The sequence below is a fragment of the Crassostrea angulata genome, chromosome 9 (assembly GCF_025612915.1).
Source record: "Crassostrea angulata isolate pt1a10 chromosome 9, ASM2561291v2, whole genome shotgun sequence".
In the NCBI taxonomy this organism is placed as follows: Eukaryota; Metazoa; Mollusca; class Bivalvia; order Ostreida; family Ostreidae; genus Magallana; species Magallana angulata.
The window spans coordinates 37,190,648-37,262,736 of NC_069119.1; the positions used below are offsets into that span (position 1 = coordinate 37,190,648).

At 35.9% G+C, this 72,089-nt stretch overlaps 6 protein-coding genes across 9 annotated transcripts in view; 3 read left to right on the forward strand and 3 right to left on the reverse strand.

Moving 5' to 3' along the window:
• The first annotated feature begins 3,243 nt into the window (after positions 1-3,243).
• Positions 3,244-4,733, forward strand: LOC128163361 (mitochondrial ribosome-associated GTPase 1-like). Its single transcript, XM_052826940.1, has one exon. It carries the CDS (start codon positions 3,297-3,299, stop codon positions 4,257-4,259), a length of 963 nt encoding a protein of 320 aa, XP_052682900.1. The 5' UTR covers positions 3,244-3,296; the 3' UTR covers positions 4,260-4,733.
• A 4,663-nt stretch (positions 4,734-9,396) lies between these two features.
• On the reverse strand, positions 9,397-14,937 carry LOC128164149 (RING finger protein nhl-1-like). Its single transcript, XM_052827889.1, has 3 exons — positions 14,686-14,937; positions 13,347-13,417; positions 9,397-13,025 (listed from the first exon to the last, which is right to left on the reverse strand). The coding sequence occupies exon 3, from the start codon at positions 12,993-12,995 to the stop codon at positions 9,900-9,902; it is 3,096 nt and encodes a 1,031-aa protein (XP_052683849.1). The 5' UTR covers positions 12,996-13,025; positions 13,347-13,417; positions 14,686-14,937; the 3' UTR covers positions 9,397-9,899.
• Positions 14,938-15,712: 775 nt separating this feature from the next.
• On the forward strand, positions 15,713-55,237 carry LOC128163780 (uncharacterized). Of its 4 annotated transcripts, XM_052827437.1 has the most exons (5): positions 20,214-20,640; positions 26,923-27,032; positions 29,693-29,946; positions 51,516-51,578; positions 52,712-55,237. In XM_052827437.1, exons 3-5 carry the CDS (start codon positions 29,755-29,757, stop codon positions 52,979-52,981), a joined length of 525 nt encoding a protein of 174 aa, XP_052683397.1. In that variant the 5' UTR covers positions 20,214-20,640; positions 26,923-27,032; positions 29,693-29,754; the 3' UTR covers positions 52,982-55,237. The 4 variants fall into 4 exon arrangements, with proteins under 4 accessions (XP_052683398.1, XP_052683397.1, XP_052683396.1 ...); XM_052827438.1 differs by lacking the exons at positions 20,214-20,640; positions 26,923-27,032 and adding an exon at positions 15,713-15,845; XM_052827436.1 differs by lacking the exon at positions 26,923-27,032.
• Positions 55,238-60,032: 4,795 nt separating this feature from the next.
• On the reverse strand, positions 60,033-63,350 carry LOC128163535 (uncharacterized). The gene is made up of 5 exons (XM_052827156.1): positions 63,184-63,350; positions 62,544-62,691; positions 61,938-62,162; positions 60,662-60,881; positions 60,033-60,295 (listed from the first exon to the last, which is right to left on the reverse strand). The coding sequence occupies exons 1-5, from the start codon at positions 63,230-63,232 to the stop codon at positions 60,092-60,094; spliced, it is 846 nt and encodes a 281-aa protein (XP_052683116.1). The 5' UTR covers positions 63,233-63,350; the 3' UTR covers positions 60,033-60,091.
• Positions 63,351-66,075: 2,725 nt separating this feature from the next.
• Positions 66,076-71,479, reverse strand: LOC128162936 (E3 ubiquitin-protein ligase TRIM56-like). The gene is made up of 2 exons (XM_052826364.1): positions 70,988-71,479; positions 66,076-67,538 (listed from the first exon to the last, which is right to left on the reverse strand). Exon 2 carries the CDS (start codon positions 67,529-67,531, stop codon positions 66,200-66,202), a length of 1,332 nt encoding a protein of 443 aa, XP_052682324.1. The 5' UTR covers positions 67,532-67,538; positions 70,988-71,479; the 3' UTR covers positions 66,076-66,199.
• A 236-nt stretch (positions 71,480-71,715) lies between these two features.
• Positions 71,716-72,089, forward strand: part of LOC128162937 (post-GPI attachment to proteins factor 3-like) — a 4,948-nt gene continuing 4,574 nt past the window's right edge. Inside the window, exon 1 of the mRNA XM_052826365.1 lies at positions 71,716-71,845. The gene's annotated coding sequence lies outside the window, so the exon portion shown is untranslated. The remainder of the gene's footprint in view (positions 71,846-72,089) is intronic.

Below are 72,089 nucleotides of genomic sequence, written 5' to 3' on the forward strand. Positions count from 1 at the left end.
TAAACGTATTTACATTGTAAACAAAATGCTTTTTCTTGTTCAGAGTTTTGAAATTTCATATTTGACTAAAAGATATGTTTAATTTTTTTTGGTAAAAGGTAAAAATTATTAAAGCCCAGCGGGATACTCGCGACTTACAGATTTGTAGCTAATGTTTAAACCTATTGCGCTACGCTATTAGGTAACGGTTTTGAGAAAGAACAGAATTGTAAAATCTTACTTGATTTTATTGTTTATTTGGTTAGGATGTATGGAGGTGTCTCATACCACTTTGTGCTATTAAATAGATATCACACGTACATGCGACAGAATATTGTGTAGATTTTTTATAGAAATAACAGAAAACTGATTTTAAGATATTAATATATTGATTAGAAATAACATGTATATGTAGTAGCTCTTGATTCGATATCAGAAGACCTACTTTTACAGATGCCGTCTGGTTCCACGTTCGATGGGAGCAGGGAGATGATTATTGGGCTCGGGCTCGGCTTCCTGTTTTCCGCGGGAATCGTCGTCATGTTGGTTGTGGTCATCAAGTGCCTATGCTCAGAGAATAGCTACACTACTTCCTTTCTGAGGGACAGAGTAACGACGCTGGAAAATGTCGGACAGAGAAAGAAGGTCCATCGACCCAATCACCGCGGAGCTATGCGTGTGGACATGTTGTTTTAAAAACAAAATTGTGAATCATTTGTTTCCCTTTATTTTGTTTTCTTTGACCTCAACTTACATGTATAACCGAAATTTATCTAAAGAGAGAGAGAAGAAGAGAAATTTTACTTCTTTATTTAACTGTGATCCTCAATATAGTGCATATAAAACGAGACTTTAACTGTGATGGTGCCTTATTTGAATTATTTTGTACATCCGATGTTTTTCATAAGTCCCTGTTAATTGTTCATTGTTACAAAATTGTTTGCATTTACTTTAAGCTGTGATCAGAAATATTTTTCTATACATTTCTGTATTTGTTAAAAAATTATTGATTCACATATTTTAGAAACGTTGATTTGTTGAAACATTTTTTGCGTCAATAAAATATATCCGACATCTCTTCTTTTTAATTTCATTAATAGTGTTGGATTTTTTCGGCATATTTAGATACATTAACACAAATATATACATATGTGTTCAATTTCTATGTATTCAATATGTTTACAATTCAATTCTGAGTTGAGTTTATTCAAACCTTTATGTTCAATGGCGGGTTAAATCTGATTAAAATCGGATCTTTGTTACACTCCGAAATTCTGAAAATCGTTGAACAGCGATAGACTGTTGAGGCCATTTGCATTAATGTTCTTTGTTAATCCACAGGGACAAATATGAAATATGAATATAAAACCATCAATATTCATATCGATTTGAAAAAAAAAATTCATTTGTAAGTCTAGTTTGTAACTTCCATATTTCAGTTTGTCGATACGATAGCCATAAAACTAATCAAATGCAAAATGGCTCTTTAGTTAAACTCACCTTGATACAAAATTTATAAATTGTTTTTACACCCAAGCACCCAAAGCTGTGTCAAAATGGCAGTGTGACTTGGCCTGTCTTTTTCATTGCTGGCCACTCAGCCATGGTTCCTTGGAATCAACAAGATTTGTCTGGCTTTTGAGCAAAGACTACGCAATCGGTGTATTTCGCTCGAAACCAGCGTCATTTTAACTTGTTTTGACACAAAAATAGAGTTATACGCCCTACTGAAAGTCCAAAGCCTTTTTAAGATGGTTCTATCGTCAATGTACCTGATTATAAGAGGGTTGTTTCATACATGCATTAAAGTTACAGAATGATTGCATCCTAGTTAGAGTTTGCTAGGAATTTATTATTTGGAGCAATACATGTAGAAGTAACAGAGGGTTTTGTAGATACATAAATATATTTAATTTACATTTTCCAGTGTCTTTGCCTGTGATAACACTGCGTATCGATTTTTTACTATATATAAAACCCATAACTTCAAATGTCGTATAATTGGGGCGCTAGCGGGGTTTGCTAATTCATATATAAATAATTAACCGTACAATGGCTTAAAATTATATACATATAAGTAATAAGGAATCATTCTTTGAATATTATGAGGTGATAGATTTGATCATGTCCCGACCGAAATTATCACCTCATAATACTCTAAGAATGATTCCTTATTCCTTAAATAAAATCGATAAAGTCCATCAGGCCATGGGTCGCATCATATACACGACTTGTTGTACAAATGTTGTATCTTAAAACAGTTACTGTTACATTAATAATTGGTTTGGGTTTTTTTCAAATTGATTTATGGACTGTAATTATTGATGCAATCATGTGTAGATACATTACCATAGTGGTTCCTTTTAAATTTAAATTCAAATTTAATTTGATACGCAATAATGCAATGCAGAATGAATTTACGAAATAACATTCAAAACCCATTTATCAAAAGTTCCTGTATTGATTTATCGTAATGTAATGCATTCATTTTAAAACTGAATTCATTTAGTGTTAACAGCTAAATTGTGTCAGCGGAGGAGCAGTTACACATGCGAGAGGATTGTAAACAATTAAGTTAGCTATAGTTTTCACCAACAAAAAAATGTTTGAAGGTGAGAATATTCTCTTAAACAAAGTACTTTAGTACTGAAAACCACACAGCTTGCGTAAAACCATATCCGAGGGCCCTCAACTCAGAGCGGAGACGTCGCCATTACCAAGCGGGGGTTCATTTTATGGAGCGATGTCAAATCAGCTCGGATAGCCCAGTCGAAAAAAGGAGGCTTAAGAATAGCCGAAAGATACTTTAGTCTACAGTGGTCAAATACACAGGTGCTTGATGACAAGATCGACCCACCCTCCTTCCGTCACCCACCCCCAAGTGTAGACCCCAACAGAGTCTTTGCCCCTTTTTTCAATAAGTTATCCTATTATGAAATATTTCTGATCTAATTCATACTTTCACTAAGAGAAATTACCGCAAACAAACATCTTAATATATGAAAACCATGCCCATCTAAATATAAACAGAAGTAATATATCAACAATTAAGCACATGTGGTCAAGTATATATTCGCTGATTCATTTGAAACTGGACTTCAGTACATCCTTTTAAAAACAATATTATTAATTGTTTATGAATCATGCAGTAAATCCAAAACGCTAAACACACTTACACAATATCGTGTTATTTAGTGATATAACTTGCGAAATTTTCCAGACCGAACAAGTGGTAGTGACGAAACCACTCGGTACCGTCTTGTTTATCCGGGCACTCGATTAATGGCTGCGCCCATGTGGGGAAAAATGTGAAAGAAATGTCAAACAAATTCTTGACGTTTTCTGGAAATTTTAGGAAGACATTCGCACTTCCAGAGGGACACAGAGTACAATGGTTCCCCGGGCACATGCAGAAGGGCATCGCGCAGCTTTTGGCGCGTCTGAGATCGATTGATTGTGTGCTGGAGATTCACGATGCGAGGATTCCGTTCTCTGGGCGCACACCTTTGTTCAAAGACATGATGAAAATGAAAGCACACGTGTTACTTCTGAATAAATGTGATTTAGCAGACCTGAGCAGGAAAACAGATATCGTGAAGAAACTACAGGAAGAAGGGGTGGATAAAGTGTTGTTTACTAACCTAACAGCGGCCAATTCTAAAATCATAAAGCATCAGTTGTTTCCATTAGTGGTTGAGGCTATCCACAGTAAGCCTCGATATAACAGAGAGACAGCGGAGGACTACGAAATGGCGGTAATCGGTGTACCTAATGTAGGAAAATCAACTTTTATAAACTACGTAAGACGCTCACATACAACCATCAAGAAAAAGAGTCTGCGGGTCGGAGCCGTCGCAGGTGTGACAAAGGTGCTGTCAGGAAAAATCCGAGCCAATTTTAATCCCCCGGTTTTTCTAATGGACACTCCGGGAATTCTGACCCCACAGGTTTCCGACCTAGAAGAGGGGATGAAGTTGGCCCTCTGTGGGTGTTTCCCCGACCATGTTGTGGGTGAGGACCTTATCGCTGATTATATGTTGTTTTGGTTTAACAAAAACAGTGACTTTAGATACGTGGAACATTTCGGTCTACCTGAACCAACGGACAATGTTAAAGTTCTCCTTAACCATGTAGCAAAGGAGAATCAGTTAGTGAAACGAATAAAGTCGCCGGACTCTAGGGAACATCAGTTTTTTCCCGATTACGTTGCAGCAGCCACGCTAGTCTTAAAACAGTTCAGAGAGGGAGGGTTCGGACCTGTGTTATTGGAAGATTTCTAAGTCTGCTGAGCCAAGTTTGTCATGTGTTGCTAAAACAATATCTGTAAGCATATATATCTGACATGATAATCTAGACGATCTAGGACAATGGCCTGTGTTATTCATGTTATTGGAGAATTTTGTCATGGCCGGGCAGTGCCCCTCCTTTAAGTTTTTTAATGAAAAAGTTCATGATTTATATGTTTAGATATATATCAACATCTGCCGTGTTAATCTAAGTGATCTAGTAAAGCACCTGTGTTATTTGAGGACTCCTTATTCTGCTGCCCTAAATTGTGTGTTACAAAATTATAGATTCCTATGGTTTTACATATATTTGCCTCTAACATAATATTAAATCACATTGATTTAAGACAGGACACAAACAATTCTCATTACTTCTGAAGAAAATATGTAGAGGCATTCCCCTGACATAGGACAAATTTTTGATTATGTTTTTGCAATGTTAATTTTTTGCCACAAGAGTTGAGGAAATAAATTATATATATATTTTTTTTTTTAATCAATTTATTAAAATTCTTTGGTTGATATTAAGGGCGTATCAAAATGAGTGTTAATGTGAAGAGGATGCAATGCCGATATTCATATCCTCATATGCTCTATGTCAGACACTTTAGGATGGTCACAATCTTAACAAAGTCTTTTCATGCAATATACTTGAAACAGTCTTTTCTCCAAGGTAATGTTTTTTTTTCAACTTGGTTTTGAGTATGAAGACACCTTGCCAAATCTTCTAGTGTTTACTACATATACTAGTCGATTTTAGTGTTGTTTCCTCTCTCATATACATTTAGATTAGAAATCAACTTTTTTTTAGCAGTGCATGACCATATAATCTGAAATATTTACATTTGCAAATATGTTTCATGTTAAATATGAACCTATAGAATAGTGAAACAGTTCAAATCAGTTATTCTCCTTTGAGAAGTGGACAGGCATAGCCTACATCCACATTTGGATGTAGGCTATGCCTGTCCACTTCTCAAAAGAGAATACAAATCAGTTTGAACATTTTAATGACGTTACAATTATAAACACACGCGCTTATCGTTTATCGGTTGCATTATTGTAAACTTAAAAACATGCCATTGTTAATAATTCAGAATGTTTTGCCTTTCATAAAGGTAAAATAAATATAAGTTATAAACAGCAATGTTACAAAGTTCACCAGGATATCAGAATTTGGTTGGTACATTATCAAATCATCCGAGAATTTTATTACAGATTTGATCACAGGATTTGATCATGTGACAAACCAAGTTCATATCCCGGTGAAATTTTCAACTTGCTGTTTATTTCCTCGTAAGCCATCTTTTTTAAACTTTATCCTGAAAAGAAGTGATGTCAGGTTTATATTTGTTAACATTTTCCTGTGGCTCATTATACTATGGATTGAGTAAAAATTCAATATCATTAGATTTAGTCCAAATAAAGATAATGACCATTACATTAAATACATGTAGTATATATACATCCCTGGTAACTGTAATTGAATATTCTACATTGAATGTGTATATAAATGGGGATTTATTTCCCTTTGAATTTGTTCAATGTATAGATAAGCCTGACCTAAAACTCATGATCAAGTTAAATATTAACCATAATTTACATTTAAATGTAATATCAAAATAATTGTTTAAAAAGTAATAGATGTATTCAATTTAAAGAAAAAAAATTATTTTTATCTCAAAATTCTGTATAAAAATTCCTTCACCTGAAATAATTTTAAAAAAAATGTTATAGGTGAAGGTCTGTGTTTGATATAATATTGTTACCTTAAGTATGAATATTTTTCTTAGCTGAAATGGTCTGAATTTATATGAACTGCAAATTCCCCCCCCCCCCCCCCCCCCCCAATTTTTTTTTTTTTTTAGTGGGGGAGACACTTTTTCTAAAAATAACAAAAATAAAATCTTTTAAATTTGAATTATTTTCTATGAAATAAATCAAGTGTAGAAAAGAACAAGATACTATTTTGACTAGGATAAATGAATTCATAAAGATTACCCCATGCAGCCATTTTACTGAATTTTGCATATACATGTATAACTTAATATTGAACTTTTAAGTAGGTCCCTATGATCCTTGGACATCCATGGTTTACAACATAAGTAAATAAGGTATATATGATTAGTTTTGAAAATTCAAATTTGAATTAGTTATTGAAAAACCAATAACACAGTAAATCAAACTATTGAAAGTACAAGAATGTAGTCATCTATAAAGACGATGCATAAACATATTAATAGTGATCTAATTAGACAGAGGCCGTAAACGACAAACTCATTAAGAATGTGACCTCAATCACAGACACAGAAGGCAGATGCAGCCCGTCGCTAGGTGATGCGGTACATAACCTCTTTTCTTTCATTCAGGTGTGGATGGCACGACGAAATTGTTGGCATCGATGCGAGAAACCTGATTAAAAAGGTCAGAGGTCAGATCTGTTTATGCGGTATATGCCTGGTATTTACCAGCAGTATAGGATCTGCGTCATTTTCCTGACACAAATTTGTGGTGTATCTCTTTCTTCGTTCCCCGCCAGATTCTAACCTTTTTGTACAGTATCAACAAATATAATGCATACCTGTATGTGACATTTTTTTTGTTGATAAAGTTCCCTGCAATTTTGTGATAAAAGAGTTTTATTATCTGATCTTGACCTATCACAAATTATTATTCTACCGAAAAATCTCAAGTTTTAACTTTACGTTTTGGTTCAATCCCCCAATCTGGAAACCATTTGCATATTATTTTATTTGATGAATTTATATGAAGGAACTCCAATCTTTGATACCTCCAACCCCTCATCCATCCAAAAAAGAAAAAATATCCGGTGAAGAAACGGGATTTCAAGGGATCAGAAGTAACGACGACCCCACAGTTATTTCAAAATCCCAGTTTATATATATATATATATTTCGATATTTTAATTCAGGAATAAGGAATTGTTCTTTGATTATCACGAGGTGATAAATTTTCTCGGGGCGTGGTCAAATCCAATAAAGCTCCATATATAATATAATATTCAAAGATCGATATCACTCGTTATCACTTTAATATTCCTTTTTATTTTTGAAATTGTGCAATTAAATATTAGAATAGTAACATTTAATTATGCAAACCCTGTTTGCGCCCCAACGATATGACATTTGAATTTATGGGACTATTAATGCAAAATCGATTCGCGGTTTTACCACAGACAAAGATACAGAAAAATATAAATATAGGGTGATGAATTTATGTTATTTTTTCTTCGAAGATTGCTTTCCATTTTTAATGTTAATGGTTCATTAACATAACGATAATTTTAATAATCTTCCAAAATCTGATAGTGAATCGACGAGTTTAAGCGAGATACAAAGCCCACAACTCTTTGTTATGCAATCGTGTGTTTGTTTACACATTTAAAGCGGAATAGAACATACACGGGTTCAAACAACATTGAATTTGACAAACACTAAACAGTGCCTGATGAAGTCACAAACAAACAAATCTGCGTAAAACAGATGGATGTGTAACTACATGTAGTATAATAAGTTATAACATGGTACAAGTCTTGTTTATATTACAAAGATTTAAAAATGTACAAGATGTGTATCTTTAATATATAGCTTTCCATCAGTTCTTTTCTCTAGTTTTTCTCTTCACTGACCAGGTGTCTGATTAGCCTTTCCCAGCAGTTTTAAAAACATAACATCATTTTTCTATTTGTCTTGTTTCGGTAAAAAAGAAAAGAAATAGCAATTTCCAAAGAAAATGTCCCAAAGAGGATTCTATTTAGGGAGAAGGGTGGGGTTTTTTCTGTTTGATTAAGTATTTCTAAAATCAATCGGGTATACATGTATATTTTTTTTTCATTTATTCAAAATAATATCTAACATGTGTTTAATTTTTACAGTCTTACACTCCAAGATTTTTTAAAAACTAAAATTAGAATTAAAAAAAATTAAAACAAAATGTCGAATTCGTTATGCTCTTTTATTGGATGAGTATATTTAACAATGTACATACCAGGTATAGATATGCATACAGGTATGTTAAATATACACAGGATTTGAAAAATAAACAATCCTTTCTGACGTATGCACAAAAATGAACACAGGCAACATTTTTTACTATAATTAAAGTACCCTCACGGTAAATGACAACGAACTGTTCGGTGATGCTGCGTAAAGAAACAAATGCACATGTATATCAAAACAATAATGAAACCCAATATGATAGTGTAGAGTGCTCTCTCTCTCTCTCTCTCTCTCTCTCTCTCTCTCTCTCTCTCTCTCTCTCTCTCTCTCTCTCTCTCTCTCTCTCTCTTATTACTTATATAAAATGAAATAACATGATGCCATATGATCTTCAAATGTAACAATTTTTAAAAAATAATCCTTTTGATAAGATAACATACGGCATACGGCTGTGAAGTATTTGTACCGCAAGGGTATGAAATCCACTAGTCGTTTAATTTTTTAACCGTTTTAACTAGAGATATCGTTATCAAAATGAGATTTTGAAGAAAAAAATAAATCAAAGAAATGTTGAAAAAGGATTGAAATTCAGAAAAAAAATTAATGCAGTTAAGCATCTGTTTTCCATACTAGTACCGGGTATTTCATTCGATAAGCCATTGTTAACACAACAGTGAATGTCAAGTGAAAACTGGTCTTTTTACTTCAATTTTAACTTCTTCTACTTGTTGGCTTCAAAAACTTATTTAAGTGATTTCATATTATGGAAATAAAAAAAAATCCCCAAAAATATTTGTTTGTAACATTAGCGGGACCATTAATATCACAATTCACGCAAAACTGATTCAAAATACAGACAGTCTAGTCGGGACTCCGAAAACGGAATCTGGCTCCAATATGCATCGCGGTAAAATAGCGTTCATAAAATAGATAACCTTTGAAGTATATGCCATTCATACATACAAAAAAATATATTCATTTATGATAGTGGAATAAACACACAGATATCATTTAGTCTTTGGTTATTATGTATTAGTCTCGTTCCTTTTAGAAAATTTCGTTTTAAATATATATAAAAGTAATTATTATATTTATGTTTTTCAAATGATATGATCTAATTTCATTTTCTGGGTATTATTTAAACAAATTAAATGCATGACACCCCCCCTCCCCTTCCCCCCAAAAAAACGAAATTCACATTTAAGGAGGCAGGGTGATCACCAAATTAACCATCTTAAAATTTTTGGACATGATCATTTAAGCTATCAACTATCATTTAGTAAGTTAAAATTCAAATATTTTAACGTTAAAACTTAAGTAAATATTATTCTATATTTTTACACAAAGCTCACAAACTTGAGACCAATACAGTCTGAAAATGACCGCTGCCATCCAGCCATCTTAAAGTCCAACTAAAATTCAAAGCAAACAATTTACCGGACTTTCACTCACTGAGATTGTCTGGTGCAATTCGACCTGAGACTACACATCAACACATCAAATTTTGGCACACTTAGAATTCATATACATTTTCCATGTATTCATGCCCGTGAAAATAAATTCACATTGAAGCACCTTAATCAAAATGCTAGAAAGCTGGCATCGAAACCATTACATAATTTTACGAGAAAAAAAATATTACCAACTTTTTTGGTCGCGAAAAAAACTTTTCATTTTAGAACATTTGAATCCTGTGGTTTTCCCTGTCACTCACAACAACGTCACCGTTACCAAGGATACCGATTCCTTCCAGACCACGGAACTGTCCGCTCTCGCTGCCATAGCAACCAAACATACAGTAGAACCGCCCGTCGCCATGGAACACTTGGATACGGTTGTTCCCGCTGTCCGCTACCACGACGAACCCCTGACCGTCTATCGCAATGCCTTTCGGGAGTTTCATCTCTCCTTGGAGTGAACCATGGGAGCCGAAACAGAACAGGAAGTCGCCGTACATACTGAACACCTGGATACGGTGGTTGTTGCTGTCCGTCACGTACACACGGTTGTCCGGACTTATCGCCAGGTAATGGGGGTTATCTAAACATCCTAACCTGTGTCCCATACTGCCAAACTCACGGACAAACCGACCGTTGGACTGGAACACTTGGACCCGGTGGTTCTCTTTATCACACACGTAAATAAAGCCCATGTTGTCACTGGCCACACCCCACGGGTACAGTAGCTGCCCCGGTTCCACACCCTCCTCTCCAAAGGTCAGCTGGAAGTTCCAGTTGTGGTCGAAGATTTGTATCCTGTGGTTCATTCTGTCCGTCACCACGATCTGTCCGAAGCTGTTGACAGCGATACCAGTCACTGAGTCAAACTCCGCGTCCCCCGTCCCGTAGTTCCCGATCGACCTCACAAACTGTCCCCTGTTGTCAAACACCTGTACTCGGTTGTTATGGCTGTCTGCCACCAGGATTTGGTTGTCCCTGGACGTCGTTGCTACCCCCCTTGGCCAGGTGAATTCAGAGTGCTCGGTTCCACGTGATCCTACCTGAAATATCGCTCTTCCTTTGTCCGTGTATCTAATAAGCGAACTTGCAACGACAGTGCTTTCGTTTTCGTAAAAAGTCACCGACGGCCGCACAAGTAACAGTTCACCGGAAGTGGACGAGTCTGAATCGTCACCATCATCATAGTGGATATTGAACCGCACGGGAGGACGGGATCGTGGACTGGAACTAAGGGACCTTACTCTTGTCGGACTGCTGTTTCTTTCCACTGGACTGCCCCTGTCTATTCTACTGGGAGAGGTTGAATCGTGCGATTCCTCTACGATCGATCTGATTCGGTCGGCTGTAGCTTGTCGCGTGGACGCGATCAGTGCTCGGGCCTCGTTCAGTCTATACGCCGAGGCCCCTGTGCTTAGACTTCTGAACCGCCTTTCTGAAGCAGAGAGAGGGTGGTGGCTGTTGTAGGAGGGGGTGGAGCCGCCAAGAAGCGTGGCTAACCTTGTGTCAGACAGATTGTGACGTCTTCTCTCTTGTAGTGACAGTGAACGTCGCGCAGATCTTACTCCCTCGCTACTTGTTTCTGAATCAGTGTCAAAGTCTCTGGCATAATATGGAAGTCTCCAGGTATCAGAGCCCCCGGCGTAAGCAGACGACACGGGGGCAGAGGACGCCGCGCTCGTGTAAACTGATGGGTTTGTCGGTGATCTTGTGGTTGAAGCCGTCGGCCTTGTTGTGGATGTTGTCAAGGTTGTCCACGTAGGGTAGGTAGAGTCTAGTCCAAAACGAGGCGACTGAGAGTAAGTTGTGCCGGACGTTCTCACTTGACTGCTGGTGGAGCTGTGCATGGGACGGGGGTATGAAGACGTAGAGTTAAAGAACATAGGTTGATTTGTCACCGGAAGTGGAGAAGATATCGGGGAATATTCAAGTTCGAAGGAAGGTGGGTCTGAATACTGAACGGGGAGGTCGTCCTGGTTGACAAAGAATGGCAGTTCCTCGTCCACTAGAAGGGACTGTTGTTGATATAGTGACGCGGCGTGAGGGGAGGACTGCGTTGTGACGGCTGTAGTTGACGGAACCGTCGGGAGTTGATAGGAAGCTGCTGATTGGGTGGAAGATAATGGCGGGAGAGTCAACGGAATCTGGGATTGGTTGGAGGAAGGTCGAAAGTTCGTCGCTTCTGACGTCACGGGGAGCGTGTTTTCAATAGAAGAATCACTGGATGATTCATCTGTCATCGAAAATCTCGGCGGGGATGTGTTTATTTCACCAAAATTGGATATGAAGTTTGAAATTCGAGTCCCATCTGTGTTAAATTCGATCGATCTGTCTTGCGGGAGGCGGTAACGGTCTGCATTGTAGCTCCGAAGTTTTTCCAGTAGATTTTCGCTCTGTCGCTTCAAATCCATTACGTCATCATCTGGCAAAACTAAGAAACGTCTCCTAAAAAGTGATTCGTTTGTTTCAACGAAAGACGCTAACATTGCCATTTCAACTTCGACATTATCTTTCTGCAAAGTCAAAGTTCGAATTTCTCCCTGAAGAAATGTCTCTGCCTCGTTATGCAGCAAACGCTGCCTCGATCTCAAATCAATGATGTAACGTTCGATAGCTTCGGTTATATCCGATTTGACGGAATCAACTCTCTGTCTAATCGCGTCCATCTTACGTTCCAGATTACCAGCTATATCTGTTAGTCGGGGCGCACCTCGTTTTAGCTGTCCCAGAACAAGAGAAACCTCGCGATGAATTTGTTCCATGTGAGAGTCTTTACAGTTGGCGCAGATTATCTGGTCGCAGTGAGAGCACCGCATAATGTCCACTTCACGGGAGCAAATCGGACACCGCCTCCGCGGCGCCTGCGTTGCGTGTGATATACGATTTTGAAATCGGGGATATCTCGACAGGACCACCTCTTCTTCCTCCTCCAGTTCATCTTCTTCCTCTTCCGCTGCTGCGCAGCATGCCCCGTTGGGGATAAAGAAAAAAGGATCATCACCACTTGCTTCGTTTGCACCAGCTAATTCCGGTGGTCTGACGTCAGGATCGATTGGACGAAGGTCGAGGAAATTCTGTATAGTCAGGTTATTTGGGTACGATGACACACCACGATAAGGAACGATGTGTTCCGCACGACACTCGGGACATTTCAGGGTTCTAGTAAGCCCCCTCACCAAGCCTTCTAAACAGGGGGATTCACAGAAGGTGTGTTGACATGGGAGTAGTTTGGGATTGTTGTACCTGTCCAGACATATAGCACACCTGAGCAGCTCGTCTATCCGGTGAGCCGAATAGGCGTGGCTCTCCGCCATCTTGACGGGTTGCTATATAGAAATATTCATCTGGATAAAAGAACAGAAAGACAAATATTAGATTATGAAGATTCTGTCTTTGTTATATTTTCTTCTTGCACTTAAATTATTTTATTAAAAGGCAGATTTAAGGAGACTTGGTGCAAACAAATTCGCCATTTGATATTTCTAAATTTTTAATAATAAAGTATTACATGTATATAAGCATGTATATAAGCATAAACTATCATTTAGTAAAGTATTTGCGTTGAAATTTGAATATTTTTTATATCTTTTACAAAGCTCTTATTTTTAGGGAGATTAATATAGTCTAAAAATGAGCACGGCCATCAAGCCCTCCTGAACATTTACCTGATTGTGTCTGTTTTTAATTATTGACCCAAGATTGAAATCCATGTAAAAAGTAAAAATCTAGTTGCTATCTGAAAAATAAAATAATGCATGTAAACAATTTTTGAAACATCCTTAAGATGTTTACATAATTACATAAATGAAATCGGAGATTGTTTTTGTTCTCATTTAAGCGCAGTTTGTGACTTCCATTATATATTGCCAGACATCACCACAGCACAGGCCACAGACATTGACGAGCGCTCTGTGACGTCATCTCTTTGTTGTGGGTGGTTAGTGCCTGTTGTATTTTTGTTTGAAAGTTGGCAGAGGCCTACAGCGACCCAAATGTTGACAGAGGGAGGGGTTTGGTTTGCAAAGATGGAGAGCTTAATGCAAAATACGAATAAGATTGCATTTTAGATATATATTAATAAAGTGAAAAAACCATCGTTGATGCCTTGATGGTGGTATTACTTTACATGTTAGTTGGTAAAATAGCCTTAACTATGTCATGTTTGATTTGTTCGTGCATTCATCACTTATATGCTCGTGACATGCACGTCAAATATCAGGAGCGGAGATCATTCGTTAGATGGGGGATACATCCCTGTCAACTGAGCACCAGACAACGTGTATTGTGGAGCTTTTTCTGAAGCTGACTCACGATCGCAGGGGGTGGATCTTGGAAATTTTATTTTCTTTTGTGAGGGGTGTCCAAAACGTTTTTTTCCATATCACATGTCTAAATGATACTAGAGGATGATTACGTAATACACTGATAGGGGCGGATCCTACTTTTATTTCCTGGGCGAGAGGTGTCCAAAACATAACAATGTTTTTTAGATATCTTATGTCTAAATGATACTGGAGACTGTAAATTCACTGACTGCCCCCCCCCCCCCCACACTTTCCCGTAATCGCCCTCTAGCCTAAAAACTTTATAGTGTATTAAGACGTCGTCAGAATTATATTCTGTTCCTATGAACATATGTACGCGTGTAAATGGAGCTGTCCAAATTAATATCTGCTCTCTGAGTGAAGCAAACTGACCCAGTACAATTGGAAACGTTATTTCTTTGGTTTAAACAAGTATCTTAAAAAATGAAAAGCAGCTGCACTAAAACCAAAAAATCTCCTAAATTTAACCTACAGTGCTCGTATGCACGGTGGCTGGTGGCTGATATAGGACATACGCTTGAGATATTTTTTTTAGTTCACCAGCCACTCTTGCACGTGCTTATATCTGTACGTGAGCTTCTAAAATCAAGTGCTTGTAACAAATTGATGATATCTAAATAACAAATAATAAATAATGAAAATGATTCATTGCTCAAAAAAAAGAGGAGAAATCTCAAACCTTTGTTGGTGTTGAATCCTTCTCTCAGCCTTCACCAGTGAATCTCCCAAAACATGTGTTAGAGTAGGACACGATGCAGTTCGCTGGAATCCTCCCAGATACCGCGACCGAGTGTTGAGAAAATATATCCCCCGATTTCAATTTGTTTTTGTCTGTGTTCTTCCGTTGGCTCAGTGCATGATGTACGTATGTTTAACTGCGGGACAGTCGAGATTGGTGTCCGGAAGCTTGGATAGGAATGTTTCGGATTGTTTTGTTTTTACGTTGTAGTAGATAGATATATGAACTCGAAAGAATGCTCCTGATGTGAGGGTTATTTTTAGACTCGGTGCATTTCGAGTTCGTAGATTAGAATTTTTATGCATTTTTTTTTCATTTCTATATCTATGAGAGAGAGAGAGAGAGAGAAAGAGAGAGAGAGAGAGAGAGAGAGAGAGAGAGAGAGAGAGAGAGAGAGAGAGAGAGAGAGAGAGAATGTCTTTCAAATCATTCTATTTTTATTGCTTCGACAATAAAATAAAAAGGTAATGTTTCAAATCATACATTTTTATGATTTACACATGTTCCAATGTACTTGTCAATAAGCATCACATGTAACACCTGTTAATCCGTCTTTGAAGTTTCATTTGTTTATTCTGTAGATGTCATTGATGAAATATGTTAGAATGGACATATTTCGAAAGAATCGAATTATCTATAAATGCATTAATATTTTTATTTTCCCATATATATTGATAGCGCTTTAACCGTGAGTAGGACTGATGCTTGCTAACTTACAATGTAATGCGTAGTAAATTTTTTAATTGAATCTAAAATATATCAGACATTGTTTTGTACTCTGCATTCTTTAGTTTTTTTTATGATTTTCTGATGAAATTTTCTAATTGTAAGCGTTGATTTCTATTTTTTTCCTTCCATTTAATAATCATTTTTTTTTATGTCGGGTTACATGCTTATAACGCGAGTTGTCTTTCTTTCATTTTCACGGCGATCTGCTTCAGTGTGCAAAACCTATTAAATACTTAGTACTCCAGCCTTAATCCAATGAATACAGATATCAAGAAAAGGCGTCGTGTTAATCCACGGTTAATCCCGATCAGAGGTTAATTCATTAATCATTGACTTTGTTTATAAAGTCATGGAGAGATGATATTATAGAGGTAAGACATACTTTTTTACAATCAAACTTTTTTCTAGCAATACACTTAATGCATTAAAATGTTGTACTATTAGAAAATTGAAATCTAGAATGAATATGTATACATGTATATATAAAGACATATAGGTTCAAAACGTTCTACAAATATCCTGAATTATGTGTTAAATATACAAATGTAAAAGTAAGAAACCAGTTTTAATTTGTTTTTATTCCCCCCCCCCCTCCTGTCTTTTCCCACCTCTCACTCTCACTTCAGTTCTACACAGATGCTGTGTTTTAACACTTCACTACAATGCCAATGTTGTACATGCACAAATATGCTTGTAAGTTTTTGCTAAATAATGTTTGAATAACTTTTTGATTTCTTGTCGCGATTTTACTCAGTCTGGTAGCTGGAAGAAAAAAAAATCTGAATGTACAGACACGCATTTATTTTTTTTTAAACTGGGAAAGTAGATACATTTATTATGGAAATTTGGGTCTGAATTAAGTCTATTTTGTTTTTTGTTTTTTTAATAAGCATAAAAAGATTATCTGTATATGGCGCAAAAATACTTCAGTCAATTACAATCATTATGTCAATAATTTAGTGAAGTTACCGACAAAATTATAGTTTTATCTATTGACACCCCCTCCTCTCTATATAAAAATAGTTAAAGATGCATGTGCATGTGTTGTACGGGACACATTGAATCACTGCGGAGCAATGTACATTTTATGCAATATATAACCACTCATGACTGTAAATTTTTCGAATTGTGCAATATTTGACGACTATTAAATCAGCAGCGAAGTCTTATAATTATTTGCACGTTGCCGTTAACAAATGATTTTCAAAAAAACAAAAGAGGGCTGTTTTAAAAAATTATGATTTATTTTATAATAAAAATTGGAACGAATTTACGTCACAATCTTAATTGGTTTATTGTATTACGTAATTCAAAAGAAAGAACGTACATTGTAACAATGGATCCTTAATTAATTGCTGAACAGCTTCACAGATATAAATGTAAGGTGAAGATCCGTTCATACAATTACAATGATAAAAACATCCGTCGGAGTCTGACCCCCATGAATCTGAATCACACAGTGCTTCTATAAGAGTTGATCCACACTTGCTAGCAATGCTGTTTTGCTAAATTTTGAAGTCAGAGTTATCGTTCCTTAAATATTTTGATTTTTTTTCATCGAGGAGTTGATCATCTACATTGACTTTTACCTGTCAAATTTTGTCAAGGAGTTGATCATTTCTTTATGATTCAATGTTATGTGATTATATGAGCTAAATATATCCGCTATTTGTTGTTTATTTATTTACAAAAATGAATATTTTAAATTATTCAATAAATTTCTTATCATGTGCTAACACTCATTAACTTTGTGCATACAAAGAAGAGAACAGCTATAGTTGAAATTCTTTTCATAATTGAGTTTGATTGTTAATTTTAAAGATAAAAACCTTATTTAAGACTACCGTGTAAGTTAAGGTTCATTACCTATAAAAAATGCAAACCCTTTGAGATTTTTCCGTGTTTCGTTTCGGAATTCGTACACCGGGGTTAATAATTATATCTTAATTAATCACATCATACCCTCATACCTCTGCAATTAATACGGCAGCTGTATGCTTTAATGTTAATATAACTATCATCAACTTTGACATACCAACTGCGTAAAACGCATGCGAACAAAAGCAGTTCGGGACAGAATGAAAAATGCAGGGACCCAGTTATGTAATGTGTCCATGTCTGCAGGTTTCTTTCAAACTCAGAACAACTTAATTGGAATCTCTTCATGCAATGCAGGGCCTGAACTTACAAAAATGTTCATGAATCTTTTGTTTTACCCAATATTTCCCATGGCATACATGCTCTACAAAAATTTTGAAGGAACGTATTACGCGACATGCTGTAACTTAGTGTTTGTGATACCCCCCCCCCCCTTAATTTTCCGTTAAATAATTTAAAGACGATGATTTCATAATATTAAGGTGATACATGTACGTAAAAAAATCCCGCCTCTTTTCCATATTTACCAAGCGGAATTTCTTTGAACGTATATGGGTCATTATCAAAATATGCATACTTTTGAAAAATGAAAAACATGAGAAAAGTTTTGCTGAAAAAATTACTTTGATTGCAAAAAACACATTTAACAAACAATGAAGTATAACATCTAAAAATTTGCAAACATTGGAATCTACCATTTGGATGATAATTAGACTGAAATTTAATGAACTGTGAACATTTTGTCAGTGGTGTAACAGGTATATAGTATAGGAAAAAATTCTTAAATAAAATAAAATGATTCTTTTAAAATGATGGACATAAAGTTTATATCAACAAACTTCATTTAAAGTTATTAGAATTAGATAACAGAAAATATTTGACACATTTACATAGTGACCAACATTACATTTGAGACAAAGTCTTGATGTTACTCAACAAATTTTTAATTTGAGCATTAAACAGAACACAACTGGATTTTTTTTTCAGTGGAGCATAAAAAAGACATTACTATAAATGCACTGGTGTTTTCAAATATACATGTATTATTGTCAGTTAATTTTATTTAGAGAAAAATGTACATGTTACACCACTGATTATTATGTTTTACCACTGACATTAAAGTTACACCACTGACCTAGCGATAATAAATAAGAGATAAGCGTGTTAAATTTTGTAAAATAAACTAATTTCTATTTTTGATTGCATTTAAAAAGTGATAAATTTGATCTTAAATAAAAGTTTTCGTGCCTCATTCGTTCATAATCTGAAGATAGACACACTGTTACACCACTTATAATCAGTGCTACACCACTGACAGAAAAATTGCATGTAGATGTTTTTTTTACATTAAATCACTCATTCTTTGATGTAATATTTTTTTACTATTGGCATCCACTCACTTTTATCCACCTGGTACCGAGTTCGAACTTTCTTTGCCTCATCAATCTCACAAACAACATTGTCAATACTATACCAGCTCATATCAATCATACATTTTGGACAATAAAATTTAATTTTCTCCAATTTTCTCCAAAATCAATGCATACAACGCATATACACTTTATCTTTGTCTATTTACGTTTGTTGAAGCTCAGCTAGCATTTGTTACCTTTAAGCATTTGAAAGATTTTAGTATAACATAATAGGGAATGTGAAATGTCAGTGGAATAACATATCTTATAATACACTACAAGTCATTAAACAGTTTGATTTTTTAATAAAAATAAAATGTGGATAATTCCATTTCTTTATTAGAATAAATTTGTTTTTACTTTTATCTTTTAATCAAGTATCTAAATGAGTAAAACATAATTAGAGCATACAAAATGTCAATGGTGTTTCAAATAATGTCAATGGTGTAACAGGTCTCATTTTCCAGATTAAGAAAACACAAAAATGCAATTAAATAGTCAAGCTTTCTTTATTGTGACAGTGTCTAACCTGTGAAATTGATAAATAACAATTGTTCAAAATGCTCAAAATATAAATGAAATGGAAGAAAAAGTAAAATAATTAAATAATGTCATGTGGTGTAACAGTTTTTTAATGGTGTAACAACAATTTTTGGTTACACCACTGACCGTTATACCACTGATGTATCCATAGTAAATGTAGCAGTATGACCCAAGAGAACAGATACTACACAAAGCTACATAGCCTATGTTATAATGTGATAAACATTCATCATTTATGTGAAAAACTTTTCTGTTCTTTCATAATAGAAAACCTTAAATAGCACGTTATCCCACTGACACAGTTTACATTGTATTTTTCGGAGCATACTAACATTTTCTGCCATATTTTCTATCACAATGATGTCATCACTGATACATTTATCTTTTTAGTAGCAGGGAATGATGTCACTATGATCTGGGGGATTCCAACTGTAGTTCAATATTATTTACTTGATGTATTTTAAGATATTTTTATATAATTTGCCTTGTAACACCAATGACAAAAATTTTTTGTACAAGCATATATCTCATCAAATTCATTGTTTTTAAAAGAGAACTTGTTAAGGAGCATAGCAGAAATTAAAATATGAATGTTGTTTTGAAAATCAACGGTGATTTTTGGAATAAAACATCAATATTATTGAAGATATTGTAGGTTAAAGACGTTGGAAAAATTTAATGACAACATAAATTCACTGAAATCTCATAACAAATACTATTTTTTTTATACTTTAAGCAGTAAAATTGTCGATTTATTTGTTCAACAATATAGGTTTAAGTTTCTAAAATCCAATGGTACTGTATATATTCCCCAGAACATTATTTTTCCCCTTTTAAATTGACACTGACACAAAAGGCTGCATATTTTGATAATGACCCATATTTCTTCACGTCTTCGAAGCCTGCGTGTCAGAAAAAACCTCAACCTCTGCCCTAACCGTTTCCGACTTCTTTAAATGATCCCGCGGATCGATCCGATGAAATTTCCCGCTAGAAGCGCCGAACCGCACCAGAAGCTGTTCTGATCAAATGTTCTTGTAATTTTCAATCAATCAAAGCCGCGGGAACTTTCTCACTGTCGTCTGCTTCCATCAATATGTTTCCGGTGTTCTAAACTTCTGCCATCTTTGTGAAACTGATATTTCTATCAAAGAAGTATTTTTTCTCCCTTTTTTCTGGATTTGCGGAGCAGTCGGGAAATATCGGGATCATCTTTGAACTTGTAATTGACCAAACTGTTATCGTTCCGTATTGCTACAGAATAATCACTTTATACAGCGTATGGTTTTTTGGCAGCGAACTGTATCGCAGGATATTTGTTAAGTCGGTAAAGGTGAGTGTTTATTCGTTCAATCTTTTCCTTGGATTCTCAAATCGATGTAGAGATGGTACATGTATGATCCAAGGAAAGTTGAAAATGACAGAGATGAAGGTAGATTGGGGTGGGAGGGGGTAAGGGGATGCATAGGGGAGGGGGTTGAGAAAGATGCATAGGGTGGGGGGAGGGTTAAGGGGTGCGTATTATTGATAAAATATTATACCTCTTGTACCCTTAGTAGTGTTTTTATGGAACAACTTTTATACATTTGAAACCATGCCTTTAATCCTTTAGAAGGAGTAATAATATAAAATTGGACATGCGCTCCCCCTTTTAGCAAAAAAGCATTTATCGTACCCCTATGGTACCAGTAAATAAACTCGTTCCCTGTTTATTTGATGCCGCTCTTGTCCTGGTCCCGGCCGCGGCTATAAAAGTTAGACGAACTCACTTTTAATCTCATCAGTCTCACTATTCCTGTCGTAAAAGTGAGATTGAGATCGAAGATGAGCTCGTCTAACTTTTATGGCCTTGGGCCGCATCCCTACCCTACAGACTATGGGACATATTTCTCCCCCTTACGTGTGAAAATAAAAATTTGGGCTAAATTTCAACAAAAAGTTAAACAGTCATAAACTTTGAACACTCCATAACCTACCCCGACCTAACATAATTCTCCCATAAAATCCCCATGCCCAAAACTCCCTGGATCCTCCCCAGTTTTTTGATTTGGTTTCTGTGTCACGGTCAGTGTTCAGTATATGATAGAATATAACACCCCCGGTCTGTACATGATCACTATTCAGTGTATGGTGTATCGAGAATGCCCCCCCCCCCTTCCCGGTCTGTGACTTGGTATCTGTACATGGCCACTGTTCAGTATACGATACAGTATACCCCCCCCCTCCCCTCCCGGTCTGTGACTTGGTATCTGTCCAGGCTACTGTTCAGTATACGATATAGTAAAGCCCCCCCCCCCCCTCGGTCTGTGAATTGGTATCTGTACATGGCCACTGTTCACTATACAATAGAGTATACCCCCCCCCCCCTCCCCTCCCGGTCTGTGACTTGGTATCTGTACATGGCCACTGTTCACTATAAGATAGAGTATAGCCCCCCCCCCCCCCCCGGTCTGTGACTTGGTATCTGTACATGGCCATTGTTCAATATAAGATAGAGTATAGCCCTCGCCATGCATTATTGACGATCTTTAAGGTTTGTCCGTCTTATGACGCGTGAATCTTAACGCCAAACATTTCCCCCGCGGGCCCATTCATTGATTTCTCTCAAATTTTGGTAGGTTTTGCCGCCACATGCGCGGAAATATTATTAATTAAAACAGATGTTTCCTAATTATGAAACAGAAGGCATGGATGGCTGTACGATAAGTTTTACTACAGTTTTATTCCGCACGCCATCGACTCGTGTTTTTGAGAATCACAGCAGTATTTTTACCTGCAAAAACTCAGTAATACAGGTTTCTACCTCCAATGTTAGATTTCTTCATGACACTTGTTTAATTTGAAGTACTTGTGCAGGTTATATCTGATCAGTTTCTGTCATGAAATATATTTATTTTTTTTCTATTATATATTTGAATGGTCATAGTATGATATATAACTTTTTGAGTATAATCAAAATCACATGTAATGAAGGATAAGTGTGTTAAAGTAAGTTTTTTTTCGTACGATGTCTTGTTCGTTACCTATAATTTGAACTTTTCTTATTTGTTGCACTCAAACGAACACTACTTTTTTATGATAAGAGTCAAATTGTCGTGGAAGAAGCGCTGAACTGCATGCGTTTACATGTATTCCAATGTACAAATACACGAACATGTAGATATATTTCTAGACTTCGTTCATTTTGTAATTAAAGCAAACACAATTAAGGAGGTTAGATGGTCAATAAGTCATCCACCAGATCTACCTTAATTTTTTATATATACGATATATTTTAGCTATATACTATCATTTAGTAAAGAAAAGTTGCAAATATTTTAGCTTTGAAATTTGAATATTTTCTATACTTTCATATAGATTCTCTTCCTCTTAAGGATATTGATATAGTCCAAAAATAGCCACGACAATCGGGCACTCTTATCAATTTTAGCACAATCAAAATAAATGTAAGGTATACAGTCCTGTATTATGCTCTGTGTATATTTGCCAATTAAAGAAAAATGAGCAGTGGGTGAGGTGGGATAGTGAAGATACTATACCTAAGTGTCAAAACCTGCATTATTGGAATTATCGAACTTGTGTCATGTAAGCTGTTACATCCTTCAGGACGCTGTACATAGTCTTTGGCCCCGCGGGCATAAAAGTTAGACGAACTGAGTTTTGATATCTATCTCAACAAAGGAATATATAGTAGAAAAGTGAGACTGAGATCAAAAGTGAGCTCGTCTTTTATGGCCTCGGGACCTGATATGTTTTTTCTAGCAACGTGTATTTTGTTACTGATTACATTCCTCTCTTTTCACCCCTATTCTTTACTGATTACATTACTCTCTCTCTACACCCATGTTTGTTACTGATTGCATTCCCCCCTCTACATCCCTATTCTTTTCTGATAATACTACTCTCTCTACACCCCTGCGCGTTACTGATTAAATTACACACTCTCTCTCTACACCCCTGTTCGTTACTGATTAAATTACACTCTCTCTCTACACTCCTGTTAGTTTCTGATTACATTCCTCTCTCTACACCCCTCTTTGTTTATAATTACATTACTCACTCTACATCCCTGTTCATTTCTGATTACATTACTCTCTCTACACCCTGTTTGTCTCTGATTACATTACTCACTCTACACTCCTGTTCGTTACTGATAACATTACTTTCTCTACATCCCTGTTCATTTCTGATTACATTATTCTCTCTACACCCCTGTTCGTTACTGATTACATTTCCCTTTCTACATCCCTGTTCATTACTGATTACATTACCCTTTCTACATCCCTGTTCATTTCTGATCACATTACTCTCTTTACACCCCTGTTCGTTACTGATTAACTTACTCTCTCTTCATCCCTTTTTGTTACTGATTACATTAGTCTCTCTACAACCCTGTACATTACTGATTACATTACCCTTTCTACATCCCTGTTCATTTCTGATTGCATTACTCTCTATAGACCCCTGTTTGTTACTGATTATATTTCTCTCTCTCTCTACACCCCTGTACGTTACTGATTACATTACTCTCTCTACAACCCTGTTCGTTACTGATTACATTTCCCTTTCTACATCCCTGTTCATTACTGATTACATTACCCTTTCTACATCCCTGTTCATTTCTGATCACATAACTCTCTTTACACCCCTGTTCGTTACTGATTAACTTACTCTCTCTTCATCCCTTTTTGTTACTGATTACATTAGTCTCTCTACAACCCTGTACATTACTGATTACATTACCCTTTCTACATCCCTGTTCATTTCTGATTGCATTACTCTCTATAGACCCCTGTTTGTTACTGATTATATTTCTCTCTCTCTCTACACCCCTGTACGTTACTGATTACATTACTCTCTCTTCACCCCTGTTTGTTACTGATTACATTACTCTCTCCTCTACACCTATGTTCGTTTTGATTACATTACTCTTTTTACACCCCTTTTCTTTTCTGATAACATTACTCTATCTTAACCCCTGTTTGTTTCTGATTACATTCCTCTCTCTACACCCCTGTTTGTTACTGATTACATTCCTCTCTCTATACCCCTGTTTGTTACTGATTACATTCCTCTCTCTACACCTCTGTTCGTTTCTGATTACATTACTCTTTCTACACCCCTATTCTTTTCTGATAAAATTACTCTTCTACACTCCTGTTTGTTACTGATTTCATTACTCTCTCATTACTCTCTCTACACCCCTGTTCGTTACTGATTACATTACTCTCTCTACACCCCTGTTCGTTACTGATTAAATTACTCTATTACTCTCTCTACACCTCTGTTTCTGATTACTTTACTCTTTCTACACCCCTATTCCTATTCCTTTCTGATTACATTACTCTCTTTACACCCCTGTTTGTGTATGATTACATTACTCTCTCTACATCCCTGTTCATTTCTGATTACATTACTCTCTCTTCACCCCTGTTCGTTACTGATTACATTACTCTATTACTCTCTCTACACCTATGTTCGTTTTGATTACATTACTCTTTCTACACCCCTTTTCTTTTCTGATAACATTACTCTATCTTAACCCCTGTTTGTTTCTGATTACATTCCTCTCTCTACACCCCTGTTTGTTACTGATTACAATCCTCTCTCTACACCTCTGTTTGTTACTGATTACATTCCTCTCTCTACACCTCTGTTCGTTTCTGATTACATTACTCTTTCTACAACCCTATTCTTTTCTGATAAAATTACTCTTCTACACTCCTGTTTGTTACTGATTTCATTACTCTCTCTACACCCCTGTTCGTTACTGATTACATTACTCTCTCTACACCCCTGTTCGTTACTGATTTCATTACTCTCTCTACACCCCTGTTCGTTACTGATAACATTACTCTATTACTCTCTCTACACATCTGTTCGTTTCTGATTACTTTACTCTTTCTACACCCCTATTCCTATTCCTTTCTAATTACATTACTCTCTCAACACCCCTGTTTGTTTATGATCACATTACTCTCTCTACACTACTGTTCATTTCTGATTACATTTCTCTCTCTACCCCTGTTCATTACTAATTACATTACCCTTTTTACACCCCTGTTATTTTCTGATTACATTCCTCTCCCTACATTTCTGTTTGTCTCTGATTACAATACTCACTCTACACTCCTGTTCTTTTCTGATTACATTTTCTGATTACAGCCCCTGATTTTAACAGGGAACATTACTCTGCCAACATGTATATGTCCATGTACATACAATTCAGTTGGTTACTTTCCTCTATCCCAGCTATTGCACGTTACTTGTTACATTTTTAGTTTAGAGGACTATAGTTAATACTGTGGAATCATTAAAATTCGTCGGGGCCAATTTTTGTGGATTGCTTAAATTTTACAGGTTCGTGGGGTCGTAATTTTGTGTATTATCTTAAACCTACGAAAGGAAATATGACTTTATAACCCTTATTTATTAATTCGCGGAGAATGTTATTTCGTGGATTAGAGGTACCCACGAATTCCTCGAAAATTAAACCACAACGAAATCTAATGATTTCACAGTAGGTTATATCCCTTTGTCTAAACCTTCCTATGAAACAGCATGCATGATTACAATCCTCTTGTATCAAGGATTGTGGCCACTCTGTTCGCTTTGATATTGGCGATTACATCAACCAAGTAGTTGCATGACTCCGCTAAACAAATATTGACCTATATTTCACTCTCTTGTGTACAGTCAACAATCTAGAAACAAGACATTGATTTCTCGGTCGTTCCTCATTTTGGAGATACCGTCCATAGTCGATCTTTTTCATGAAGTTCATTTGATGAAATCTTGTCACTTCTTATGACTATTTTCTCCTTCTATTTTTTTTGCCGTGACTGTTGTTCTTAACCAAAATGTTTCTCACTACGTATCTATTTTAACTAACAAACGTTTTTTGTTTATCAAATCTAATCAATTTAGGTCCATAAACTCTAGAAACATGATTAATGACAGTTACATCGGATATGACAAATTCCTCCCCGAGCAATTTATCTTGTATAAACGCATTGTGAAAGTTGATCTTTTCGCAATGTACTGTCTCTTAAGGCTACAGTTACTTAACAGGTCCCAGTTAATGCAACAGTATATGAATCATAAAACTCATCCCGAGATGATGAGCAGCACGCTAGTCAAGTGATGCATCCACCCGCTCTTTCTACCCGCCATTATTACAGAGAGCGACGGCTAAGATTTCATCTTTTCAGATCGCTCCTCACGCTCAGGTTTAATGAGTGGTCGATAAACACTGATCACGTGACACATAGTAAAAAACCCATTTTAGATTTCTTCGAAAAAAATCACAGAAAAGCACCGCCAAGTATTAAGTAACGTTTTTTCATCAATTCTCCAGCTCTTGCGAAATTCCCCGGAGGGTTGGTGCTATAAGTATCGGAGATGAAATATTTTTAAGCGGGCATTATTTTCCAGAGGGTCTCTCCTGATTCTAGTGAGCTTAACTTTCGATCGATTCTAGAAGCTATAGCTAACACACACTGGCTCTCAAATGAATTTAAAAAAAAGATAATTCACTGTTAAATTCGTCCCAGTAAAGCATGGTGTAATTACATGTATAGATTCAATCTTCCTGTTTACTTACCAATTAACCCAGGCACGGGAATGAACAGATAGTCACCAGAGTCGAATGGTCAGTGAACAAGGTTACTGGGGCTTTAGGATGCTAGACGGTAAACAAATTAACCGATCTACCTTAAAATTTAGGTATGATATTTTTTTTTAGCCATAATCGTTTACTTTGTACAATTTCTCTTTGGAAAATGTATTATAGGTTCAATATATGAATGTTTACCTATATTTTGAATAGAAAGCTCTCCATCTTAAGGAAATTAATATAGTCTGAAACAGCCACGATCGTCCAGCGCTCTTAATGAGTGTATGGCCAGTGTCCCGTATGTTAGGCTCCATAGTGTTGTTTGGATCATTTCCCCGGTAAGACAAAGCGACATTTTTATGTTTTCTTATATTGAAATGATATACAAAATATTTCAAACAATTTTAACTCTTAAACTTAAAATATGTAATTGTTGTTGGCACAGAGCGGATCTGTTTTAAGGAAATTTTGATGTCTGAATTTTGTTGAGAGTTGAATTTTTTTAGGGGGGGGGGGGGGCAGTATAAATGAGTGATGTGCATGATGTGGGTGGGTGGGAGGGGGAGGGGGGGGTTGATTGGTCGGAAGTAGCGGTAAAGATGACGGAATGTAAGAGCCATGGGTCATACCGAGACCAGTGATTCCAAGGTCTGAGCTAAAATCAATTCATCAAAGATTTGATTTACTGATAAAATACATGTATCAATTTAATAAAAGCCTGCTGTCTGAGTGATAGTGATGGAGAGTACGTTGAACAATTTTTTTCAGAGGGAGAGGGGGGGGGGTTGGGGTGGGGTAGTGGTTGAGGGTTGGGGTTGGTCGGAATGGGTGGTGCAAATCAATAAATATAACAGCTATGATTCATAAAGAGAACATCTATACTCCAGTCACAGCTAAAAGCAATTCATCAAAGATATGATTCACCGATAAATGGAGAAACACGTCGCCGACTCATGGAATATTGATCAGGGGACCGGGCTTTCTATTTTGGGCAATTAAACGGTTATTTTTGCAACCTCAAAAGCACAATGGAGGCATGAAGGTGTTAGAGTTCATGAATTTTAATGGTTATTGATAACCGTTTAGCAAAGATTATCTGGCTGTATGCAACGTAAAATCCGACTTGAATGAATTCCAAAGTATTTTACAAATCTTGATTAAATGCATAACTATGTAATATTATTTTGTAATGTTTCTGATCAAATCGAATGATTTTATTTTTCCTTTGTGTTTAAATTAATTAGGTGATTATACATGTACATGTACATAAAATACTACAGTGTTAATTTTCTTCGTCGAATCGAATGATGACATTTTCTTTACCTTTGTTTAAAAGTAATTTTTAAATTTGATTTGATGCCTGAAACATGTACGATTCTTGCGTCGCAAATTGACGTCATGTACTTGAAAACAAAAAGGGAGTTAAAATGTTTACAATTAAATAAGCAGCGTACGTTTACCCTGTCATTCTATGCAGCTGCACCTTATTCATTGCGTTTGTTGCAATACATCCTTAACGATTTTGAAATAAATTTATTTTTCAAACTACGTATTTCTCAAAACAATTAATATACTTTTACATGTATAATGATTTGTCAGAATTTTTCAGAGAGACTTAGGCCATTTGACACCCGTTATTTTATGAATATTTTTCAATTAATTGTGTCATATCATAAATTTTGAATTACTGCGTGGGTGTAAATGAAAAAAAATTCAACATGAAAATTCAATATGATTTGAATTTGATTTACAGCCTAGAAATTCCTTTTTAGAGATTTTTTTTTATTCACAACCTATATGTACAACCCATACCCCGATTCCACCCACCAAAACCCCGCTGAATCTCATGTCATATTATAAATTTTGAATTTACTGGGTGGGTTTAAATATATTTACAATATGCAATTAGTTGTCATATTGTAAAATTTGTATTGTTTGGTGCAAATACAAAATCTACATTAATTTGACAGCTTTGTATTTACATGCACCCAACCATTAAATTCAAAATTTACAATATGACACCCATTCAAATGTAACGACGATGGTGGATTCAGGTCCTTCCTCATCTATAGTTATGTCTGTCTGTCTATCCAAATGTCTGTCTGTCCGTCTGTCGATCTGTCTATCCGTCTGCCTGCTTGTCTCAACCCAAACTTTGGCCAAACTGTACCTTGCAGAATCAGAATTAATTCAAACAAGGGTCGCTCTCTTAATTAGGAACTTTCCGGCAAGGGAAATGTTGGCAGAGGTGACACTTTTTCCCCTGTCGTGAAATACAATTATTTATGTGCAGACTTCTGCAGTCGGCAATTTATGGAAAGCTAGGCTTTATTATTAAGTTGGAATTTAAGACCAACATTTTATCTAATCGATTTTTATAGTATCCATTTTGAAATATGATTTAACCGTTCAGACGAACAAAAGTTTTGGATTGTATTTCAATATAATTTCTATATTCTCTGGGAAAATGGAAACTTGTTTTGATTGGAAATTAAACACTGGCCTTTGAACAACGAACTCATATTTCAGAAGAGAGGCTTTAACGATAAAAGAGTTTTTATACTTTGTTTTAGCATTCCATGTCGGCTAAGTACTGTTTTACAACACCTACATGTATTATATATATATATATATATATATATATATATATATATATATATATATATATATATATATATATATATATATATATATATATATATATATATAGTAGATTTTCCTACATGTTTAGCTCTAACACCTTGTCTGAAACATTTCTTTAAAATTTCAGAATGCCAATCTTCATGTTACCGTAACTGTGTGACGGAGTGATACGTTTTTAAAAGACACACCATGAGTCAAGCGAAAAACCGGAAGTTAGATTCCGGAAATGATTTCCGAACGACGGCATTTCGGACCCTCTCGGTGCTGGCCGCGCCTGTTATGTATCTATTTTACAAATTCCATGAGAGTAGCAAAAGAGACCCGGTTTTTGTTCGAAAACCTAACACAGAAAAAGAACTGGAACACCTTAACAAACGAATCGTGAGTAGAGTTTTCATTAAAAATGAAACAATAACAACTTTTCATACACCGTGGAATCATTTGAATTCGTGGGGTCCAGTTTTTGTGGATTTTCACCTGTTTGTGGGGATCTTATTTCGTTGTTGCATCGCTTTTCAGTTTCAATAATAAAAATAACTCTTTCTAAATTTGTTTTCGTTGAGGATGTAAAGGCTCCCCATGAATACATGTACGACGAAAATTAAGCCACCACGAATTCTAATGATTCCACAGTACACTGTGGAACTATTAAACTAAAATATAATTCGTTCATTGATGGTTATTAATGATATGCAAGTATCTAGGCACATATTACGTAATTGTGAGGAAAACATTGCACGATAACTAACCCAGATTAAAGAGTTATTATCAGCGGTTTTTGTTTTATTGATGAATAGAAGTATATTAATTTTCCATGTCTTTTTTTCACTTTACACAATGTAATTAAAGTAAGAAACCCCGCATAGAATATACATATAAATCGCTTCGTCGTTCTGTGTATTACATAGATGATGACAGAAAATACACGTTTTGATTCAAGAAATCTACTACTTCGCGGACCTAATTAACACCACAGTCTTTTTAGCCCTTAATTACAAAATGTTTTTATTCCCGGTCCCATTAAACTAAATCTTCTAAGAAGCCCGATGAGTTTACCTGTTTATAACACGTAACAAACTATTACCTTGGTTCCTGTTTACCGTTGTTTCTTTTTTAAACTGAATTTTACGGATACCCGTGTACAACGAAATACAGTGAAATCTAGGGAACGTAGCGTGGAGGCGTTCAATGTTAGTCGGACTGTCGAGAGCATTAGATTTTATTTATCACACATCTCATCATGATGACTGTCATTGTATTAACTAAGAAAAACCTATTGAAAAAAATAAAGTAATCGATCGATATATAATTATTGATGAATAAAAACGACTGTTACTCATAAATCTGAAAAGAAAAAAAATATTGTTTGTATGTAGGTGTGCCCTGGATATTAACCGAGCAGTTACGGCAAATTGTTTGTCTCGTGCGAACGAACTCGTTTATATTCTAAATCAACCTAAAAATGAACTTGAGTATGCATAGAAATAGAAATAATTCAGTTTGTTCGACTGGGTGAATCACTTAACTTTAACTCCCCCACCTTATAGTGATATTGTAACAGTGTAATCGATCCGTGTCAAACTAGTTAGAGCATGTAATCGTCAAACCAAAACAAAGCAGAGAGAGAAAAGGAGAGAGAGAGAGAGAGAGAGAGAGAGAGAGAGAGAGAGAGAGAGAGAGAGAGAGAGAGAGAGAGAGAGAGAGAGGTGTCAGATTGCACTATTTTATGGTAAACTTCCGCTATGCTTTAATGTATCACTGACGGGGAGTTTATAAAAAGTTGTATTTATTGACGTATTCTCTATTTACATGCTCACGAACAGGTGCTTGTTTTATAAGCTTCCTATCTTACTTGCCTGAATAATTTAGTCAAGGCCTTAATTACCGTTTTATACCCACAGCAATGGTGATAAAACAGACAGTTACTCAGATGTACATGTAGACTGTACAGTGAACAAGCAATACGTATAGTTACATGCATTCACGTTCGCGTACTGTACATCTTCTGTTTCTACACACACGGGTATAAGGCATGGTGATTTATTTTAATTTAATTTAAACAATATTTTATTATGCAATACATCACATAAACGGATGGGATAGCAGGCATTGCCTATATAAATCCTCTCCGAAAGGTAATTTATTACAATTTAATACAAGAAATGGTAATTTATTAATTGTTAATTTAAGACTTTAACATATCATGCAATTTGTTTTGTTTTCTATGCCCAAAATTAGAATGCAATTTTCTTATTTAACTTCTACCAGTTCTGTTCTATGAACCACGGAGCAGGTGCTTGCTCGTATTGATTCTGTAGAGACCACTTTTCCTATTACTCCATACACACGATAAGATGATTAGAGGTGCTGGCAGTGATTGGGTTGGGATTTCATTGTTAGCTGGATATATGATTCTCCAAGATCCAAAATCTAGATCTACAGCTACTACAATTGTAGATAAGATGAGTAGCGGGAATAGAGGGGATGGGGGTGAGTGGGGGGGGGGGGGCGGATGTAATACAAAAGTACGGGGGCCACTCACAAACTATCTTTAAGTATTTCATGGTGAAATTGGAGTAACGGACCTGTTTATATTTATATTGATTTCATAAACAGCATTCGAAAACCAATGGAAGAAAAAGCTGAATGCACTTGTCTTTATCAACATGTATAAAGAAATTAGATCTTGTAGACCAGCATCTCACGAATGTATAATTCATACAGTGTACATCAGTAGATAGATTCATGGACTGTTATGGTATTGGCATTTTTTGTATGACGCAATGTTTGAATAGAAAAACCGGATTATGAAACTGCATGTCTGTGAGTGAACAAAATAAAAAATGACTATCTATTTACTGTCAATCAAAGCATTATATGGAACAAAACAACTGCATGTATTTACATGTTATCCTATACAACCCCCCCCCCCCCCCCCCAAAAAAAAAAAAATCAGATCTGTAATTACATGTACCGCTAAATCCCAATATATAAGAATTTACATGATTAATATTAATCTAGTTTGGTAAAACGGTTATTGACAACACAGCACTGCAACAATTTCCTATCAACCGATAAATCCCCAGATGAATGGGATAGGACTAGACAACTAACTAAAGAGAGATAACTCGAATGTGTTCATGTCTTAAGCAACATTTAAAAAAAAAATGTTAAAAAATTACTGTGTTATACATTTTAGTGACAACAGAGTTGATAACTGTTCTCTATTAAATGCTGCAATCCTGGCAAATTCCACAACTTTCTTTAATTGTTGCCGTAATTGAAAGCTCTTTCTCCCTCTCTGAGTCATAGCTCTCTCTCTCTCTCTCTCTCTCTCTCTCTCTCTCTCTCTCTCTCTCTCTCTCTCTCTCTCTCGCGTCTAACTTGACTAAATACACCAGATTATCAACAACGTTAATTCTATGGCCATTCTTTTTTGAAGCTACAACTGTTTGATCCCTAGCATTAAAGAGGCCTAATAGTCAACAAATTACCTATCAGATCGACCAAAATTTTTAAGTTATGATTGTTTTAGCGTTAGCCTTAACAATGATCAAAATTTTGATTTACTTTATATATGAAACTTTAAATATTTTCCCATCTGCTTATATTATGTTCTCCTTCTAAAGGAGATAGATATAGTCTTAAAAAAGAGCACGGCCATCCAGCCGCCTTAATTGAGTTGCCGTATCGACATACACACGCCCAATCGAACCGCACAGATATACAATTTACTTTATATTTAAAATTTTTAATATTTTCCTATCTTTTTATATAAAGCTCTCCTTCTGAAGGAGATAGATATTGTCTTTAAAAAGACCACGGCCATCCAGCCGCCTTAATTGAGTTGACGTATCGACAGTTCCCCACGCCCCATCGATCCACACAGATATATAATTTCCTGACGACCCTCCATCAGTGGGCGACTTCATGTAACTGACAATTACACGGCAATCAGGAAAAAAGTCGGATTAAAACGGAAGGAGGGAATCATAAAATATTGTCGTCTGATAATTGAATCCCTGGGGTCTTCACCGCGGAGCGTCGCTGTTTTATTGGCACTGTTGAAGACACGCGAGACTGAAAGTGACCAGAAACTTGTTTGGTTAAATAGATGACCTTCTGGGACAACAACTCGTTAATAAGGACGACCCTCACTGGTGGTCTCATCCTCATTGATTTTGACGCCTTTATTTTTTGGGGTCCTTTTGTAATTGGGTCACGTACGAGTTTAATATACTCTCATTACAGTTTTAATTTTGAGATATGTCAGTTATCTTGTCTGTCGGCTTAAAGGAGACAGGGAGGCCAACAGATATAATTAGAGATAATTACTTAAGTCATAAAGTATTTGTATTTTTTAGAAAAAAATCAGGATATTTTTTAATATTTTTTTTCATGTCGCTCTTCTTCTCAAAGAGATTGATTTGGTTCTAAAAATGGTCACAATCATTCAGTCTGTTTAACTGACCACCATTGTTTCTGATTGACCTGGCGGCGTTAGATGGAAACAGAACGTAACCCTCAGAATGTCGCTGAACGATGCCCAACTCCAAAAAGTTCTGGTCCCGGTCTGGCAGATCATTGCATGTTTGGGCTCTCTTGATATGTGGCGTGTGCATTTCGATGAAATAGAGTGAGATATTTTTTTGAAATCTGCAGAAATATGATAGCAAAAGACTAGTACCATTCTGATTTTTTTTCCACTCTGCTTGTATTTTAGAGATTCAATAAGAATATATAAGGATACAGCGTCATTCCCCATATAACGCACCCTTCTATATAAATGTTGTCGATTTTTTTTTAAAATCTTTGATTATGTGTATGTTGCATGTATCAATCACATGCATCCCAAAGACGCTGACATCAGAGCGCACACGTCACAGACTTATATTTCATCTCATTGCTCAGACTCTTCCGAATCAGCGCCGTCTATCTTTGCAGTGATTTATTAGTGAAATTGTTCCTAGACTATGAGGGCCCGGTCCAATTATTAATATTAATTAAGAACGGTGTACAGGATTGCGGTGATAGCACTATTATTTTTATTTATTTTTATAGAATTTTTGGCACTACTGCAAAGTTTTTGAATCATTAAAGACGGCTGGATGGTAATTTTTAGACTGTATTGATCTCCTTTGAAAGAAGAGTTATGTATAAAAATATAGGAAAATACCCGAACTCAAAAGCTGAAAAATATGACTTTTTTTAAATAAGATAATTATATAGTTTATATCTGATCAATTCATATTAAAAACTTTAAAGGAATGTGATTGATAAACTTAACCAGCCAGCCTCCTTAATCATAAGACTTTCTTTAACTTGTTTAGATTATGCATGCATGAATACACATCTGTTGATTCGTAATTTTTTTGCGGGGACAATTTCTATGAATTGTCATTTTTAAAAAAGGTACAGGAATGTGACTTTGTTGACTTCTGTAATTTGCTTTGTGATTAGTACTTTCCCTATGATAAAAATTCGTCGCGAATGTTAATCTGGTTCTAGGTTGTGAAAGGGACCCAAACAAATCCAGGAAAACTGTGCCAACACGTATTGTAATGGTCTCGCTTTCCACAGAATCTCGCTCTCGAGACTTGACTCTCGAGACTTTGACTTGACTCTCCAGAACGAGGCGGTCTGGGGAGAGCGAGACTCTGGGAATTACCTGCAGTTTTATGCTCGATGTAGCTAACGGAAATGAATCGTGTGCTATCTAACTAATGTTGAAGTGTTGGCGTGAATTTTTTATAAGTAATACTTACTTCTTTTTACGTTGATTAAGAAAGTTGTGGCTGGTCAACCCGACTAAAATAGAGGGAACACGAAGCAAGCTTAAGCTACCTAAACTTATTGATTACGTCCAGTTCATTTTCTGCTCATAACTTTTTCTTTATTAGATCTCTAATGCGTACTCCATTGAATTATGGGTAATTGGTGCTGAATTATGGGTAATTGCTGGCTGTGCTCTGAACACTCTCAAAAAGGACCGAACACAAACCGCCGTCTTAATTCGATTTCGTTCGGCTCCAGTTTTTAATAATGTAATAACTCTAAGAAAATTAATATAATCCTCTCCCAAATTGAGGCACCTTATTCTCCAAGGGGCGAAAATGGACTTCAGTTAACTTAATGGATCAGAAGTCTTGGTGAAATGAGGGTTCAAATTTTAATTTTCTGTGCAGATTCTGGAAGTTATCTTTAAGAGACGTTTTAAATATAGTCAATGGTTTTGATTAATGGTTTGATATTAGAATTAGTTATTAACATGTATATTACAGTATTTAGTTTAACTGTAACGTTTCTATGTTGCAACACAATTTTCATATATAGATGTACATTGTTCTTTAAAAAAGTTACGCGAATGAGGTTTTTAGATATCCTTAATATGACGGAAAAGATACATTTGTAAGACCTTCACAGAATGGACATTAGCAATTGTGCTATTTGGTTAAAACATTCAAACGCAAGTATATGAGTTAAAAAAGTGTCTGTGTGTGTATGTGCCGGGGAGGGGGTGGGGGAGGGGAGCCTGTTGTAAAAAATCAATCCACTTTACAAGAAACGGCTGAATAGACTTCATTTCTCATACGTGTACAATTAAGGTTGCATAAGGACTGATATAATTCATTATCCACAATTAAACGCGGGCTACATCTCCTGGTCGTCCCTAAACGACTTCCGTAATGTCTTCAAAAGACCGGAAGTGAGTGTCGTAAAATTGCCGCAAATCATTTTAGTTGTTGTAATTACCCTGACCTTGTCGAGTCATACACGATTGCGGGCTTTTAAAATCCGCCGTAATTTGGTTGAATTTAGACACGAAACATTGTCATTAAAATTCACAAATCAAACTCAGTGGCTGCTAGAATAATAGGCAAAAAATATAGTGGAATTGAAATCGGACATGGACTGTACGCTTTATTAATTTCAGAGCATTTTAGATTGATTTATTTGTAAATATGTTAATTAGTCATTGTGTTTATTTTATGACAGTAAGTGTAAATTGAATTTATCAACATTTTTCATGCATGTACATTGAAACATACACGCGAAGTTTGTCATATATTTGTTTGTACATGTATGGCTATTTTTTTTCAAAATATACAATATAAACTAAAAAACACGATAAGAGCTACTGGTTCCCTGCTTGTGTCTGTCTATACCTAAGGGACATTTACACTTAATTGAACGGCATTGTGAAAAAAAAAAGACGATCATATTCTAATTGTATGTACGGTATTTCTAATTTGATTTAATAAAAGACCGAGTGTATTATAAATACAGGAATTAGATCGTTCTCTCATTAAAGAAGTTTGATACATGGATGTTAATGGACGGATTGTGTTTTGTCCTTGTCCTTGTTGTTTACTGTCGGGCATTGCGCATGCTCTGGCATACTAGTATGTGTTTTTAACAGATTCATATTTTTCCCACTAAATGTTTTGATAAAGTTCTGTTATCTTAAAATCTTCCAAAAAGTCCAAATCTGAATATTTGATCTTATGCAGTCATGGGTTGCCTCAAGATCCTAGCTGCGATCGTGGAGATATTTCTCTGTTTTCAAATTCATTAACTCCCTGATGGCGTCTGTCTCTCGTTCAGGCCTGGGATATTCCCGAGTTAACAGTTTTGCGCCTGCGTTTGCAATTATTCTTCTTCATTATTTTCTTTTTTTTTCAATTTTCTCAATAACTTCATATGCACGCAAAGTTAATTGTATAGTCACATTTCTAGTAAGGACCAAACTCGATTAACCTTTAAATTGTATTCAGAAGAACAAACTCGATTTATAATGCATCCAGATCAGTGAAACTAGACCCCCCCCCCCCCCTCTCCTTTCCTCCTTACCAACTACGGCCAGTAACGTAATTATCTTAAAGTTTTTACTCAAAACAGAAACAGTATTGGTTTTCTATAAAAGCCGTTTGTCGACCACTGAAGTTACTTAGACACAGAAATCCCGTGGGGCAGGGCTATCAATTATACCCCCGTCTAACGGAATTAAGAAGCTCGTTTCCTTCATCTGCAGTGTGTCCCTGGATACGGTCCAATTGGCCAATAACTATCGACACAAATGACGGCTGTTTTTGTCTAACACTTTGTCCGTGTCAATTAGACGTAACGCCAGATGTAATGACGTAAAAACGGGACTCTGATTCAAGTACACACAGACTCTTTGTTTTCCTCTTGACTTCTATAGTATCCTTTACGAGAGACTTGTTTACATAGTACGAGTTAACCAGACTGTGTTAGGGCCTTCTTAATGGTTATCGAGCCTCCTTAATATCCCCGGGGAAAACTTCCCTGTTATTTTGCTAAAACCCAAAACGGTCCAGTCATTTTATTCCCGAGGCCGCTATATCTGGCTAAGATCGGGTTTTAGACAATATATCATCTGTATGTACTTATTCTCAAAATTGTTTGTAATATTTGTAATAAAATACTGCACGGTAAATGATGGAAGGAAAAACAATGTAGAAATTGTTATTTCGGTAGTTACATTTATGATCACGAATTAAGTTATGTAGAAAATCAATAGAAAACAAGTGGGGGATATTACATGTATTTTTCATGTACTTTATCAACAGAAAACAAAAATCGGGATTTCAGAATATATATTTAATCTAGTTGATAATTGTATAAATACTATGTTTTGCAAAGTGTGTCAACCCGTTCGCATTCCCATGTTCGATTTATTTATTAATAATCCGGGAAATACATGTATTTCTCAAAATGTATATCTTTAAATGTAATCTTCCATGTACATCAGCTGTATTACTTTGCCTTGGAATCCTGGTTTCGCCTTTTCTGCTTTTTTTTATATTTGTAAAACATAAAGTACACAACAGTTCAATAAAGATGACAGATACACAGGTTAATGCATTCAAAAAATCTTAACAGGGCAGCAGTTACATCCATTTTTTTTCTGGAGTCTTCCTTTAATGAACTCGCGCAGGGCTGCCTTTCTCCGATCAACAGCTGTTTATCAAAACTTCCATGTTTGTCGTCCGCTCAAAGAAAATTTTGTTTCATTTACATAATAATTCGCCACGTCTGCTTCATTCGGGCAAAATCAACGTCAAGGGGAGCTCTTAATGAAAAGAGTCCCCCGCTCTAGGAGTCCTCATCATCGGGAGACCGCGGAGTCAAGCGATGAGCAGTGATTGATCGGGTCCCGCGCGGTGTACAAACAAATCACCGACCCAATCAACGGCGTATAGATAACTTTATCAAACAGACCCCAACCTCAGCAACCCTCGCCGCCGGAATAACTACAGTACCTTTGGAAAAAAAACAAGAAGAAGAACAAAGTCTGCAGACGTGAAATTAGGCAATATATTGGTGGAACCGAGCACGTCTTCTGGAGCCGGCATCTCTCTGTCTCTCCGGGGATGATCGGGGATCAATACTGTTTTACTTTATATATATAACAAGTGTTTAGCTCCGAAAAACCCAAACCATGGCCGCATTGGACAGCGACCGCTCAGAGGAGACCACGTGGTGTCGAGGGGTTTTGTGATGTGCCGCGGCCTCTTTGGAACCTTGTATATAAGAGACAAAAAAAGACACAGGTGAGAGAATGAGTTCTTTTCTCGGAGTTCTGCGCAAGGTGACAATGTTTCACAAGGAACGGAAACAAGTAACGATAAAGCAGACGACACTCCCACAAAAGGCGGGAAACTCTGTGACCTCTGGGAATTCCTATTCTAAGAGTAGCAAGAAGGATCAGACCGGACGAGGACGGGTACCGTACCATGGAGCCATTACGGAGAGGGATTTTGAGAATATCCATCACAGAATTGTACGTACCACATAACTTACGCTTCCAAAAGCCCCAAAGCATCATTTGAAAATTAAATAAATTATAACCTTCAACGCGTTTCGGTGCTGGTTGAAGTATCTTTATTCTGATTGAGGTACAAGTGTTTTGCAGGGTACAATAGAACTTTGTGTTCCAGTTTACCAATCTAAAGAAAATAATGGTCTTAACCTTGCCAGTAAGACTTACATTCATAAAGACAAACCGACGAAAGTACGTGCATTTGCACACACTTTAAGTATGTATATAGTAACATTAAGTTTGGAATAGTGCTGTGTGTCAGTGCATTAATTCTATAAATATGTCTATGTGTATGTCTTAAAATTGCTACATACATGTATAGGTTTTGCGAGTTAGGCTATATTGTAATTGTATGATAAGTGATATATTCAAAAAGAAACCGCGATAATCCGAGAAAAGTGTAATAAATTCCTCAACCAGAACCCACCAAACAACAAACAAAAAGTCGACTCTTTTTGGAGACAATTAGATGTAAATAGTATTTACCCTATTTTTGCTGATTGCGATTCCGCCATTGAATATCGCAAAGTATCTAATAAAGTGATAATAGAAACCCGCCAAACTACGTGTTACGTGAACAAATGGACAATCGGCGGTTGCTAATAACTCAGTTAGGGTCAATAATCGCGCGATAATTGTCCTGTATATTGTCACAGGCAATGCCGGTCAGGTGATACTAGGTAAGAACAGTTGCTTATGTTAAAAGGGCTGGGTAGTCATGGCAATTATTAGACCTTATTTATCTCCTTTAGAAGAAGAGCGCTGTATAAGATACAGTAAATGTCTAAATTTAAGGCGATTTATTTGGTTGGATTTTTTTCTTTCCCAAAAAGTAATTTATAGCAAAAGGAAACCTGTATAGACAATTAAGGTAGACCAGATGATTGATTTGTTCACCGCCCCGCCTCCTTCAGGAGACTGAATGGTCAACAAATTATAATAACCAGCAGATCTGTGCTAAAATTTCGGTTATTATAATTATGTATATCCTTAAACCATTTTTTAAAAAGTCTATTTTTTTTAAATTTAGATTTTGAATGTTTATTAAACACCTTAAAATTAAAGAGCTCTACGTTTAAATCAAATTGATATGATAGTACGGGAATGGTTAAGAGCATTCCAGCTATAAGTAAGTGATTAATTGATTAATTAACTTTTTTTTTTATTGAAAAGCAATTTATAAAGAAATGCAACCCCCCCCCCCCCCCCAATGAAGTTTATATCAATTTTAAATCAAAAGCTCCTCGATTGTTAAATAAAGAATTGTATTATATATCATGAGGTTTAAAGAAGCAAGACTGCATTAGTTGGTTGCTAAGGGTATTCGAAGTCAGGGAAACATTATTTAATATTAAAAAATGGCAAATCTTCGTGTCTTAAAAAACAAAGAAATTAAAAGTAAGCAGATATAAGCTATAAAAGGTAAAAGTTTATTACAATTATGTAAGAATTGTTATTTTGTCAATTTCTGTATAACGTAGAAATTAAAATAGGAAGTATGGTATTCTGAAAATTTTAAAATTGTGATTTATTAAATTTTTCCTATTCAAAAATATTTCTATGGAAATTCGAGAACCCTTCCTTTTTTCAAAAGTACGTGTCATACATGTAGATAGACATGGTAAATAGTTATTAAAATATATGTAAAAAAAACAACAACAAAAAAAACAAAACCAAAAACAGACAAACCGGGAAAACCCGTTGCCATCGTCTTCAAATAGATACATGTACATGCACTTCTTTTTGTTATTATTCGTGCAAACTTGCCTTGAAATATTCATTCAATAATTTGAATGTCGTTGCGATATAGCCGTATAGTGTATGTATCATATATAGAAAATAATTTAGAACTTCTTACATTTGAAAACTCCATAGCAACGACTAGATAATTATGTTTGTTAAAAGTCAGTCCCAAACATATTGTTTGAAAGTCCTCATGTTGCATGCCTCGTAATGATCATATTTCATTTGTTTTCTACCTTCTTTCAATAACCACGTGTTTTTTTTTAATTTTGATAATTACGTAATGTCTTTGTTGCAAAGTGTTTTCAAATATTGAAATTGTCATTTATTTTTAAGCATCTGGTACCATGACAACGGTGTCCCATAGTAACAATTCATTTGGAAATTAAATCAATTTTGGAAATATTAAATGCTTCGTTGCCATGCGTGACACAGATTTTGCATTAACGGAGAATTAATAACAATTCATATCATAATGTTTTTGAGGCATTACATGTACATGTTATAATGCATGTTGTATTCATTTTGTATGTAGAAAGTTTTGTTTGTATAATAAATTTATATTCAAATTTATAAGCCCCACGCCAGAAGTTACATTTTGACTGTTTTTAGCTGCTTTGGGTTGTACAAATTCTTGAAGTCATAAATTAGTAAATACATTATTCCCAAGGTCTATTGAGCAGTACATTATATTTATTAAAGGGTAATCTACGAATTGTTGATGGTAGTTTCTGATTATTATTTTTTTCAAATATCATTCGCTGAAGGTGTAAAGGAGCTTGGAAGATCAGGGAGAAACAAGAGAGAGAGAGAGAGAGAGAGAGAGAGAGAGAGAGAGAGAGAGAGAGAGAGAGAGAGAGAGAGAGAGAGAGAGAGAGAGAGAGAGAGAGAGAGAGGGGAGAACAAGAAACTGAAATTACCTGAATTTAAATCTTTGTGTGGGGGTGGGGGATAGATAAATTGAGATAAGTTGAGATAATCGATTAGGATTTCTTTGAAATAACGAGAGAAGGAAGACACTGAGGATCAGAAAAACAAAAAACACCGAACACCGAAGCTATAGAGTACGTCTGCTCATCATCTCTTGATTTTAGAATGGCAACACAATCCCTCTCGATTGTCGTAAAAAAGATTAACTTCAACGCCCCGATCAGAAATTAAGAGACTGTCATTACGTAACACTGGAAGAAGTTGCAACATCTTTACATAAGCGTGACCAAGAAACGCTGGCTGCAGCTGCAATGCATCTCCTTCATATTGAAAATTTCTTTTACATCAATGAAAGACATCTGGGGACTTCTAATGAGCCGCGGATCGATCGATCTTCATTTTTATATCGCATGGCAATCGGATGAGAAACTTGGTGATGTCATGAACAATTTCTTCTTTGAGAGAACTGCAAAAAAAAAATGTTAAATGAAAAATCTTCGTTGCACTAAAGCTTATGTCATGCAATAAAAGCTTATCAGGGGTTGTAAGTGGTATCACCAAATGAACAACATGTTGATGCATTTTGCACCAATGACGTCAGCTCTCCTGAAAAATTCGCTAAGCTTTGGTTTTGTAATTAACAATTTGATTCATAGATTTAACGAATTGATTGATATGAAATTCATTCGCAGAAAACTTGGATTAAGAAGTTCAAAACTAGCAGAGCCATTTGTTACTACATTACGTTACTGTGCCTATATAGCTGTACGGCCTTTCAGCCAATATTTACCCGTCGAGCTACATTTCTGCAACTACAAAGAACTTTGAATAATGCTTTCTTAAAAATTAAGTATAGTGCAATTATTGGATATATTTCTGATTTTTTAATGATGTAACTTAAAAAATTGATACTTTCAATTAAATCTGCTTTCAACACTTTCAGTACTTTTAGTACTTTGATTACGAATTAGATTCGGATGTCCACGTAATGTGCCAATTGAAAAAAAAGTTATTTTTAAAAGTTTGAATTCTGATTCGGGTTGCAACGGAAATTGTTCAGAAGATGCAACGGTATTCATATAATAGCTTAATAGCCCGAAGATCCTCGCCCATTCACGTATAGATTATCTATTTTACCATATTTTATTGCATCTTGTTCCGGTCCCTAACAGAACTGGCGTGCAGTGAACAAACTGTAAATTAATATTAGTCATCCATTCTGACGTCTTCAGAATTATTCTATTTCATCACTGGCCTCATAGAGTTTGAATGGCTTTATATTCTCTGTTGATAGTTATTTGAGAACCTCTATTGGAAAGAAAAACTTTGCATTTGAAATTCTGTTTTTGATACCGGAAGTGACTCATCCACTGGTCACTTATTTGTAAGAACCTAGGGCTGGATTCATGCAAAAAATAAGTACCAAAAAAACCTTTTAGAAGTTTTTTTAGAAACCTCACTACAATAGACCTATAATTTTTTAAAGGGGCATGGTCACGATTTTGGTGAAAAATTAATTTTCCGATTTTTATGTTTACAATGCTTCAGTAAGACATCTTTTATAGGCAACCGAAATTTGAGCATTATTTGCTGAGTTTTAAGCGAGTTACAGAGCTTACCTTACAATTCTTTGTTATATAAACAAATTCTTTGTTTACATTTTGGATGCTGAAGTAAAAATTCCAGTTTTAGACTTAAAATGAAGAAGTTAAATGTTAAAAACTGTTTATTTATGCTTATAATGAATAATAAGATGGAGAAATCAGCTGGAAAAAGATTTTTTAATGGTGCATTGACCCTATGTAAACAAAAACAGGGCACGAGCCTTGTTTACATGGCAACGTGTTGTGACCCATGTATCTTGCTCTTAACTCTACGCCTGACTCTCAAATTTCACTTGATCATTAGAATAACATTCCTAAAGCATTCTAAATAATAAAAATAGTAAAACTGAATTTGACCAAAATCGTGACCATGCCCCTTTAAGACACTACGTCGCAAGATTGCGATTTAAAGTTTTGTTAAACCGTTTGTGTCAATCGATTTGTCTGAATTTATCGTCACAGCTCAGTGGTTTAAGTAACGGACTTGTGAAACGCAGATCATGAGTTCGAATCCGCTTGGGGCTTTTGCTCATGTTTACTGAATTAAATTTTTGAAAATATACACCGTAATCTTTTATCCAAAATTCCACATTTTGTTTTCGCCTATTTGACTTATATACTTCTTTTTTAATCAAGCTACATGTATCTATCTCAATGAAGTAATTTTCTGCTGATTTGAGAAACTATTTCAAGGTGTAGTGAGCAACCTTAAAACGCCCAAAACGGAAAAGAATTTCAATTACTATTTGTAACGTTCAGTTTGATAGGCTTAAAGAATTGTTCCAATTCTTAAACTCCGCGATGAAATATTACGTCTGAATATTTAATTATCGTTTTTCGTTAAGAAGCACGTTTCTCTTAAATTTATGATTTGATACATAACTGATTTATTATGATTTATTATTTATTTAATCACCATTCTATAGAATAATCAGTTTTAAAATATTCATGGAAGTTTACGCATTTTTTAAAATCACTTTGAGGGTTTAAGGTAGCTGGGTGGTTTAAGGTTGTCATATGGTTTAAGGTTGCTGGGTGGTTTAACGTGGATTAAGGTTGCTGGATGGTTTAAGGTTGCTGGGTGGTTTAATGTTGCTGGGTGCTTTAACGTGGTTTAAGGTTGCTGGGTGGTTTAAGGTTGCTGGGTGGTTTAAAGTTGCTGAGTGCTTTAACATGGTTTAAGGTTGTTGGGTGGTTTAAGGTTGTTGGGTGGTTTAAGGTTGCTGGATGGTTTAAGGTACCTGGGTGGTCACCATATTACTCAGTACCCGTTAGATCCACCTCAAAATTTTAAAACAGCCTTAAAAATGGGAATAATTTTCTTTATCTTCATGAACGGAGAATAAATACTACATATGTTCTAAAAATGGACGCAACAGCCCAGTCCCTCAAAGCTCAAATAGTCCTAATTATTTTTACAGTATACAGTCAGGGCTATTAAATTCATTCCTGGAAGTTAATCTTCAGCAAAAAAGGGACACATTGCTATCATGGTGGTCGAGAAGAGTCAATTACTTATAATCCTTAAGCAACTTGCTAAATTTGATGTTCCCTGTTATGGTAAGAAATTGTCTTACAGCAATTTCCCCGAAACCACGTGGGTAATTTCCAAATCCTCAAAATACCAATTTTCTCCACGTTTTGTGGGGTTCCTGGGATTGGAGTTGAGCGCCCATCAATCTTGGAGCGATTGTAGATGCAGAAAACCATGAACCTGATTGCTTGCCGAAAATTAGCTAGTGTGAAATGTCAAATAAACATATGCGAATGGTAAGAAGTTAATCAAAAGCCGGCACGAAAAAGTTGAAACGGAAAGCAGGACTAATTACTGGCTCGAAAGTTTAATCAACTTAATGGGCTGTTTGTTGTTTCTTTATGAATTAATGGAATCTCTTTTACATAAACAAATGTCTGAACTACTAGTATTGGAAACTCTTTTACATAAACAAAAGTCTGAACTATTAGTATTGGAAACTCTTTTACGTAAACAAAAGTTTGTAAAGAAATATAGAACTCAAAGATTTCGTCACTACATATACATTTGTACACCTTAGCTTCTTTGTGAAGTTAACAGTATATTTATTAGTGGTATATTTAGAAGCGGCCCCTATCCCACACTAGAAAGCTTCTAAGTTCGACCTGCTTTACAGCAGTACATATTATCAATTTTTTTTCAACAAAGTATTGATAAAACATTGCAAAAAATTCTATAACAAAGAAACGCGTTGAACTTTCAAGCTAAAACAAAACATTTGAAAGATTTACATATCAAATTTGTAGGAAATGTTATTATCTAAAAAACTTACAGGAAAAGGGTAAAAATTTATCAGAAATATCAAAAGCTGAGATCAATCGAACCCTGATGGAAATATGTAAGGATTCAAACGGTTTTCCTTTTTCCAATACATTGGTTTACAGGAGAAAAATATCAGAATTAAATCATAAATTTTGTGACACATTTTACACATGTGCATATGTGTATTTATTATCTTTTGTGGGCTTATAATTATGTTTCTTCATTTTAAATTAACGCTCAGCAACGTTTACCAATGCCAAGTTCCCGAGCCTTTCCTACAGAGTCCCAAAATACACACCAAAGGCATGAACTTTTGTTTGTTTGAATTGTTTTTTTTTTAAACTTAAGATATTGTTTTTTAATTTTATAGTCGCTTCTCCGCGGATTAAAGTAATTGAAGTACTTGTTAAAGACTTAGTTAATTAACTGTCTTTGTTATCTTTCGAGTTATAACTTTAGATTTGATTAAGAGAAGCTTAAATTTAAACAGACGATAGAATGTCCTCGGTTACTAAACTCTGTCCTGAGTTTTTGCTTCCACCACTTTTCGCTTGATATTTTTATAATAATAATTAAGTTTGTGCTCAAACTACGTTCAATGTCCAGATTATCTGTTTTGAAACGCCCCCTCTACCTCTTCAGGTTTTAATACACATCCCAAAATAGAAAGTTTACGGGGATTTTGCATTGCATCAGCCATTTATAAGCCCGAATGATAACGTTTAAAAATTGCGCGAGGTTTCCCGGTACTTCCGAATGGAGAAAAGATGAAAACATTTCCTATTATAAATCTCCGTAAGAAATTTGTTTTCGTTCCTGTAAATTTAATAAGTGAAAAGGGATAATTTGTCAATGAAGATGTCTTGGATATTTTTCATTTCATCGATTTCAGCTGTATCTCTTTCACAGGTATGTGTATTTTTATTAAAAATCATCTAAAAGTGATGGAAGCAATAACTATGGACAGACTATAGGTAATTTTTATCGTTATGCACACGCATAGGGAAGTTGTCTGGGATGCCTTGATATGTATATGCAATACCAATTCATACATTTGGGAATGTTCTATTTTTCTTGTCGGATAGTTACATTAATTTTGAAGTGTTTCCATAAATATACATGTTTATGATATCTAGATTTTAAAAATAAGTTGTGGGAACATGGGATCTGCAAAGTTAACAACAGGAATAATGTTAAAAATGATCCGATTAAATGCAAGAGTACGAATGATTGATAAGCAAGTTATTTTCTATCAAAGAACAACTGTCCAACTTCCATTGAATTGATGTGATTACAAAATCCGCAGACGTTGTCTTTGCGTTACTGTTTTGGCAAAGCTGTTTTACATTTCAATTCAAGTGTAAACAAACCGGAAGAAACACAGAAAATTAATGTTTAAATCTGTAGAAATGCAGCCCGATTCATTGATTCTCGATCCCGATTCATTTCATTCCGTGCCAATTTGTTTGCAACGAGCATTGCCAGGAGACAAAAAGATATAGGCCCGTAATCAAAGAATGCACCAGAAGAGTTATGACGTTCGATCAACATCGCGTGGGATTAACTTCATTCTTGACCATTTTGGGGGTACGATGGATGTTCATTTTCCCCCTTTATAGAATCAATTATAGAGAGTGTGGACGGTCCGCTCCAGATTTGCCGTTCAGAAATCAATACAGAATTATTTGGGCTTTCCTCCTTTAACTTTATACTGTGATCTGGAACATTATTTCAATCCACACGAAACATTAAAATATTTATCCTCATAGTAAATAAAATTTCTTTTTGAGCGCATTTACCAAAGCATTGACGTTTCAGTTGACCATATTTGACGCGTCATCTAGATATTCCAATCTGACCATCCTTCCTTTGTTCTCTTTTTACCGTTTGAAATATGAATGTTAAACCTTTCTGTTTATATATTTTTTTTGCCTAATTAAATCTATCAAATTTTATTTCTGCTCAATATATGCGGGCAAGCGATAATATTATTTCATTATTTATAAAAAAAAAAAAAATAAACAGTTACAAAAAAACAACACAGCTTAAACTTTGCCGCTTTCGGCAAAATGTTTTGGCGCTATAAATGTTGGAAACTAGTGAAATGGCTGCTTTGGGAATTAATGATGAATGGGGCAATTGCGTTATAAGTTTTCCTAAAATTAAATCAGCTCAGATACTGAGAGTCATTCATCTCCGCGTGGATCAGGAAATGATGAATCGATGTCGGAAGACGAATAGAACCAAGAAAAAGCTATTAACGTTACATGCGCTCAGAAAAATAGAGCCATATTACTCCGCCGTCGTAGAGCTAGGGGCAATTTGTGGCCGCTTCCAAGGTTGATACTTTGAAAAATTAACGGAGAGTATAAAACATGGATGTGAGCACTCAACCGTGTAAGTTGTTTTGGTTTCCATGGAAATTCATAACTCAGGCGAATAATGCCAACGCATACAACTGTAGTCTATTGGTAATTAAATCAAAAACCTAAAAGGTCAAAAGATAAACTGGTGATTTATTCTGATTAAAAAGCAAGATATTAAAAGTGGTCAGAGCGCGACTTAGCGAGAATGTGAATAAAAGAAGAACACGTTCATATTCATTTTATTCAAGTCTGCCGCTCAAGCAATTGTAGTAATGGAGCTATGTCTATGATATGCTCTGGGCAGACTTATCTGACTTTGTTAATGCATCAAACATTTTTGTAATTCCCAACATGTTGTCATCTGACGTCATAAAAAACGCTAGTTGACCGAAAAAACATGTTCATACAAGAATAAAATAGCACTTTAAGACCAAGTTTTCCATCGAAATAAAAGTATCCCCTTTTCCTTCCCATAAAACGCCTGGGTCTGTTGCCAGCGACAGTTACTTGAGTTAACAACCTATAAACATGGAGTTCTATTGTCTGGGACGAGACAAGATCATCTATCCAGAGACAGTAATGTGCAGATCACTTCATAAACAATGTCAGGGATAAAGATAAATAGCAGCCGCTACTGGTCATATAGTCTAACCATTGCATAATGTATTTAAATATGTTCTTCTAAGCATTTCTCTCTCTCTCTTTCTCTCTCTCTTTCTCTCTCTCATTTTCTCTCTCTGAATTTTCTCATTTGTGAGATTGAATAGACGCGGGAAATATGTTTTGCTTTCTAACGTCTTGTAAATACATGTTTGCATGCATGGATATACAATAACGGAGCGTCAAATACGACGCGTAATGAAGAAATGGGTGTAGACCATAATCTGCGTTGCATAAATGTCTTGGAAGAGAGTACATATCACCAACTATTGACTTGCATGATGTGTTTAAGGTGGAATAATACACCTGGAAAAAGTCACCCAAATTAACAGTAAATTATCTGATTATGAAAGATACAATGGTAAAATAGACTGTACGTATGTCAAATAAGCGGAAAATTTGTAGTTTGTGGATTAAAAATTGATATCTAAAAAATTCAAATCTGTACCTAACAACAAAAGCCCCATGATGTACGGGTCACAAGCCCGAGGAGTAAGTTACATGTTGCAGTTGATAAAATCCTTTTAATAAAACGAAATGTCGTTTCGGTCAGAGGTCACCCATTTTGTAACGATAAGTTATTCCACCTTAGTAATGTTTTTCTATTACAATTTTCTATCTGATTTTCTTTGAAAATTCTCATTAAAAAGATTGAGTAGTAGAGAGAAATCCTAAGTGATGTTTTGTCCCGCTAACGTCTCGTGAATACATGTTGCCAACCATTTGAGGCGCGTTTAGGTGTAAACCGTAATTTACGGTGCCTAAATGTTTGGGAAGAGAAAATACAGCAAGGCACCCACTATTGACTTTATAGCCTCATGATTGCATGATGAATTTAATGATGGTCCTCTAGACGTTTTTCTCTGAAAATTCTCATCTGTAAGATTTAGTAGAAGGGAAGATTCCATGTTTTGTTTTTCTAACGTCTCGTAAATACAATATTTTTGTCAACAAGCATGTACGAAGCGTTTTGATTTAAACCATAAAATGACAAAACCTCTCTACGGTACATAAATATTTCTGGGAAGGAAATAATAGGATGGCCTCTAGATCTGCAATCGACTTTATAATTGTCCAACGATTCCACGAGGTACATGCATGTATGATGTAATTAATTACATTTTCTCTGAGTTTTCTCTTTTGTAAGATGGATCGAGTAGAAGGGATAAAAAAAATCCATGTTTTGTTTTCTTACGTCTAGTCAACACATTCCTTTTCATTATTCCAGACATGCGCTGCATTTGGGATTCAACCATTATATGACCAACAAAATCATTATACGTTTTGTTCTCCAGTTCTTTTGGCAAACAGATATTTCGTTGTTTATTAGTTGGGAAGAATAAACACGATACGTCCAGTGGCTCTCAATACTTCTGGGATATCCTGTTATTCTTCAGTCCTCGGTCTAAGCCGTCATATATATCCCATAATTCCCTGAAGAAAAAAGTTGTCTAACCCCAAACATTTACATTCACTGTACAGTAAGAGACATATTGACTTAATTGTAAGCTTTTCTGTCCATTTGGTGCGGTATCAATATCATATTTTGGCAGAAAAATATAACCATATATAAATGCCAGCCTAATCTTACTACATGTGTAAGTGTAATATAACATGTACATGTATCATAATGTTTGCTATACAGGCAGTTACTATCAGACGCTTATAGCGTAACATATAGTAATGTATAATAACGTTTATATGTATGCTTGAAATACACACTCGTCAGGTATTGTTATATGCCTGAAGTATTAAATAGTTGTTATAAGAATGTTATACAAACCACACTGTTAAGTACTATATAATAATATCCATAGGCGTCGGAAGCAAATTGAAAGTGGGGGGGCTAGACTAATCCTCAGAAATATTGAGAAAAAAAGTAATTCCCAAAATCATGGAAATCCTAATCCGTGGGGGGGGGGGGGGGGGGGGGGGGGGGGGTATACCCCGTACTTCCAAAACAAAAAAATACTTACCCAAATTTTTTTCCCAAAATCATGAAATTCCTAAACCGTGCGGGGGGGGGGGGGGTGCTAGTATGCTTCTGAATCTAACTTCTCAATCTTTCAAGGTAAATTTAGGAACAATATTCTTTCCTGCGAGAAAAAGTCGGGGGGCTGAACCCTCTATCATGCTATGTTTTTAATGGTTAGGTATAACTTTGCAAAAAAAGTGGGGGGCTAAGCCCCCCCTAGCCCCCCCGGTTCCGACGCCTATGATATCAGTAAAGCACGGTAACTATGAGTTGACACTCAGTTACAACGAGAACAGAGTTTCCATTACCGGATTATTAGATACTTGCAGTAACATGTTGTTATTACCGTATACATACAGTTACTATCAGGTGATTGCATTAACACACATTTACTACGATATGCTTAACACAGTTACTTTACGATGCACATTTGTTGGTATTTTTCAGGATAAACTTCATTTGTTGATATTTTCAGGATAAACTTCATTTGTCGGTATTTTCAGGATAAGCTTCATTTGTTGGTATTTTTCAGGATAAACTTCTAGCCAAGCTGGATGACAGCGACTTAGAGCACACCCAGGCAGCCGAAGAAGAGGTCAGTCAGGCCTACTCACACATTAAACAATTATGGCTGCGTTTTGGGGTCAATACGTTGATTTAGCTAAACGAGAAGTACAATATTGTATTCACCGAGCTGGAGGCGAGGTGAATATTGTACGTTGAGGGTAGCTAAATCATCGTCTTGATAAAAAAATCAGCAATAATTGTTTATCGTGTATTATATGATTCAGTGACGAATTAATACAGAAATGTCAAAACTTTTTTTTAGGTTGAAACAATACCGAACAAATTGAGAAACGCGATATTTCATTGGACGATCTATATCTATTCTAAATGTTATATTGGTAACGTTCTGGGTTTTTTTTTATTCAAAATTGGATATGAGCCAATCAGAAAGCTATAGTCTGTCCCAAGATATTCATGCAGCACATTTGGACGATTTAAAAAAAATACACATACCTGTGAAAGAAGTGCACTTGTAATAGTTGAAAGGGATAAATTCCAAGATAATTTCTTTGACACATTATCAACTGTCACTCAGAAAATTTCACAGGAACGAAAACAGATTCCTTACGGAGATTTATAATGGGGAATGTTTACATCTTTACTCCATTCGGAATACACTCGGAATACATCGCGCAATTTTTCAACGTTATCATCCGGGCTTGCTGCAATACAAAATCTCCGTAGACATCACATTTTTTAGCATTGTATTGAAACCTGATACGCTAACAGGGCCGTTCCGACTGAGAAATCTTGGAAATTTTTTATACTTTTGAATGAACATCGTTTGAACCCTGAGGTATTTATAAATATCAAGCAATTAAGCAAAATGTGAATCCAAGATATCTTGGGACAGACTATAGCTAGAAATTAATGAATCATACAATGAAATAAATTAGTTATTCCTAGCTACACATGTATATGCGAAAAATCCATATGGCGACGACTTGATTGAACTGATTTTGCTTCATCTTTATATACATGTATATTAGGTCTTTCATCAATTTCAGCAGAAAACGATTATTATTTTCCTTTCTGTGTTGTTTGATCGAGAAGGAATTCAAAAGAATTCTATTTGAAATATGATAAATATCCTTAAATGTCTTTAGAAAAGAGGTACATAAAATCCTGACTTTAAAGTAAGAACACCTTGTATCATTTCAGTGCGTTGTGTGTTTATCAGCAAAGGCCACTATGCAAACCTTCCCATGTGGCCACAAAATCGTCTGCCGGAAGTGTTTTATAAAGACCATCCAGGTGGCGGTATCTCAGCGCTGTCTTCCGCTCAGGTGTGTGATTTGCCGGTCGGCCATCTTGAAAGTCCGGCAGACGACCACTCAGCACAAATCAAAGAAACTCCAAAGTCCGGCGTCGCACGCATCAAGATTCCTCTGCAAGGTCAAATCCAAAAAATCTGCCGTGCGCGTAAAGTGACGTCATGGCGAGTCTACGTCACCGTTCTTCCAAATCCCAGAGCACAGCGCGCAGGGGATTGTGGGAGAGGATACCTTGTAGCGTACGTTGTGTTATTTAACAGCATCATATCAAAACCAGTAGAGAGTCTAGTTTTGTAGATATATTATCTATATATTGTAGTTAAACTGACTCAGTTTATTCACATTCCATCATTCTCGTCATTAGCTGTACATTACAGGAAGTACACAAAACAGCAGGACAGGTACATGGATGTTTATACGAAAATTTAGTGAAAGGAGTATATTTTTGTACAGTTTGATTCAAAAAACTAAACTCCGCTTATAAATGCCCTCGACATGTGATCATTAAGTGACGACCGGACATTACGTTCGAAAGGAAGTGTGGGAAGGGAAACATTACCCATATTGCACCTCCAATCCGAGAACTTGAAGAGAGACTTTATTACATTGATTATGTTCCTGGTGAGGAATAATCTCAGAGATGCGCGCGCAGTGGGGCTTTACTTTAGTTTGTTTCACTCACTGCCATGTGGCAGACAAAGAGACTTGAGGTCCTTAGGACGGGAGCCGCCCAGCATCAATCAAGGTTGTGTGAAAAGGGGGGGGGGGGGTGAAGTAGAGGGAGATACTAAAAAATTATGGATTTTATACAAATCAATATAAATAGCTTTTCAGCTGCCAAAATATGTGTATTGGTAGATATTTTAGAAGTAGAGCCCAGTTATTTTCGCTTCCCGCTTTATTCAATTTTTACAAAATTAATGAACTCATACATAACATGCATACATAAATCAGTATATATAGTATACAGTTATATTTTACGTCTGTTGATTGTATGGGAGTCTCAGAATCTGGTCTTTTTCTTTCTTTCTTTTTTTTTTAAAGGGGGGGGGGGGGTTGAAATCCTAATAATGAGTTATTTCAAAAGGAAATTTTAGACGAAGATTAAAGGAAACTGTCCTTAGGCTTCTTATGTCTTATTGAATTGCACGTATACCACCTTTTTTCATTTATTTCTCAAAACAATTTTATTACCAAGTATTTGGTTTTGTTTTACATTTTGTACAAAATTGATTTCCAGGTAATGCTGGGAATATATAGTCTGAGAAGTTAAAGTCCCGAAAAAGGCGATGTAAAATAATTCAAATCAATGTGATGTGATTATTTGTACTTTTAATCAAAGTTGTCCAAAAAAATATGGCCAAAATATACAATTTTAAAACAATTTGAATCCGAAACAATGTGATACTCTTGTAATTTTATTCCAGATATGTGCATGCAATACTATGCTCTGGTAACCGTTTTCAAGCAGTCTCAAATCATTCCTTTTTTTTTTTTTTACTGTTATTGACCGTATGTAACGGATGTATTTAGAAAGATGAACTGTAACATATTACATCAAAAATTACACGAGTATGTAATGTTATATTCTTACAATGTATAACAATGTATCAAATCATAACAATATACACTGAATGTCAGTGTCATCGTGTTGTTCCCCCTTTTTTAGAAGAATTCTTTAATTTTGTGAAAAGCTGAAAAAGATGAATTTATAATAGTTTCAAGTGAATTACTGCTTTTTAATCTAAGAATAAAGTTAAAATACTTCATGTACAGAAGAAATAGAACTAATGTGATGATCGAACTACTCTGTTTTTCTACCAATGTGACAGGTAACGATAAAACGCTTTAATGTAATAATGTACATGCATGTAGCAATGTTGTACTAGCGTACCAACATATGAAGATAAAACGTATCACTATGCCAAAGGATTACACTGCGTTGTTGTGTAATATATTGTAATAAAATTACAATAAACCATTTGATGTGATAATATGTAACAGTGTTACAGTGATAAATAAGGTAACGTTTAACATTTTACCAATGTAGTAGGGTTAACTCCTTTTGTTATGTTATACTAGTCTGGGTTTTTTTCTAACTTAATTAATTGAGATATGAAACAATATATATTTTGGACATTATTGAAGTATGTAATACACAAGGATAATTAAGACGCACATTGTAATCTTTTGGTGAAATATTGTAATAGATATGTATTTTGTTTACTGTCAAATCCAATTTGATGGTACATTTTGTCATAATAAATGCATATCATTTGATGTATGCGTATGCGATATGATACTTATTTCATGATATTATATGAGTTGCACGTTTTTCATAAATGCGCCCCATGAATATTAATTTGTCAATCAATATGCACGATTGTAGAATAAAAAATATATCTTTGCTTAACTGCTTCTTTGTTCTTTCCTGTGAATCGCATTGCAATTATAAATTGCCTGTAATGAGATATAAATCATAACTTATAGGTTTTAAATTATATTTTAAGTAATTGAATATTCATTTTTATGTAAAGGATGGACACAAAAAAAAACAAACCCCGCATGTTAAGGTGGAATAACACACCTGGAAAAAGTCACTCAAATTAACAGTAAATTATTTGATTATGATAGATATAATGATAAATAAACTGCAATATGTCAAACAAGCGAAAAAATTGCAGTTTGCGAATAAAAAATGAATATCTAAAACAAAACAATTCAGTAAGAAACAACAAAATCCCATGCGGGATTCGAGCGTGGGATGTACTGATGACAAGCCCGACACTTTATCCACTCGGCTATGGAGTACGTCGATAAATTCCTTTAAATAAACGAAAAGTCGCTTAGATCAGAGGTCAGCTATTTTGTGATGATATGTTGTTATTCCACCTTATTGTTAATCAAAGTACTGAAAGTACTGAATGCAGATGACGTAGGTCTGTTACAAATGCAGCCGTTTATTTTTAATCGTACTCCCTTTGATTCCATGATATCTCTGCGTAACGTTCAAGTATTGTGATATTTAAAAAAAAACCCTGTGGTTAAAAACAAACAATGTTATTCATATATTTATATCATTATAGTGAGGAGAAAAAAAACGTAACTTCAGTTTATAGTTATTGCATTTGTTAAACAAGAGGCCCATGGGCCACATCGCTCACCTGAGGAACAATAGGTATGATAAAGTCAGCTTAATGGAGTCATAATACAAACAATCTGGACAATGTACAATAATACATGTAGATCCTGTATAAATAAAATCCATTTTTCCCCCTGGATATTCTTATGTTTATAATCATTAGTCCCTTTTCTAACAGGATGATTTTGTAACGTGCAAGGGGGTCACTGCCTGTGATCCCCGCGGGCCCGTACCGGAGATAGACTTGGGATAGCCCTGATTGCTGCCAATATTTACAAGAGCAGACTTTAATCACGGCTCCTGCACATATATAGGGACTCAACGTTACGCAGGCAGGGATGACCGCACACCTACGCAACTCAACAGGTACCAACGTTAAGGCAAGCAGGGAGTGCCGCACACTGCGCTAGAAAGGCCAGAACACCTACTAGTGCTCCGCCGCAACCACCACCATTACAAGCAGGGATGACCGCACTCTTCTATTAATGCGATACAGGGCAGGGATGACCGCATACTCTGTATCGTAGGTTAAAAAACACGAAATTAGATAGGGAAGGGATGTCCACACACTCAATCTATCCAAACCTGTTCAAGTTTAACCCGAAACAGTCGCTCAATGTAACTCAAAAGACACTGTCCCTATATATGTGCCGGCCTAAAATAATTCATAGTATCTAACAATTGGAAATCAAAAATAAACAAACTAATCCGTCCTAACCCAAAAATACTTATCCAGAACCAATAAATCAAGGGCAATAACTCAATACAGTAATACAAAAAGATTCTAATGAAAAAATAGCTGCCTGCTTCAATTTTATAGTCATATCACATGTTGAGTATTGCAGTTCTCAAAAAGATCCTTTACAATTGTTTATATATGGGATATTTAGCTACATCAAACTTTGAACCTTGTGAGGCCAAAGAATTGTCCTGGAGCCAAAGTCTTAACAATTACAAAGAATCATCTTGCTGATTAGTTTCTGAGAAAAAGTTCTTAAAGATTTACTCTATATATTCCTATGTAGAACTTTAACACCCCCCCCCCCCAATGTGGCCTCAACCTACCCCCAGGGATCATGATTTTCACAACAATGAATCAACACTACCTGAGGATGCTTCCACACAAGTGTCAGCTTTCCTGGCTGATTAGTTTCTGAGAAGAAGATTTTTAATTATTTACTCTATATATTCCTATGTAAAACTTTGACCCCCCCCCCCCCATTGTGGCCCCACCCTGCCCCCAGGGATCATGATTTTCACAACTTTGAATCTACACTGCCTGAGGATGCTTCCACACAAGTTTCAGCTTTCCTGGCTGATTAGTTTCTGAGAAGAAGATTTTTAAAGATTTACTCTATATATTCCTATGTAAATCTTAAACACCCCCCCCCCCCCCCCCATTGTGACCCCACCCTATCCCCGGGCGATTATGATTTTCACAACTATGAATCTACACTACCTGAGGATGCTTTCACACAAGTTTCAGCTTTCCTGGCTGATTAGTTTCTGAGAATAAGATTTTTATAGATTTACTCTGTATATTCCTATGTAAAACTTCGACCCCCCCCCCCCCCATTGTGGCCCAACCCTACCCCCGGGGGTCATGATTTTCACAACTATGAATCTACACTACCTGATGATGCTTTCACACAAGTTTTTGCTTTCCTGGCTGATTAACTTCTGAGAAGAAGATTTTTAAAGATTTACTCTATATATTCCTTTGTAAAACTTCGACCCCCCATTGTGGCCCCACCCTACCCCCGGGGATCATGATTTTCACAACTTTACATCTAGACTACCTGAGGATGCTTCCACACAAGTATCAGCTTTCCTGGCCGATTTGTTTCTGAGAAGAAGATTTTTAAAGATATACTCTATATATTCATATGTTAAAATTCGACCCCCCATTGTGGCCCCACCCTACACCCGGGGATCATGATTTTCACAATTTTGAATCTACACTACCTGATAATGCTTCCACACAAGTGTCAGCTTTCCTGGTCGATTAGTTTCTGAGAATAAGATTTTTAAAGAATTACTCTATATATTCATATGTTAAAATTCGACCCCCATTGTGGCCCAACCGTACCCCCGGGGATCATGATTTTCACAATTTTGAATCTACACTACCTGAGGATGCTTCCACACAAGTGTCAGCTTTCCTGGCTGATTAGTTTCTGAGAAGAAGATTTTTATAGATTTACTCTGTATATTCCTATGTAAAACTTCGACCCCGCATTGTGGCCCCACCCTACACCCAGGGGTCATGATTTTCACAATTTTGAATCTACACTACCCGAGGATGCTCCCACACAAGTGTCAGCTTTCCTGGCTGATTAGTTTCTGAGAAGAAGATTTTTAAAGATCTACTATATGTATTCCTATGTAAAACTTTAACACCCCCCCCCCCCCATTGTGGCCCCACCCTACACCCGGGGATCATGATTTTCACAACTATGAATCTACACTACCTGATGATGCTTTCACACAAGTTTCAGCTTTCCTGGCTGATTAGTTTCTGAGAAGAAGATTTTTAAAGAATTACTCTATATATTCCTATGTAAAACTTCGACCTTCCATTGTGGCCCCACCCTACCCCCGGGGGTCATGATTTTCACAATTTTGAATCTACACTACCTGAGGATGCTTCCACACAAGTGTCAGCTTTCCTGGCTGATTAGTTTCTGAGAAGAAGATTTTTATAGATTTACAATATATATTCCTATGTAAAACTTCGACCCCCCATTGTGGCCCCACCCTACACCCAGGGGTCATGATTTTCACAACAATGAATCAACACTACCTGAGGATGCTCCCACACAAGTGTCAGCTTTCCTGGCTGATTAGTTTCTGAGAAGAAGATTTTTAAAGATCTACTATATGTATTCCTATGTAAAACTTTAACACCCCCCCCCCCCCCATTGTGGCCCCACCCTACACCCGGGGATCATGATTTTCACAACTCTACCTGATGATGCTTTCACACAAGTTTCAGCTTTCCTGGCTGATTAGTTTCTGAGAAGAAGATTTTTAAAGATTTACTCTATATATTCCTTTGTCAAACTTCGACCCCCCCCATAATGGCCCCACCCTACCCCCGGGGGTCATGATTTTCACAACAATGAATCAACACTACCCGATGATGCTTTCACACAAGTTTCAGCTTTCCTGGCTGATTAGTTTCTGAGAAAAAGATTTTTAAAGATTTACTCTATATATTCCTATGTAAAACTTCGACCCCCCATTGTGGCCCCACCCTACCCCCGGGGATCATGATTTTCACAATTCTGAATCTATACTACCTGAGGATGCTTCCACACAAGTGTCAGCTTTCCTGGCCGATTAGTTTCTGAGAAGAAGATTTTTATAGATTTACTCTATATATTCATATGTTAAAATTCGACCCCCCATTGTGGCCCAACCCTACCCCCGGGGTCATGATTTTCACAATGTAGTATTTACACTACCTGAGGATGCTTCAACACAAGTTTCAGCTCTCCTGGTCTTATGGTTCATGAGAAGAAGATTTTTGAAAATTTCTCGAAAATTTTAATAAATTCCTAATTATCTTTGCAAAAAGGCGTTATCCTTAATTTTCACAACTTTGAATCCCCTTAGGCTAAGGATGCTTTGTGCTAAGTTTGGTTGAAATTGGCCCAGTTGTTCTTGAGAAGATGTTGAAAATGTGAAAAGTTTACAGACAGACGGACAGACGGACAGACAGACAGACGGACGACAGACAAAATGTGATCAGAATAGCTCACTTGAGCTTTCAGCTCAAGTGAGCTAAAAATGATCCAGAAAAACAGGACTACCTTACTATATGCAGTTACAGTTCGTTTATTCTGGTACTGTTACGAGGTGAAGATGACACATGTACATTATGTAATATATATTTCAATTTAATTAAACATTTAATATTCAATTACAAATTTAAAATATATTTTTGCTACCGTGGATAATTTGTTATTTATCCATCTTCACCAGCTTCATGGCTTTACTATCTGCTCCACTTTCCCACAACCTTTGAGTTGTAAAGAAGAGTATGGACAGCAACTCTAGCAAATTCGTATATAAAAGTATCATTTATTTATTTATTTATTTTTTTGGGGGGGAGGGGGGTAACTAAAGCCTCCTGTGGAAGTAGAGTACAGAGTTTGCGCCCTCGGAGAGCGTGTAGAACCCGCTACCGTCCACCTTCCAGCACACCGCCTCGCCCTGTCTCTCCGCGTGGTAGGGCAGACTCTGGGGGTAGTTGTGGATGTGGGCCTCGTAGTTCTGGTCGGGGATGGACCAGTAATACACGTGACCGTAGGTCTTCAACAGGAGCTGGACAACAAACAGTAGGAAGTATGTGACGTGTACAAACAATTTCATCTCTGATAGCGTAATTAAAGAGTCATATGGTTTTAATTTCTATAGATATTAGACTTAATACATTGTATATTTCAAACATTAAAAAATTAGCAAAATATAATTTCAAATGGGTAGTTGTGCATTATTTGTAAAGTTTAACAGATTGTTAAAAGATTAGGGTTTTATTTTAAAAATCTTTTAAAGTTTGGAAAATAACTCAACTTTTGGGAACAAATTTTGACAGAGGGCAAGCTATAAAAAAAATTTCGTATAATGTAAACAGGAATAGATAAACTTTATCTTAAGTGTTAAGGTAGTTTATATCACTATGAACCTTACCTCTGTCCCCGAGGGCGAGATGTCCCCGCCCACCGGGCTGTTACTGCTGGCTGTGATTGGTAGATACACCCCGTCATTCACCCACACGTGATGGTGCTGGTTCCAAGCACTGCCGGGAAGATGCACGAACTTCCCGTGGTGCCCTGGTCCTACTTTTGAGACGACGTACACCTCGCCCCTGGGGTCAACCAACAGCGTCTCACAATCGTGCTGATCCCAGCTATAAGACAAGTTTTTAACAGGTGTTTCACGTATGATGAAAACAGGATTTAAATGTTAGATGAACGTACACACACACAGGTGTTAAACGTGTATGTGGATGTCACACACGTGTTACACGTTGGGTGGACGTCACGCAGGTGTTACACGTTAGGTGGAAGTCACACAGGCGTTACACGTTAGGTGGAAGTCACACAGGTGTTACACGTTGGGTGGACGTCACACAGGTGTTACACGTTGGATGGACGTCAGTCACGTCACACAGGCGTTACATGTTGGGTGGATGTCACACAGGTGTAACACGTTAGGTGGAAGCCACACAGGCGTTACACGTTAGGTGGACGTCACACAGGTGTTACACGTTAGGTGGACGTCACACAGGTGTTACATGTTAGGTGGAAGTCACACAGGTGTTTAACTTTATGTGGATATCACACAGGTGTTACACGTTGGGTGGACGTCACTCAGGTGTAACAGGTTAGGTGGGTGGACGTTTCATAGGTGTAACACATTTGATAAACATTACAAAGCTGTTACCTGTACGGTGGACATCACACAAGTGTTAAACGTTTTTTGGACGTCCCAAAGGTGATACTTGTTAGGTGGACGTCACACAGGTGTTACACAATATGTTAAAGTCACACAGGAGTTACACGTCAGGTGGGCGTCACACAGGTGATACATTTATAAAGGACTTTACACAGGTGTTACATGTTAGATGGACGTTAAACGGGTGTTACATGTTAGGTGGACGTTACAACACTGAAACGTAACATCGTTTTCAAAGTTGATAGGCCAATTTAAAGGCTGTAGGGCATTTTGTCTTGCAAGATTTCACTGAATAAATCAATTGCACCACCCTTCCTCGATGCTACAAGATATCACTTACATTAGCATGGTTAGTAAACCCTATATATTCATTTTTGATTAACAAATATTAATTGGTTGACTTACTTGTACACTAGAATTGCCTCGCAACTCTTTAGCTACGTTTTGCTGTTTTCTTATTCAAGAAAGGAACATCAAACACATCTTAGCACCAAATTAAACGCCGTACCTGAACTCTAATACTCCGTCAACATTGACGCTCTGGTCATGGATACTGGAGGGTTCCCTGATTCTATAAATAGTATTGGCGTCCCCGCCGGCGTTGCCTCCAGTGTCGCCAATGTAGACACAGTTTCCTGACCCCCCGGTACATGGTCCGCATGCAATGTCCTCCCAATCCTGACTGTGGGCCCCATTAATGTAGATCGTGCCCAGGCGGGCGCCGGAAGTAGCGCTGTGAATGACCATTATACGTAATACTGTAGTATATGGGGATAATTCATCTCGGTTATAGGGAGAATTTAGCGCAAAAAATAATATTGAAGGCGACATGGAAGTGGTGCTTGGGGGTGAATGGTTAATCATCATTTAAGCGTTATACAGTACCGGTAACTTTATAATTTTCATGTATCTTGTCAACAGGAGGGCGGGTGATTATGTGCTATAGACCATAACTATAGACCAATAAATTCAAATGACGTATTGGTTTGGCGAAAACGAGCTTTGCATTTATTAAAGGAAATCAAAATCAATAAATATGACAATATTTTAATATTTTTAATCGTACAATTTCTGAAAATTATATAAGTCCTAAGAGTGCACATTGTGACTTTACCTGATGGCAAAGATCCTATGTGTGTCTCCAGAGTCGTTGTGCGTGTAGAGGACGTCACGATGGGTCCTGCTCGCGCATATACCGGAAGCTTCAGTAATCAGGTGACTGGTTACAGTTCCAGCATGGTGACCTCCATCAAAGTTTGCGGCTTTTAAAATTAGAAGTTAGTTCTATGTCTATATGATCAAACAGAAATGCATAATTGAAAACGAAAGATCTTGATGCAAGACATCATAGTTTACAAAAGTTCAGTCTCAAGAAAGGCAAATAATACATGTACGTAAGTCAAGGGGTTGTTCAGAGGATGAAGGTGGGCTATTGAGTTAACTTAATCTTGATAGCATAGATCTGCTATTCAGTCACATTTCAGTCAAATTTCAGTCATTTTCTGACCAATCTGATTAAAACACAGATCTTCACAGTGCGCGTAAGTAGATACATGTATATGTATTTTCTTACTTAATGGCAAGGTTTTATCCTCGACCAAAAAGTATTCAAACACTATAACTTTACGAAATAAACTTGTGCGCATGCAGTAACCGTAGCTGTAAAAGTCTTGTCTGTAAAAATATAATACAGCGTTGATAAAACGAATCAGATGATATATATACTATTAACTATATAAAGGCTACAGGCTTACCATACACAAGCGGACCAAACAGGAAAACTGTCAGTAAAATGATCCTCATGGTTACCGAAACGAAACACTGGCAACAAATAACGGTCTAATAAAGTCCGGCAAAGTTGGCCCAATACAAAACGTGATATAACAAAGGTTTTGTGGGTGACCTTATTCTGTACAGACCACTGTCAGGTGTAATCTCTCATTGTACTTATCTATTACGTTGATCTCAATAATGAACTAAGTCTTGTACTTACGTTTTCTTTATTCATTCTTTATTCATAATTTCACAGAGTTTCAAGATCGTTTATTGTTACGCCCAAGTCAACGGGGTTGAATAAGATCATTTATTGAGAAATAAAAGCTAAATAAGAGTTTTATAATATGAAGCTTAATATGAATATAATTGTGAAGCATGAATATGAATATAATTGTGATTTGCTATTAGTTTTTACATTTATAGATACCTACATGCAGCATCGTTTTAGAAAGGAGGGGAAGGGGTTTGGCAGACCTATTGACAAGAACCTACTATATGTTGGGGACTGAGTGTTGCCTCATATCTCATAAGTTATCATTATAGTGGGATCAGTTTGCTCAAAATTCTGTTTTTAATATCAGAAATTTAAATATAAGAGTTTATCTTGAATTGCTTACATACCGGTATATAATATGTCATTGTGTCCTTGGTTTTTTGATGGTTCTTTCAGTGGTACAAAGAAAGATAACTCTAATTAAATTCCCAATGTATCAGCACATGCAAACTGAACATAGCAGCATCTATTTTACTCCCTGACCGCCAACCGGAAAAATTAAAATTAATCAGAAATCGAATTATTGGCTAGTTAAATCATACATTGCATCTTATATGTCAAGCTGTCGATGGATTATCATAGCATAATACGCCTCGATGAATAGATAAATCGATGCCCATTGTTTTTACTCATTTTTTTTTTCAAAGTCCGTACCGGTACAATATTATGGTTATTCAAAATATATCGCTATTTATCTTATATATCTATACAATAGAATACAATTTATTACATGTATATAATGTATCCATAGTAGGTATACTCCATAGCTAATGTAACTAGACATCATTGAGATGAAGACTGTCTCAAAGGGCCCTGCTTAAGTAATGAAAAAAAAAAAAGAGGATAAAAGCATTTCAAAGGAGTTTGCTTTGACATCAACTTAAGACTGAGCAAGCAATTTTCAGGTTGGCATAGACCTTAAAGTCAAGATCATTACCCCTTACCAACTGGCTTTTTGGGGTTTAATATGAACAAGATTAAGACAATAGCAAATAATTTGTGGTCTGAAACTGTATTTAACGAGATCGGCTATGACCTTCACATTTGACCTTGAAACTTGGTAAAATATGGCTGCACACTCTTTACTCCAAAGCTCTGTTTATATGAAGTATGAGCCAGATAGGGCTAAGGGGAGAGTAAATACAAATGCATACTCTAAATTCTTTGTGCGTGGTCGGATATGATCTTGACTCTTGACCTAGAAACACACTCAAGGTCACTGCACACTCTTTGACCAAAGGTACTCTGTGGGTGAAGTATTCATGAGTCAGATTGGAGAGAATATATGATCCAGACAAGGACGTTTTAGAGAATTCTGCTATAACCTTAACATTAACAATAGACATAAAAACTCGGTCCAAGGTCACTGCACACCCTATATACGAGTACATTATATCAATGGATAGTTTTCTCGGGGGGGGGGGGGGGGGGGGTCGATGGACAATTCATTGTGCTTGCCGAGGGGGTGGGGTTCTTTTTTCGGTAAATGAACTGTGTGGGATTAATGAGTTTTAGTTTTCCAGGGGGTCATGACTCTGATACATGTAACCACCTCAACTGATCCCTGCATGAACACCATCAATACATATTCTATTCAGCAAGTAAATTTCTATAATTTGGTTTTAAAGAAAAAAACCGTTTATAAATATATTCATTTTTTTAAGCAGTAAAGAAATGTTCACAAACCTCTCTGTTCACCTACACACGCTCAGTGGAAAGCCTCAAAACAAGGGTTCACGACAGTTGTAGGGCGTGGTTCACAAAATATATGTCCACCATCTGCGCCATATATATACAGGTTTAACAAATAATGTCGTAGTCACGGATTGGTATATATACATGTAGCTACGTTGGACAAAAATATCCCAGATGGTCTATTATACTAATGTTGAAAAATCAGCGAAAGAAATTGTCACTTGCAAAAACTTAAAGTGTGCTTCTTAAGTAAAACACTGACAAAGTTTTATTCGGAATTTTCTACTTGACAGTTCTAAAATAAAGGAATTTTAATCTACACTTTACAATGATTATAATTTTGTTTTTATAAATAAAATCACAAAAAGCATAATTATTAACCTTGGTGCCCCCGCCCTGAAAATACAGACTGATTATTAAAACAAATTCTTAAATCTTTTCTAAAAGAAAATCTGGATGGATAATCAATCAATTCTTATAAGACCACATGTATCGGTTTCATTTTAATGAAGTAATTAGACCAGTCATCTTGTTTGTAGAATATTTTCAACAAATACACGATGCATGAAAGGAAGGGTTCAATGTAATACAATATCGTTACGATAAATTTTCACAATCATCGCGCAGCCGTTGCAATTTCCTTGTTGGAATTCCCTGATGATTCAAGTGAAATTGCAGCCACTATTGTGAAACACTTAACACAAAGTCTTGCACATGAATATGCAGAATAATTGCACGTGAGGGTGATTTACAATTTAGGGCAGGAAATTTATCTATTCCCTGTATCATTAACTGTTTCCGGAAGGGGGATATAACTGTTTTCAGTGTGGTTCAGCAGTTTTCGGGGCAAAGGGGTAAAATTATATCATTTGTGACATTTTAATAAATCTTAATCAAAAAATGTTATTTATGATTTTATTGCAAAGTACATTCTAGAATAAATAATCAGATACAGAAGTAATCCTGCAAATGGAAGTTTTTCGTACAAGCATGTGTGCACTTGCTATATATAGTATTGCTATTTGTTATCTTCTTGATTTGTAGAAAGCGAAACCACCGGTAACAGTGAGGTGCAAGAAGAACAGCCAACCAATCCACTGCGCGAGACACACGTGATCTGATGTCCGGATATCATTGGTCAAAATTATCAGTCCAGAAGCCACGAGTACAAAAAATAAAAAGTATAACAACTTTTTCATCACGCAACATAACTTTTTAGATTTGGAAGACCTCGAAAAACTTAAGTTTATGTCTTGTTTTAAAAACAACGTTTTTTGTTTTCGAAACTGGAGGTCTCCAAAGCGAAACAAGTGAAATACAAAAAATTGTTTTAATTTTCCTGGTTCAAAAACGGGCGTTTGTGTAACTATCAATTTATTTTGCACCGACTTTCGGACCACTTCTAGACCCTTCTTATACTTGGTAAAGCTAGCGAACAACTCCAAGCTGACGTCATCTTCCTGTAGGTCCTCCAGGAATCCACACCCTTTCTTTGCCTGGTCGTGAAGGCCCTCCATCTCTTTGAGGTAACCATCAATCTCTTGTAGAACTGTGCCTGTTGTCGTTCGGATCCTCTCTACTTTTTCATCCGCGACTTTATCCATCTCCATCGAAATTTCTCGCGCCCGTTGACGTATTGAGGACATCGTGCTTTCTGAACTCTCGTGGATTTTTGATCGCAGCTGGCGTAACTCGGTTAAAGAATCTTGCGTTGATTTGACTTCAGCTTTTAAATCGTCCAGGTCAAACTGAAGTTCCTTTTGAGATGCCATCAATTTCTTTACCAGTGGCATCGTTTCGTGTTTCTTGTGGACTTCGCACACGCAAGTTACGCAGACGGCGGTCTCACACGTGCAACAAAACATTTGTAATGTCTCTCCAGAATGAACCTCGCAGCCTTTCTCCGACGCCATAAATGACGCAATATTGCCAGTTTCTATACGCATGATCATGACTTCCCTTCCGGCTCCGTGTTTGAAAAGTTTATGTTCGTGAATGCAGAACCTACAAATATCAAGATCACAGTCCACACATCTGTACTGAGAAATGAGCCAGTCTCGCTCGCAAATATCACAGATCCCAAAATAAGGTCGCGACCCCAATTCATCCTGAATGCAATTGACGTAGAAATTTGGCGGGAAATCTTTGACCCCTCCGCGTGGCACACAGATGTCGGATCGGCACTGTGGGCAGCGGAACAGACGGCCCGATGATGACGAATGTCTGACGTAATCAAGGAGGCAGTTCAAACACACCGTGTGATGACAGGGTAGAATTCGCGGGTCTTTGTATTCGTCGATACAAATCGGACACTGCAGAATTCTCTCCCTTAGACGTTCTATCTTCTCGTCCTCCATCACGCCCCTGAAATTTGATAAAAATAAAATCTACATTATCTTATTCATCAATCTAATATTAATATTTGAAACTATTTAATGCCATTCAGAAATAATTTTCAAACAGTTTTATTATTTAGATAAAAGCGTTTACTGTTAAAACAGTTATTTAATAACTTTTTAAATTAATCCTGATTAATTTCAGAAAAAATAACAATGTCATTGATGAAAAGAAAACATTTCTATGTTGAAACAATATACCATTTACGGGCGCCTGTAAAGTGCGAAACGAAATCGAAACGAAACGAAACGAAACGAAATCAAACGAAACGAAACGAAATCAATCGAAACGAAACGAAATCAATCGAAACGAAACCAAAAATCGAAACGAAACGAAACGGAATTTAAAGAAAACTAATATCAATTTTGACTACATAAAAGTGAAAATAAATTCATTGAAATAAATTTTTGAACCATAAAATATAACTACCTGTATGTTTCAGATTGGCGCTGTAAATTTTTAAGCCGATTATCCGAAATTTGCAAAAATTATATAATTATGTAAATAAGTGATGTACATTCCTATACCTTTTAATGTTTCTTATTTGTTTCATTAAAAGATAAAAATGATATTCAGACGTTTTGAGAGAGAGAAAGAGAGAGAGAGAGAGAGCTTAAAACTTATCAGCGACATCACATAGCAAAGTATATATGCAAGTATTGGAAGAGAGAGATAGAGATGTGATGATGATACTGAAGGGGACATTCTAACAACAATTTTCTTTCTATCGATTTGAAATATTGTAAAAATGAAACGATCGAATACAATGTGATTTATAGCATACTGGTTGGTTACCAGTTTCTGACATATAATAAGAAAGTATAGCATGAATTTGGACGTCGTAGTTTGACAAAATTAAAGTGCAATAAAGAGGTTTTTTACCTGTTCTCTTTCTCTCCCTTTCACACGCAAACACAATGTATTTGAATCATTTTTACAATATTTCATATAGATATAAAAAAAATCGTGTAGTTGGTATGTCTCCGTAAATACTGTAAACGCACTATATTTAGGATGTACAATATTAGGCAGAATATAATTTTTCAACAAGTTAGCATGGATTTGATATAGCGCATTTCTGAATTTACCTTTTTATCTACATATATATTTTACATTTGGCAATGTACTTGATTTTGCGGACGCCGTTTTCCGCCAAAAACGCAAAATAGAATACATAGCCAAAGGGGGTAAAGACAGTTTTAGAATACGTTTACAGTATAATCATCTTTATATTGCAAGTTAATTTTGTCAAATTACGACGTCCAAATTCATGCTATACATATTACAACAAATCTTATTATATGTTAGAAACTGGTAACCAACCAGTATGCTCTAAATCACATTGTATTCGATCGTTTCGTTTTTACAATATTTCAAATCGACAGAAAGAAAATTGATGTTAGAATGTCCCCTTTAGTATCATCATCATATCTCTATCTCTCTCTTTCTTTCTTTCTCTCTCTCCCAAACTTGCGTATATACTTTGCTATATGATATCGCTGATAAGTTTTAAGGCATCTCTCTCTCTCTCTCTCTCTCTCTCTCTCTCTCTCTCTCTCTCTCTCTCTCTCTCTCTCTCTCTCTCTCTCAAAACGTCTGAATATCATTTTTATCTTTTAATGAAACAAATAAGAAACATTAAAAGGTATAGGAATGTACATCACTTATTTACATAATTATATAATTTTTGCCAATTTCGGATAATCGGCTTAAAAATTTACAGCGCCAATCTGGAACATACGGGTAGTTATATTTTAAGGTTCAAAAATTTATTTCAATGAATTTATTTTCACTTTTATGTAGTCAAAATTGATATTAGTTTTCTTTAAATTTCGTTTCGTTTCGTTTCGATTTTTGGTTTCGTTTCGTTTGATTTCGTTTCGTTTCGATTGATTTCGTTTCGTTTCGATTGGTTTCGTTTCGTTTCGTTTGATTTCGTTTCGTTTCGTTTCGTTTCGATTTCGTTTCGCACTTTACAGGCGCCCACCATTTACATAGGCTATATCATGCAGACAATATCGTAAGTTTTCAACAAGAAAAACGATATCAATTAAGATTAAATAATAATAAGACACTTTTACAATCTTTGGGAATGAAATAGTGTTGAACAGTTTCATCATTTGTCATGTTTGTTGTCATCACAATGTTTATCATTAAGTTAGAAGAATTTTAAATACGAAAACAAAACTTTTAAAAGCCCTGTCTGCCTTTATTAAAACGTGGGTATCTGATACATATGTGGCATTGAAGTATCAAATTTCTTTAAACCATACCGCAAGTGAAGGCGAGCTCTAAAACTTTCAGACTTGTACATGGTCATGATAGTTTTCTGATTTGTTTTGTACATATTGACATGCCACAATTTATTAGGTTAACTTGGGTAAAAGGCATGATGGTTCCGTACTTTATCTTATATATCACAGCTAATGTAGTTTATAGGGAGTTCAAAGCCACTGAAGTATGCCTCGGTTGATTTAAATTCTTATCTGGCCAATTCCAATTAGATTCAAGTCCCGCAATAAAAATATTTCGACTGTCATTTCATCGTGAAGTTCCATGAACTTTAAATCCAGTGCTAGCCATTTTTCAAAGCAAATATATCAAAAGGTGGCATTATAGCTCTGAAGACCAGAATTCTTGTGTTTCATTGCATGCTGTAATCCTTGCGCAATTTTGGTCGTAATATATACATGCACATGTATACCGTAATAAGGTGTGTCTCATATAATATAATTATTGATGAGCGGACTTAGAAGGGGGTTGGGGTCCGGACACCCTGAGACATTCAAACTTATTAATCTCTTATTGTTAATTTACTCCCTGACAAACATATACATACTCCTCGGAACCCCACCCATCCCCAAACCCCGGAAAAAAAAATCTTATCTGGAACCGCATATGCATATATTTATTTCTCTGAATATGTACAAATAACGTTCCAGTAGTTAGTCGAGTAAGCCCTGCACATGTGTCCCATGCACTTGCATGTTAAGGCACAAAATCAATAAACGCATTAAACTAAATGTCTCATTCAGAAATATCACCTATAAAACATTCGTTAAACGTTCGATTTTTTATCCAAAAAATATTTATGTCAACGCATGATTTTGGCTGGAAATAAATCGCCCTTTTTATACATGTGTTTTTTTTCCTCATCTTGACATATTGTGAATCAGGTGTTCTAATGTGCCCCCAAACACTGGACTCTGACAGATTTATGAACAGCTCTCTCCTCTCCCTCTCTCTTTGAAAAGTATAATATCTTTTTGTCTTAAAATCAATATAAAAAAAGACTGGAAACTATATCCTCTACCATGTTAACGGCAGGTAAACATTGCAGAAACTTGCATAAATTTACATATTAATTAAAAACCCAATGTATCTTTTAACTTGTTTCCACATCTCGATTGAATTACCTTTGAACTGTAGACTACCGTTGAATTCACACAGTAGGTCTCAATACACATTGTACGTATGTACGTACGTCTCAATACACATCAACACCCCAATACACTATGTATAATGTTATTCCATATTGCACATTCCTTTGTTTTCAGACGTTATTTTTTTTTTCGCCAATCCTTATCTTAACCACTGATTCTCCATTTGGCTCTTACTCCAACAGAAATGACTCACTAACGAGAAATCACTTTAAAGCGAAACATTTGTGAAAGTCTCCCGTCCTCAGCCCTGGCCCATGCCGTGGGAGAAATTCACAGTGGGGTACCCTACGGGGATGTGTACGATTTTTTTAATTCAAAAAAAAAATATATAAATTATACACCCTAGATAACGTGTATGATTTTGAATGCCTAAACTTTCATGAACATTCTTTCAATCTACATCACATGCATCAGCACATTTTTGATTATTGCAATTGACATCAGAGACATAAAAAAATGTTTTGAACATGAAGTTGCGTGATAAAAAGTTTTCGTTTACAGTTTTTAGTTGACAGCAGTTTACATGGTTTATCTTGGTTTGTAAATATTACAAGATAAGATTCCATATCCATATTGTCTGTTTCTCAGTCAGTGTGTTCATTTTGATAGTAAACAAAATACCCTTGGTGACCTATCGATTTACTCGAGTTTCTCCTGAATTTTGGTCTGTAAATAATGTAAAAATCAGAAGTATCAGTATTCCGAACCTCTGGTTTCATACAGCGTTTGTACTCTCTTTTTCTAAAGAGTTTGCAAGGGACGTCACTCTAATATTAATACAGAAAGCCGACTGAAAACCCACGTTTTACATAAAATACTGGCGATTTCATGGTGAGACATACTATTACAGCGTAATATACTATGATAAAATATCCATATAAGTTCTCATCAAATCAAATATGTGGATAAAAATTAATATCTTACCAAAGTTATGAGGGGATAATTCGGACTAAGACTCCCATAAACATTTTACACTTGAAAAAATGCAATCCAAAGGAAATGAGATTTCGAGACATTGACATGCAAGATCCACTGTATTCAGGTATTTGGAGTAATGTATACAAGTTTGCGCTAT

Excerpts from the sequence above, each read along its gene's own strand:
- LOC128163780 (XM_052827435.1), top strand. The coding sequence starts at position 39,149 with ATGAGTTCTTTTCTCGGAGTTCTGCGCAAGGTGACAATGTTTCACAAG. Across the intron at positions 39,371-51,515 it reads AGAATATCCATCACAGAATT|GATAAACTTCTAGCCAAGCT; the intron begins GTACGTACCACA and ends GGTATTTTTCAG. Across the intron at positions 51,579-52,711 it reads CCCAGGCAGCCGAAGAAGAG|TGCGTTGTGTGTTTATCAGC; the intron begins GTCAGTCAGGCC and ends GTATCATTTCAG.
- LOC128164149 (XM_052827889.1), bottom strand. The coding sequence starts at position 12,995 with ATGGCGGAGAGCCACGCCTATTCGGCTCACCGGATAGACGAGCTGCTC.
- LOC128163361 (XM_052826940.1), top strand. The coding sequence starts at position 3,297 with ATGTCAAACAAATTCTTGACGTTTTCTGGAAATTTTAGGAAGACATTC.
- LOC128162936 (XM_052826364.1), bottom strand. The coding sequence starts at position 67,531 with ATGGAGGACGAGAAGATAGAACGTCTAAGGGAGAGAATTCTGCAGTGT.
- LOC128163535 (XM_052827156.1), bottom strand. The coding sequence starts at position 63,232 with ATGAGGATCATTTTACTGACAGTTTTCCTGTTTGGTCCGCTTGTGTAT. Across the intron at positions 62,692-63,183 it reads GTTTGGTCCGCTTGTGTATG|CCGCAAACTTTGATGGAGGT; the intron begins GTAAGCCTGTAG and ends TAATTTTAAAAG. Across the intron at positions 60,296-60,661 it reads TCTCGCCCTCGGGGACAGAG|CTCCTGTTGAAGACCTACGG; the intron begins GTAAGGTTCATA and ends TTTGTTGTCCAG.